This window comes from Rhinichthys klamathensis, unplaced genomic scaffold (genome assembly GCF_029890125.1).
Source record: "Rhinichthys klamathensis goyatoka isolate OS25496 unplaced genomic scaffold, OSU_Roscu_1.1 h1tg000314l_1, whole genome shotgun sequence".
Classification (NCBI taxonomy): Eukaryota; Metazoa; Chordata; class Actinopteri; order Cypriniformes; family Leuciscidae; genus Rhinichthys; species Rhinichthys klamathensis.
The window spans coordinates 1,210,996-1,282,481 of record NW_026606832.1 but is presented as its reverse complement, the minus strand read 5'-3'; the positions used below and the strand labels follow the sequence as shown (position 1 = coordinate 1,282,481).

The 71,486-nt window shown below is 43.3% G+C and overlaps 7 protein-coding genes and 2 pseudogenes across 7 annotated transcripts; 2 read left to right on the top strand and 7 right to left on the bottom strand.

Annotated features, from left to right (window-relative positions):
- Nucleotides 1–6,490: 6,490 nt before the first annotated feature.
- On the top strand, nt 6,491–7,519 carry LOC130105323 (olfactory receptor 10A2-like). Its single transcript, XM_056271309.1, has one exon. The coding sequence runs from the start codon at nt 6,527–6,529 to the stop codon at nt 7,517–7,519; it is 993 nt and encodes a 330-aa protein (XP_056127284.1). The 5' UTR covers nt 6,491–6,526.
- Nucleotides 7,520–8,934: 1,415 nt separating this feature from the next.
- Nucleotides 8,935–9,254, top strand: LOC130105318 (cytochrome c oxidase assembly factor 4 homolog, mitochondrial). Its single transcript, XM_056271305.1, has one exon. The coding sequence runs from the start codon at nt 8,942–8,944 to the stop codon at nt 9,194–9,196; it is 255 nt and encodes an 84-aa protein (XP_056127280.1). The 5' UTR covers nt 8,935–8,941; the 3' UTR covers nt 9,197–9,254.
- A 3,480-nt stretch (nt 9,255–12,734) lies between these two features.
- LOC130105317 (olfactory receptor 146-like) lies at nt 12,735–15,026 on the bottom strand. The gene is made up of 2 exons (XM_056271304.1): nt 14,928–15,026; nt 12,735–13,735 (listed from the first exon to the last, which is right to left on the bottom strand). Exons 1-2 carry the CDS (start codon nt 14,983–14,985, stop codon nt 12,735–12,737), a joined length of 1,059 nt encoding a protein of 352 aa, XP_056127279.1. The 5' UTR covers nt 14,986–15,026.
- Nucleotides 15,027–23,249: 8,223 nt separating this feature from the next.
- Nucleotides 23,250–24,472, bottom strand: LOC130105343 (olfactory receptor 1M1-like). The gene is made up of 2 exons (XM_056271327.1): nt 24,467–24,472; nt 23,250–24,284 (listed from the first exon to the last, which is right to left on the bottom strand). The coding sequence occupies exons 1-2, from the start codon at nt 24,470–24,472 to the stop codon at nt 23,250–23,252; spliced, it is 1,041 nt and encodes a 346-aa protein (XP_056127302.1).
- A 679-nt stretch (nt 24,473–25,151) lies between these two features.
- Nucleotides 25,152–26,053, bottom strand: LOC130105341 (olfactory receptor 1J2-like; annotated as a pseudogene).
- Nucleotides 26,054–34,883: 8,830 nt separating this feature from the next.
- Nucleotides 34,884–35,888, bottom strand: LOC130105340 (olfactory receptor 1M1-like). The gene has a single exon (XM_056271326.1). It carries the CDS (start codon nt 35,886–35,888, stop codon nt 34,884–34,886), a length of 1,005 nt encoding a protein of 334 aa, XP_056127301.1.
- A 2,908-nt stretch (nt 35,889–38,796) lies between these two features.
- On the bottom strand, nt 38,797–39,807 carry LOC130105322 (olfactory receptor 1-like). Its single transcript, XM_056271308.1, has one exon. It carries the CDS (start codon nt 39,805–39,807, stop codon nt 38,797–38,799), a length of 1,011 nt encoding a protein of 336 aa, XP_056127283.1.
- Nucleotides 39,808–46,145: 6,338 nt separating this feature from the next.
- Nucleotides 46,146–47,150, bottom strand: LOC130105339 (olfactory receptor 51E2-like). The gene has a single exon (XM_056271325.1). It carries the CDS (start codon nt 47,148–47,150, stop codon nt 46,146–46,148), a length of 1,005 nt encoding a protein of 334 aa, XP_056127300.1.
- A 12,424-nt stretch (nt 47,151–59,574) lies between these two features.
- LOC130105338 (olfactory receptor 1J1-like) lies at nt 59,575–64,094 on the bottom strand (annotated as a pseudogene).
- Between the last annotated feature and the right edge of the window lie 7,392 nt (nt 64,095–71,486).

Genomic DNA, 71,486 nt, shown 5'->3' with positions numbered 1-71,486 from the left:
ACCTGTTTCTGTTCAGGTTGATTACTCTCTCTATTTAAGCAATGAGTTTCATTCTGTCGATTTGTCTGGTATCGTCATTATTAACGTGGTTATGTTATGTATATCCTCCTGCGAGCTGGAGGAAGTGTCTAGGGAGAGGGAAGTCTGGGCATCTCTGCTTAGACTGCTGCCCCCGCGACCCGGCCCCGGATAAGCGGAAGAAGATGGATGGATGGGCGGGCTTTATACGATGATGGACAGATGATGTGCAGTTACGTAATCATCATGTTATCAAAGAGCGCTTGGGTTGAACTGATTTCCCTCAGAGGTGACTGCAGCTGGAGAATTGAGATGTAGAATTGAGATGTATGAGATGTATATCGCGTCTGTTGTAAAAGAAATCGACAGCGCATTCATTTTAAAAGATGAACAGAGAACTGCAATCAAGGCATTTGTCGATCGGAAAGATGTGTTTGCCGTCCTTCCTACGGGATTCGGCAAAAGTTTATTTTATCAGCTGGCTCCGATGGTCGCTAAGAAGATGGGACGCAATGAAAACCCTGTGGTCATTGTGGTTTCTCCTTTGGTCGCACTCATGGAGGACCAAGTAAAAGAAGCAACACTCATTATTTTACTACTTCTTCCAGCGTGAGTGTAGTTGAGTTCTGTTAACAATTTGCGTAGCTCATAAAAAAAAACACTTACTGCGTTGCTCTGATTAGTTGTAGGTCTATCCAATTGAGTGCAGAGTTGTTGTTTTTCCTGGTTCGGTTAAGACACGCCTCATAATCAAAGCCCTATGAAGCAGTATCAGACTCACATTGTGACTAGAATATGAGTATGACGAAGTCAGGCTACTATGGCACAGCCTTACTTATCCCAAGTCCTTAACCCAATATGCTTGCAATCACATAAATTATGTTTCATTAAACAAAGTTTGGGAGGAGCACATTCAAATAATCAATCTAATCAACTTGTCATCAACAATCATCATGTCTATCCTATCGGCATGAGAGGAAGCATTTATATATTCACTCAGTAGACTCACCTACATTCCTCGACAGTTTTTCAGCACCCCGACTCCTCACTCTTGGATGTTCCTTCCACAGCCAGGAATACGGGGGGAGTAATCTGGGTTCGGGCCAAATACCGAGCCCGGAGCCCTCTCCTCGGACAGCTCGCCAAATATGCATACCATTTATTCTATCCGACTTATTTGTAAGTGTGAACTTGTGAATTCTCTATAGGGCGCAGCTGATTGGTTCTCTCTGTATTGGTATTCAACAAGCTTGCTGCTCAACATTTGAATTATTGCCTATTGTTTGCTGTAGAAGTTTGTAGCACGCTTTCAGAAACCCTCCACCTTCCCCATGCAGCTCCACCTGTATATCGGCTATGGGAGTGGTTCATGTATGCTTGTACAGCAGCAGCATATCGTGCTTGCTCAAAGCAGCATGTCGTAGACTAAACATTAACATTGTCATACCTATAACCATGCCAAACTCTTTGAGAGTTCTCTTACGAGAGTATCTCTCGTACTGCGTAATATCTTACGCTACGGGGAAAACCTCTTTTCCACGAGATATTGAAGCCAAAAATCACAAAAATCATCCTTAATTTTGAATCAATGCAAAACGCTTTGCGGCAGCATGCAGACATAGGCGAGGCAGCTCGCGCGCCTATTGGCTGCCCTGCGGCAAAAGCAGCAGCCTATCGAGAGCGGCTCTGCGTGACGTCATGACCAATGGGGGAACTTCGCGCCCACTTCGTCACGTCACGCCATAAAGGGCGTGGTCTCGCCCTATAAAAGCAGGTCGATAGCTGATACAAACTGACTTTCATCTCTTCAAGCGAAGCTCACGCATCGCTGGATCTGGAGTGAGAAGCCGCGCCGTCGACGCAAGCCTTTCAGCGGGACGAGCCCTTGAGTCTGAAGCCTCTGACCTTCACCTCGCCGCCTTCAACCGCCGTACCTGCTGCGCTTTCCGGCGCCTATATCCTTTACTCTGCTGAGAGTGTTTGTTCGCCGCTGCAACTTACACTTCTCCAAAAAATTCTAAAAGAGCTGCGTCTTTTTCAAGATGCCTTCCTGTGGCTCGTGCCGAGCCCAACTCAGCGACGAGGACCGCCATGTCATCTGCGTGTCCTGCCTGGGTGAAGATCACGCGGCTCTCGCGCTCGCTGACAGCGGATGCCATCATTGCAAGCTGTTACCTATGGTGACTCTGAGGACTCGCCTGGCATCCTTCTCAGAGCCTGCACTTCTGCCCGCTGTGGTACCGCGTCGCAAGAAGCGCCTTGCTCAGCGCGCCCCCGAGCTCTCTCCTGCCCGCCAAAGCTCGCCGGTTCGCCAGCCAGCTTCGCCGGCATCGCTCGAGTCGCTCACAGACGGACAACGGCCGCCGTCTGCCGCCGCGTCCGCCTTTGAGCTCGACGAACCTACCGAGGCATGTTCTCTCCTGGCATCGGACAGTGAGGATTGGGCGAGCTCTGTGGACCTCCCCCCCGCTACCCGCCAGCCCTCTGGGAGACGAGCCGGAATTGAAACTGAGCTGATGCTCTCTCTCTCAAGCCGTGGATAACATCTGCCTCGACTGGGAGGCTCCCGCGCCACCACTGCGCAACAGACTTGATCTTTGCCCGCCCTCCGCTGGACGGCGTGCTCAGACGGCGCTACCATCCAAAGCCTGCCGAGTGACGTCAGCCATGCACGGATGCGCTTACGCCGCTGCCGGGCAAGCAGTTTCAGCGCTGCACACAATGGCTGTCCTGCAGATCTTCCAAGCCGACCTTCTCCAAAAATTGGACGAGGAAGGACCGGGAGCGATCTGCGTGGGGGACCTCGCTCTACGTGCTGCAAAAGCCGCCGCACAGGCCGTTGGGCGGAATATGGCCTCTCTCACCGTGGCTGAGAGACATTTGTGGCTGACGCTGTCCGAGATGACGGAAGCTGAGCGCTCTGTGTTCCTCGACGCGCCCATTTCGCCAGCGGGCCTTTTCGGATCTGCCGTCAAAGATTTCGCGGACAGATTCGTCGAGGTGCAGAAAACATCACAGGCTATGAAGCACTTCCTGCCGAAGCGCTCGAGCTCCGCTACGGGCCGCCCGAAACAACCGTCTACCCAAAGCTCTCATCCGCAGCCTGCACCACCCGCCGCCGCCGCTTCACAGCGCCGCCAGGCCCGAGACCAAAGACCGCACTCTCGCTCTGCTGGACGCCGCCCCCCTCAGCGCGGGCCCCGGCCGAGGATTGAGATCAAGACCGAGGTCTCAAAGCCTTCCTAGCCTCTCTAGGAAAGCGACGGTGTTCAAATCCCGCTGCGGCCGGTTTTCCACCAAAACTTCTCGCTCGTTCAGTTCCAAGCAATGTGACTGTTCCAGTGTATTTTGCAGTGAACAAGCCAGCTCCAGAGCCCGCTTGCCTGCACACAAAAGCCGTTTTTACGGCTACCCAGATAAATCCAATAAAGAGTGCATTTTCTGGTGTTCCGGCCACGGCCGATGGTGTTATGAGTGTTGTAAGAATGCCCATGTCCCAGTGCCCATTCCCACACCCAGACACAGCCCGCCACGGTGCAGGGCTAGCACCAGTGTTGTAGTCGAGTCACCAACTGTCGAGTCCGAGTCGAGTCTCGAGTCCCAGTGTTCGAGTCCGAGTCCAAGTCCGAGTCACCAAAGAAGAGTCCGAGTCGAGTCATCATTACCTGAGTTCAAGTCCGAGTCGAGTCTCGAGTCCCGTGTTCGAGTCCGAGTCGAAATTATATACACTTTAGCCAAATCAAGCAACATTTTTCAGGCACTCTTTCTTGCAGCTAGAAATGTGTATGATATCACTAGAATTGCCTTTGACCTTAGTTCAAATCATTGTCAACTAGCTGTGGCACGATTATTTATTTAATTGTTTAAATTCTTTTTTGGATGATCAGTCAATTGGAATGGATAAAGAAAACAAAAAAGAAAGCCTAATTGGACAGAGGAGGAGAAATGCATTCTTCTTGACGAATATGGTAAAAGAAAAACAATTTTGAAATTTTGAAAAGTAAACTAAATCCCAATGTAACTGTGGCAAAAAACCCCAGAAAATGCAGTGCTATAAGCAGTTGTAACTCCGCAGGAAAAGAGTGGTTGCGATGTGTGACATAGTCTAGTTTGTTAGCTAAAATAAACATTGTGTTATTGTATGATAAGCGGAATTAAGCGCTGAGCGCGTCCGATTTTGGCTCAGCGCCAGCCATTGCACGAAAGCACAGTTTAAATCTGGTACCTTTAAATGTCACGTCACTGTACATTCGCTCCTTAGTGGTCAGCTCAGCTGCTGCAAAGCGTGTCAAAATCGAAATTGCTGATTATATGTTGAGGAACTTATCCAGTGTTAAATGAGTGTTACGTTAACTCTCTCACGAGAATGCGGCGTAAAGTGAGTGACGTCAGTGAGTGTGTTGTCAAGCAAGGAGAGCGAGCGGCAGTGTCTGTGAGGGAAAAAATAGATCACGGCCGGTCTTGGACCCCGAAACAGGAAAAGTGTAACATTTTATATCAATTTTTTATAACCTATTTAGTCAGAAACAATGTCATTCATTTGATGAATGCTCAAGTCCGATTTTATATATTCTCGAGTCCGAGTCCAAGTATAGTCATCAGTCCGCGAGTCCGAGTCGAGTCACGAGTCTAGAGAATGGAGTCTCGAGTCGGACTCGAGTCCAGAGAATAAGGACTCGAGTCCAGGACTCGAGTACTCCATCACTGGCTAGCACAAATAAAATCGACTCATGTCGATTGTGCAAACAAAGTATGTGAATGCGCCCATATCACAGTGCCCGCTTACACTACACGATGCGTGTCCCTTGGTTTCTGTAAAAACGAAACTAACACACATTCAATCGGCGCGAGCCGACAGTGTTCTCAGTGCAGTAAATGTGCCCGCCATCCCGCGCCCACATTCTCTTACAGACACGCTGAATCCCAAGGGGTTCGCCCTGCTCGCTTTCTCTGGACTACCAGTCATAGAGAAGCTGAGCGCGGCCAGGCTGCCCGCTGTGATCAGCACGCCCCCCGCCTCGCACGCTGTAAACACAGCGTTGAGTTCTCAGCACACCAAGGCTCTCGAGCCGCTGTCATGCCGTGGCCAGGGCCCGGATTTCATTCTACCTCTAGCTATTCACACAGATGCGTGGTCAAAGCTCCCCGGGGTATCAGAATGGGTATATAATGTCTCTTTACACTATAAAGAGAGGCTATTCGCTACAATTCGCTCGACGTCCCCGTCGTTATACGGCGCGCGTCGAAACTACGATGAAAACCAGTTTGTATCAGCTATCGACCTGCTTTTATAGGGCGAGACCACGCCCTTTATGGCGGGACGTGACGAAGTGGGCGCGAAGTGCCCCCATTGGTCATGACGTCACGCAGAGCCGCTCTCGATAGGCTACTGCTTTTGCCGCAGGGCAGCCAATAGGCGCGCGAGCTGCCTCGCCTATGTCTGCATGCTGCCGCAAAGCGTTTTGCATTGATTAAAAATTAAGGATAATTTTTGGCTTCAATATCTCGTGGAAAAGAGGTTTTCCCCGTAGCGTAAGATATTACGCAGTACTCGTTCCCTCTCTAGAGAGAACAGAGGTTACGTTAGTAACCGAGTACGTTTTCATGACAGAACTGTTTTCTATTTTAATATATTTTAAAATTAAATGTATTCCTGTGATGGCAAAAATGAATTTTCAGCATCATTACTCATGTCTTTAGTGTCACGTGATCCTTCAGAAATCCCTCTAATATGCTGATTTGGTGCTCAGTATTTTTGTGGAAACCATGATCAAGTTTTTCTCAGGTTTCTTTAATGAACAGAAAGATTAAAAAAAACTTATTGGAAAGGTTTATTTATTTGTTTATTCATTCCATAGTATAAATGAAATCAAAAAGTTACTTTAGAAAAAAATTTTTTTGCAGCTTTTCCCTTTAAATGTAACGTTTTGTTATAATTTTCACACTTTTCTATAATGCCATCTTTGCATTATCCCACATGAGAAATTTGCATTGTTGTTGCAAAAAATAAACACAAAAACAGACTAATTGGTGACACATCAATTAGTTATACCATAATCTCACATTAGTGAAGCAAAAACCACTAATGAATGTCTTTTCTCTCAAGGCTATTTAGATACCTGAGAATCTCTCCTGTTTAATGACACCCCTGGAGGACAAATTGGACAATATATTGCCCATAAAAGATTACCAAGTTAACATTCAGGATTCACAGTGATCCAGAACTGTGAAGCTGCGGCAAAAACTGCAGGGAAGACATCAGTGCGGTCTGCACTATCTACAAACCAGCACAACATTGTTGCATGTAAGACAATCATTGTAACATGTTATGTTTATATTTTCATTCTTGTTGCTGAATTTGATAAAGGCTTACGTCATCAAATAACATAGATGTTAAAGGTGAATTGTAAAGCACAGGCTGTTTGTGACTGTTTCTCACAGGAGTCTGCCTGGTTTCTCATCCACTGAAAGCAAAGCACGCCACATTCAAGCTAAAGGAAGGACGGCCATGCAGAATGCCAGCAATTCGGCCCCCAACAACTCCATCATTCAGCCTGCAGGATTTTACATTGTTGCCTTGAGTTCAGTGCCTTACAGTAACATCTATGTCATGTTTCTCACTGTGCTCTACGTGATCACAGTCAAATGCAATGTCTTTCTGATCATCATCATTTTCTATGACCACCGACTGCATGTCCCAAAGTTCATGGCTGTTGGTAATCTGGCTTTGGTTGATCTTGTTCTCAGCACTTCTCTTGTGCCTGGCATGATAAAGACTTATCTTGTACTTGACAATTTTGTGCCATTCAAACTGTGCCTTGTGCAAATGTACACTTACTATAGTTTTTTATCCCTCGAGTCATTTTCCATATGTATTCTCTCTTATGACAGATTCATTGCGATCTGCTTGCCTTTAAGACAGGAATCTATAAACACAAACACCAGAATGGCTTACATAATTGGTGCAGTTTGGTTCTTTGGTCTTACTACAGTAGTCTACGGCACTTCATCCATCCCAACCCTCTCATTTTGTGGCTCTCTTAAGGTCAACAGCTATTTTTGCGATTATACTCCTGTTTTAAGACTCGCTTGCAGCGATACGACGCACCAATGGAATTTTGCCACTGTTTTAACTATACTCTTCTCGTTTGCACCAATGATTTTCATTTCCTTGACCTACATTGGTATATTAATTGCTGTATTTAGAATGAAAAATAATCAGAGCCGTTATAAGGCGCTGGCCACTTGCACTGAACACCTCGTGTTAGTGGGCATATTCTTCATCCCAATTTTTATTATCTTCAATATTGGATTTTCTGGCACTATTATAAACCCAAATGTAAGAACGGTGTGCTTGTCTTTTTCGTCCCTCATCACACCCTGTGTGAATCCCATCATTTACTCATTGAAAACTAAAGAGATTCGAAGCAGGATTCATTCTTTGTTAACCCGCAGACTGTCTGTTCATCCTTTGAAAAATGCACATTCATGTAGAACATAATTGTGATTCAATTGAGATTATCCATGTTATTAATGTTATTTAATTTGGAGGCTTTCTGTCATGGTTCATTGTATTATTTTGTGGTTTAAAATGCATTGTTTTTTATTTAAATCTCCCAATTCTACATTTGCTCTGCATGTAATGAAAAATAAAAAATAAAAATGAATTTGCTTGATTAACCATTAGTCAAAGAGAGCACATCATGTTTTCTCTCATTGTGCTAGATTTCTATATTGTACGCACTACGCAGCCAGTTTTGGTTTTCGCTTTGCATTCAAAAATCCTTTAAATAATGCAAATTCTTGAAGTTCAAAAATAATTTTAGAATGGATGGACAAAAAGATTATAAGTGGTGATAACAATGTTTTATATTCTCAAAATGTTTACACCTGCGAAAAAGCTGCCAATAATGTGAGTGCAATGTTGATCTGATTAAAACTGTGGCTTTTGATTGTCCATGTTATTCAATTCCTCTGGAGCTTTATTCTATATTTATATTTATTTTTAACATAAATCTTTCTTTTAACTGCTGCTCGGTTTAAAACTTTCTTTACCCTGTATGTTGGTATGTCTCTGATGAAAATCAAAAGCTTCTTGGTCTTCTTCAGTGCAAAGCTGGTGCCATGTTTAACTAGGCTACTTCAAACTAAGTCAAAACTGTTGGCTCACTGACCAGCATGTGTTCAGAAAGTTAACCTATAACACATGCTAGTTAAAGGGATTCAGTTCACCCAAAAATGAAAATTCTGACATCATTTACATACCCTAAAGTTGTTCCAAACCTGTATGAATTTCTTTCTTCTGTTGAACACAAAAGAAGATATTGACCAAATAAGATATAAAATATATTTTCCCCCCATACTATGGAAGTCAATGGGGTCCATCAACTGTTTACCCATATTCTTCAAAATATCTTCTTTTATGTTCAGCAGAAGAACTTCATACAGGTTTGGAACAACTTGAGGGTGAGTAAACAGAATTTTCATTTTTGGGTGAAGTATCCCTTTAAGTCAACAATAAATGTGTTGCATGAAATGTGTAGAAAAGCTATTTTGACTTGATTTCGTGAACAAACGCTTCAGCCCATTGCTATTGTCTGACATAACATTGACATCTAGTGGACAACAATTGTAATTACATGTACTACTTACGTCGATGAATAGACACGGACTCTTAAAAATGTAACACATTTCCTGTTCGTGATATGAAATGTGGCCGGCTAGACAAGTTATGAAACCTTCTTGAAGTAAACTCTGAATATCATTACAAACTGAAAAGGCAAGTTTATTTAAATATTCCACCTTTAAGAGTTTTTATACACTCGAGCGTGAAAGAAAAACGAATACTCATATCGATACTGACATTTTCTTCGATCTATATAATAACACACACATCTTTATAATTATATTTTTTTCTGACAGTATGGCATCGGCTCCTTCCCCATCCCCTCACAACCGGAGCAGGAATGAGGATGAGGATGATCCAGTGGATGGGATGATCTCCAGGACAGGCTGTGCTGAGCTGCACTTCGCTCTGCAGGACTGTATGGCTGAGCATCAGGACTGGAGGAAGTGTCAGACTGAGGTTCAGAAGTTTAAGGAGTGCATGACCACCTACCAGAACACTCGAAAAGAGCAGCTCCTGAAGCAAAGGACGTCAGCTACACAATCTGCCTGATGCAACGGCCTCTGAGACAGTTACACAATAAAATATCCATCTCGTTTTCTTAACAAAATGCGTGTCAAGAACTTCCGTCAAGAATGCACAGACAGAAATAGGCCTACTTCATGAAAGGTGTACTTTTTCCAGTACATTTTAATGTAGGCTACATATCATATTTATTACACAATGACCAAAACTCCACATTTTTTTTAATACTTTGGTTTGAGCAGGTGTGGCCAATTTGCAATGGGCTCAGGTGCTACATTTAACTTACAAACTGGACAATTGTATTAAAGAAACATTCCTGGTGTTTCTTTTATTCACCTTCAAAATATGTTTGAATGGAATCGGTCTTAGGGTTTTTTTGTGCATCTTTCTGTTATTGTTTATCTTTTGTGGTTTCTCTTTAACAAACAAAAAAGTTTCCTAATGACATCATCCTGCAGGAGGTGACATCATTTTGGAGGGAATACAACAGCACAGCACATTAGTAAGATTAGTTGTAGATTTGTCTGGTATTACAATATGTGCTGCTAGTTGAGATTGAAAAAAAAAAGGTAATTGTGAGTTTATATCTCACAGTTCTGAGTTTATACCTAAACTTGGAATTGTAAGAAAAAAGAATTGTACACTAAACTCACAATTGTGAGAGAAAAAAGTCTTTGTGAAAAAGATTTGTGTTGCAAAATTTGCAACGTGGCGGAAACAAGCTTCCGCAATGTTGTGTCTGAGCTTTACTAGAGCATATACTTCTGCTTTACTCTTTTCTAGAAGTAGGTTATGTCCTTAAATGATCAATTATTTTTAAGTTAATGAGATCCAAAATTATACCAGAAGCCATTGATAGGTGTAAATAAATAAATCACAATAAAATCAGCAATTACAATTAATTGTTACATAGGCCACTGGACTGTGTGTGAGTACTCTTACTCTGGCTGTTTAGATATGAAGAGGTATATCATCCCTCATATTTTTAACTGACTGACTGATTTCTTCCAATGTCAGGATAGCAAAGCATAAAATGTGAGCGTGAGTATTACATTAACAGAACCACTTCTGCATCTTATAGTTTGACTCAACATTTGAAAACTGTTTATGCATGGGGTTCATGCATTATTTATATCTGTGACTAAGGAATGACAGTAATTTGAGTTTAGTCTGATGGCACAATTTTGAGGGTATTTAGGTGGATAGAGTACAGAAGGAGTCTAGTCAGTCAGGTCAAGTGTGCATTTAAATTCATTGTAAAGTCATTTCTATAGTAATTTATTATTAAACATAGTTTTGCCACACAAAATCTAGCGTGAGGTCTTTCTTCAGTGTTTAAATTATTTCTCTTATGCACACAATCTTGAATTTAATGTGCAATTGAAGAACATTTTTAACATTATGGTGAGTAAAATGGGACACAATCAAGGGCGTAGGTTTAGGGGGGGACGCTAGGTACTAGTCCCAATCAATATTTTGAGATGACAAATTTGTCCCCACCAATATTTAGCAAGCTCCTTTGAACTGCTATTTTGATATTTGCGCTGCTATTTGAATCGATTCCAACGGCCAGGACGACGACAGTACAAGATACGCCGTAATTTGATTGGCGGCGGGGTATCTGACAGGCAGGCTACACGCACGGGCCGGGACTACTTTTTGTGCTTGCACTCACTGGCAGCGAGCGGGTGGTGTGTGCGTGTGTGTGTTTGTGTGTGTGTGTGTGTGTGCGCGCGTGACGACGCCGACGGTAAGTTACCAGGGCTGTCTGTCTCTCTGCATGCCATATACAAAGGCCAGGGTAAAACATTTTAATATTCCGTTTTTTGCCCCTTTTTGTACTTTGTAGATCAGCTATGTCACCCAAGAAGAAGAAAGGGGACATACGAAGCTTTTTCATAAAGCAGAGTGTAAGTAGGCAAAAATAACTAGCCACACAAATAACTAGCAGTAGTAGTGAGTGACTGACCATGCTTTCAAATGGGTCAGATGGGATGTCCCCACCAAAGCTGAGACCAAACCTACGCCCATGGACACAATATTAATTTTTGGATAAAGTAAACCTACTACTTTCATCTACTTTGTGATCTGTTATTTAATTGAAGGCATTTGTAAAGTTGTAAACAATCAATTTCACTGTGTGATTGTTAAGCTAGCATAATGCTAGTGTAACATAGATTTGGTTTAGATCTTATTTGACTGGATGCAGACAGTTTGTTGCTTTTTAGGGGAGTACATGGTCTGATATTGGACCAGTTTCTACTGGCATCCCTCATGGCTCAATTTTAGGACCCTTTTACTTCATAGTCTTTATTTATTATTAAGAATCTATTTTATGCCGATGACACACATTCATTGTAAACAATAACTTTGGCTTATAATTGTCTTTGTTTAAACGGTGATAAAACTCATGCTTATTAGTTCTCCTCATCAGCTCTATAAAGCTGGCCAAACACCTCTAATCATTGATGGTTCAGTACTTGAGTTTCAAAAGATTTAAGGAATCTAGAATTGATCTCTAATTCTTCATTGACAGTTGACCCTCATGTACAAAATGTTGTAAAGACTTCTTTTTTATCTTGGAGATATTGCAAAATTGTGTCTAATGCTTTTAGTTGTAGAAAAGTTAAGTAAAATATTAGTTTCTTCTCGTGTTGATTAATGTAATGCTGTTCTTACTGGGATTTTGAAAGCATACTCTAAATAAGCCACAGTATGTTCAAAATTCTGAAGCTAGAATGTTAACTTAGACCAATACAAGAGATCATATTACTCCCATTTTGAAATCATTGCACTGGGCACCAGTTAAATCAGAGTTGATTTTAAAGTTATTATGCTCACATACAAAGCACTTCATGGACTGACTCTGGAATATTTACCTCAGCTTTTAACACCATGTATTCCTGAACAAAGTCTTCACTCTTCTCAGCATGGTCTGTTGGATGTCCATCAAACACTGGTATGTTCAATGGGTGACAGATAATTTTCTATATCTTCTCCCAGGTTGTGGAGCCAACTTCCAGTTGAAATTTGGGAAGCACCGTCTCTTAGAATTTTTAAAACATATTTGAAAACATATTTGTATTTTTTACCTTGTAAAGCACTTTGAAAAGCTCCTTTAAAGGCACTATAGAAAATAAAGTTATTATTTACCCTTGAATATAATGTCTTATGATTTCATTTCTTTATTGTTTTTGCTAACAAATGTCTGTGATGCAGCGGTCTAAATTACAAATCCAACTTCAGATTTTGGAGTGAAATTTCCTTGGTGATGTCACTGGAAGTTACAACAAAGGAGCCACACAAATTCTGATCAAACATTTTTATTTGAGCACTGTGACGTTAAATTCTAATCACACATGATAAATTTGTACAATTATTTTATAATATCTAAACATCAAACCAGCCAATCCTGAACATTTGTTAAATGATGATTTGATAAATGATTTTAGTTAAATAATATAGTTAGTCCAATATTTATATGTAAGAAACAGTATCAGGTTTCTGGCATACAATCATTAATAATAATAATGATAATAATAATAATAATGCAACAAGGACCTATTTATTTTCTCTGTTTCACATTTCGTTCCGAAATAGTGTTCACCTTGCGTCGTTTGTACATTTCTTTTATGGATTGCATGACCTCCTCTGTCTTTAGAGTGTATATGATGGGATTCAGCATAGGTGGTATTATTTGTGTCAAGGAATTGTTAATTATCCGGGAGTTTAGATCAATAGACGTTGACATGGATTTAACATTTACACTTAAAATTGGGAGATAAAAAATTGCCACTAACACGAGATGTGAGGTGCAGGTTTTCATGGCTTTGATGCGATCAGCACCATGAGCAATCTTAAGCAAAGCCAGAGCAATGCAACAATATGTGAGGGTTACCAGTATCACTGGCATACAAATCAGAAGACCAAAACAAATATATGCCAAGAGATAATTTATGGAATTACCATTACAGGAAAGGCTTATAACAGGTCCGTGATCACAGAAATAACTATTTACCACATTAGTTCTACAAAAAGAGAGTCTGTTGACTAAACCCACAAGTACAGAAAAAAAAGACACAGAAAAAATCCACATACTGCCTATGATGAGTGACATGGATGTTTTAGTAATAACTGCATGGTACTTTAGAGGAAAACAAATAGCAACCAGTCTGTCATAAGCCAAGGCAAGTAGTGTCAAAGACTGCACATTCATGAAATTAAAGACAAAAAACATATTCATCAAGCACTCTTCATATGAAATCTCCTGGCGCTCAAATAAAAACATTTCTATGAGTTTTGGAATCAAAGCCGAGCTTCCACACAGATCAGAAAGGGCCAGATGAAAAACAGCAATGTATTTGGCTGTGTGAAGTCTGCGGGCAAAATAAATGATACACATAATAAATGAATTCCCTAAAACAGTCACAGCATACACAAAACACAAGAACACATAGTAGTATTTTGCATGTGGCATATTAGAAAAGCCATTGATGAAAAATGTTGCAGGACGAACAAAGGTCTCATTTGCAGAGGAGTTGCCTGTTGTCTGGAATGTTGTGTTACCTGTAATAAAGAACTGTTTTTAGATAATTAACAGAATATTAAAGTAATGATTTCAGTGTATTTGTCAGTATTGCTTGGCACCACGATTCATGGAGTAAAACCTTGTCTTTATAGACCAGCCTTCCTAAACAGTTTTAATGAATAAGTACAGTGTGTCTAAACAGTACAATACAAATGAATAGGGGAAGAACTTTTATATTCAGAAAATCAGATTGGCACACGATCAAAGATGCACTTACAATTTATGCTTTAAGTAACACAAAACAAACACTGTTTCACATTTAGTAATAACATTCTGTAATATACTGTGTACTTTAATGATAGTTATTAAAAATGTACAGATGAGATGAATTCCATACTATAACTGGAACACAGTTGGTATTCTAGATGAAAACGGTTCTTTTTCTGATAAGCTTTTTCACACATGCCATAAACTCCTTTGTCATAAATGTGTGGATTATAGGGTTAAGCATTGGAGGAAGTGCAGAGGTCAGAGAAAGAATAATGATTGTAGTGTTGATGCTTACAAGGACCTGAAAGACATATTTTAGGCAGATGGACACATAAAATACAGCCCTATATTAAATGAGCCGTACATGTCTTTGTGGTTGTGATTCTGAACAATGTCACAGCTATGCATGTATATGAAAAGATAATACAAAATACTGGAAACATGATGATCATCACCTGAAACAGAACACTCATGATGACACAGCTTGGGAAAACAGACCCGTGATCACAGAAAATAAGGATTGTGACGCTAGTTCTGCGGAAAGAAAGTCTAGTCATGAAAACTGCTGCAGTTATTGTTTGCATCAGTGCCAATGTCCATAAAGCACCAATCATAACAAGCATTGATCTATGGCTCACAATCATATGATACCTGGTAAACAAATAGCTAATCTGTCAAAAGACAGAACAGTGAGAGTTAGTGACTGCAATGAAACAAATAACACATTGGACATGCACAATCCATACGACATCAACTGATTCCCAAACAAAACTGCATCCAGAAGCTGAGGGATCACGGTATTCTCACAAATGTCTGTCAGTGATAAATTAAAAACAGCGATATATTTCGGAGTGTGAAGATTTCTGTCCGTAATGATAACAAACATGAGGCAGGAGTTTAGAAAAGAAATAAAGTAGGCAATAAACAAGAATATATAATAATATCTCATGTGAGGTATACCAGAGAATCCAGCAGAGAGGAAGGAAATATTCCTGTTTCCAGTGACCTCTTGAATCATGTTCAAATGCTTTTTTTCATCCTGTCTGGGTAGAAAGCAGGTTTACAATTTATATAATAAATAAATAAAAAGAATGAATGAATAATGAATATGATATACTCACAGTTAGGCCTTAGTGGGGTTGGCCCAGGCTGCAGACTTTCCCTAATGCATTATATATACTGAATAAAGAAGTGTCAGTCTCTTCAGCCTATCACTGACTCTGACAGTCCAGCAATACCACACCTCTAGAGCTGTCATCTAGCCAATCAAAGCACAGCACTGACAGTGATGATAAGGAAAGTTAATGTATCCTTATTTCTCCTGAATCTATTGCCATTATTTCTTGGCCCAAATCTTGAGCTATAAATGTAAACAATGATGTATAACTAGCCTATAAAAGGATATTTGCTTTCTTTAATAATACTCTTATAGTTATTTTCTAGCTTTTTTGGATCTTGAGCGGCCTAGTAACAAAGCGTATGTTGTTATTATTGGTTCGAAATGACAAATGAGTAAATTGTCATGAGTCTGGTAGCCTCCTGTCTCCCTCTTCTGGTCACACACACCCATTACCTCACGCACCTTCAGTACTCTCAGCTGTTTCTAGTTATACCCTCATTACACTCACTCCTTCACACCTGTTCTCTCTTCTCCCTGATTGTTTGTGCTATTTCCTGCTCTCCCTTTTCCCTGTTTCTTTGCCAGATTATTACATTCTCTACACATGCAAGAGACAACTTTCTACCTGCTGTATCCATCCTGTCCGAGTCCTGTCCGAGTCCTGTCCGTGTTCTATCCGCCATCCAGCCTGGCTCAGGTCGGTCTTTATTTGTTCTCTATTAATCTCTGCTCTACACTCTGTCCAGCCCGCCTGCTGCAGACGATCGCCCAGAGCATTCATCTCTACTATCTGTAGTACGCTCATTCTCTCAAGGGGATCAGAGAACAGCGCCCGCCGGTTCCTGTTCTCAGACTGTTTGCTGCTGTCTACTTTAAGGAGAGACTTTATTATTTTCGTTATTGGAGCGCCAGCATCTACGGCTACCTTTCTGTTGTTTATCTTGAAGGATTTTTCTGTTGGACTGAATTTATCTCTCGCTATTAAAGAGACTGTTATCTGCAAATCGCTTTTGGGTCTTACCTTTCCACATTACAGAATAATCTGGCCAAACATGGACCCAGCGAACACGAGCCCGATACATACAGCCGTTGAACTGCAAGGAGCCATGCTTGGCAAACATGATGAGGAGATTACCGCTGCACGTCACGCGGTTCAGACACTGACTGCCCAACTCACTGATCTGTCTCTACAGGTGCAGCAGCTCAGGTGGGATCCTCCGGTTCCTCCAAGGTCATCAGAAGCCCCAGAGCCCAGAATAAATAACCCCCCATGTTATGCCGGTGAGCCCACTCAGTGTCGTTCGTTTCTCACGCAGTGTGAGGTTGTTTTCTCCCTTCAGCCGACTACTTACTCGAGGGAGCGAGCCCGGGTGGCTTACGTCATCTCCCTCTTGACCGGACGCGCTCGTGAGTGGGGCACCGCCGCCTGGGAAGCTGAGGTAGAATTTACCACCTGTTTTGATTTATTCAAGGAAGAGATGATACGTGTGTTCGACCGTTCTGCTCATGGTGAGGAGGCGTCTCGCATCCTTTCATCTCTCCGCCAGGGAAGACGGACTGTTGTGGATTATTCTATTGAGTTCCGCACCCTGTCAACCACCTGTGGATGGAATGAGCCAGCTCTTGTCGCACGTTTCTTAGAGGGGCTGAGTGCAAACGTCAAGGATGAGGTAATCGCCCGCGAACTCCCTACCCGTCTTAACCCTCTCATCGAGTTAGCCATGCGTGTAGAGAAGCGGTTTGATCTCCGCCGTCGCACCAGAGGATCGGATTCCTTCACTCAACCGGCTGTTTCGACTATCTCCGCTTATCTTTCCACCAACCCAGAGCCAGAACCTATGCAGCTTGGTGGTCTCCGCATTTCTGCCAAGGAAAGGGAACGCCGCGTCATCAATCGTCTTTGCATGTATTGCGGGGCGGCCAACCATTATGTTTCTACATGTCCGGTAAAAGCCAGCGCTTGCCAGTAGAGGAGGGATTACTGGCGAGCGCTACCTCTCTGATCTCTCCATCGAAGTCATGCACCATCATTCCTGTAATCCTGCACTGGTCTGACTCCTCCGTTTCTTGTAACGCTTTGATAGACTCTGGTGCTGAGGGGAACTTCCTTGACGAGACTTGGGCACTTAAACAAGGTATTCCTCTGAAGAGACGCGAGGAGGCCACTCCTCTTTTTGCCCTAGATGGTAGTTCCCTTCCTGAGGTTCATCTGCAGTCCATTCCCTTATCTCTCACTGTGTCAGGCAACCATCACGAGTCTCTTTCTTTTTTAATTTTTCACTCCCCATATTCCCCAGTTGTACTAGGACACCCCTGGCTAGTTAAACACAACCCTCACATTGACTGGTCCAATAATAATATCCTCTCATGGAACCTGTCTTGTCATGTCGAATGTCTATTGTCTGCTAATCCTCCTGTTTCCCCCGTCTCTGTGTTTCAGGAGGAGCCGGGTGATTTGACTGGGGTTCCGGAGGAGTATCACGATTTGCGGGCGGTCTTCAGTCGTTCCAGGGCCACTTCTCTCCCTCCTCACCGTCCCTATGATTGCAGTATTGATCTTCTTCCCGATACCACGCCACCCCGCGGCAGGCTTTTTTCCTTGTCTGCTCCCGAGCGCGACGCGCTAGAGAAATACCTTTCTGAGTCGCTTCGCGCTGGTACCATAGTTGCTTCCTCCTCCCCAGCCGGTGCAGGTTTTTTCTTTGTTAAAAAGAAAGACGGCTCTTTGCGCCCCTGTATTGACTATAGGGGTCTCAATGACATCACCGTTAAGAATCGCTATCCCTTGCCGCTGATGTCATCCGCCTTTGAGTTGTTGCAGGGGGCAAAGGTCTTCACTAAATTGGATCTGCGTAATGCATACCACCTTATTTGCCTTAAACAGGGAGACGAATGGAAGACTGCGTTTAATACCCCGTTAGGTCACTTCGAATATCGGGTTCTTCCGTTCGGGCTGGTAAACGCTCCCGCTGTCTTCCAAGCCTTAATTAATGACGTCCTAAGAGATATGCTTAATATCTTCGTCTTTGTGTATCTTGACGACATTTTGATCTTCTCCCCCTCTCTCCAGGTTCACGTACAACACGTACGCCGAGTCCTTCAGCGCCTTTTAGAGAATCGTCTTTTTGTGAAGGCGGAGAAATGTACCTTTCACGCTCGATCAGTCACCTTTCTCGGCTCCGTTATTTCGGCAGAGGGCATTGGTATGGATCCCACTAAGGTGCAGGCGGTCACCGATTGGCCAGTTCCTGATTCTCGTGTGGCGCTTCAGCGTTTTCTTGGCTTTGCGAATTTCTATCGCCGTTTCATACGTAACTTTAGTCAAGTAGCTGCGCCCCTTACTGCTCTCACTTCTGTCAAGTCGCGTTTTAAATGGTCAGAGTCTGCTCAAAAGGCTTTCGATCATTTAAAGTCACTATTTACATCCGCCCCCATTCTTGTGACACCAGAGATTACTAAACAATTTGTGGTCGAGGTCGATGCTTCTGAGGTGGGCGTCGGAGCCATTCTTTCCCAGCGCGTTGCTGCGGACGGCAAGATTCACCCTTGTGCTTTCTTTTCACACCGTCTCTCGCCCGCGGAACGCAACTATGATGTCGGTAATCGGGAACTACTCGCCATCCGTTTGGCTTTGGGAGAGTGGCGACAGTGGTTAGAGGGGTCCACCGTTCCATTTGTTGTCTGGACTGACCATAGAAACCTAGAATACATCCGCTCCGCTAAGCGTCTAAACGCCCGACAGGCTCGCTGGGCTTTGTTTTTTGGTCGTTTCGATTTCACGATTTCCTACCGCCCAGGTTCTAAGAACATAAAACCCGACTCTCTCTCTCGCCTCTTCGATTCCACAGACGTCCCCTCGACTCCCGAGGTGATCGTTTCGCCAAGTCGAGTTATTGGTGCTGCTATCTGGGGAATCGAGAGACTAGTTAAGCACGCTCTGTCCCGCTCCGTCACTCCGCGTAACGTTCCTAAGAATCTTCTTTTTGTGCCTGTTACTACTCGTATGGCGGTACTTCAGTGGGCTCACTCCTCTAAATTGACTGTCCACCCCGGCGTTAGGGGCACACTCTCTACCGTTCGTCAACGATTTTGGTGGCCCACTCTCGAACGAGATGCTCGACGCTTCATTGCCTCGTGCACCGTTTGCGCACAGACTAAGTCTAGTAATTCTCCACCAGCTGGTCTCCTTAGACCTCTTCCTATTCCGTCTCGTCCGTGGTCTCATGTCGCTCTTGACTTTATTACTGGTCTTCCCTCGTCGGCCAATAATACCGTTATCCTGACCGTCGTGGATCGATTTTCTAAAGCCGCACACTTCATTCCTCTCGCTAAACTTCCCTCTGCCAAAGAAACAGCCCAGATAATGGTCACTCACGTGTTCAAGATTCACGGTCTCCCTTCAGACGTCGTTTCGGATAGGGGTCCTCAATTCACTTCACAGTTCTGGAGGGAGTTTTGTCGTTTAATCGGTGCGTCCGTCAGCCTCTCATCTGGTTTTCACCCCCAGACTAACGGTCAGGCTGAACGCACCAACCAGATCGTCGGTCGTCTTCTGCGTAGCTTAGCCTTTCGCAACCCCTCAACTTGGGCCGAGCAACTGCCCTGGGCCGAGTATGCCCATAATTCTCTGCCGACGTCCGCTACTGGCCTTTCTCCGTTCCACTGCTGCTTAGGGTATCAGCCTCCTCTGTTCTCCTCTCAGGACGCTGATTCTAATTTGCCGTCTGTAAAGGCTTTCATCCAACGTTGTAAGCGCACCTGGAGAAGGGTTAGATCAGCCCTCTGTCGTTCGAGGGTTCGCACTCAAAGAGCCGCAAACAAGCGTCGTGTCAGGAGCCCTAGATATATTTGTGGCCAGAGAGTGTGGCTTTCCACCCTCAATTTGCCTCTCCAGGCCACTTCCCGCAAGCTGGCTCCTCGTTTCATCGGACCTTATCAAATTTCTAAGGTCATCAGTCCTGTCGCCGTCAGATTGAAACTTCCTCCTAATCTTCGTCGTGTTCACCCCGTTTTTCATGTCTCTTGCATCAAACCAGTCGTGCGCGCCCCTCCTCGCACCCCCCCTCCTCTCCCGCTTCGTGTCGAGGGAGCCCCTATTTACACCGTTCGCAAGCTCCTTGATATGCGTCGTCGGGGTAGTGGACACCAATTCCTAGTGGACTGGGAGGGGTATGGCCCTGAGGAGAGAAGCTGGATTCCTTCCCGGGACGTCCTGGACCGCTCGCTCATTGATGATTTCCTCCGTGCCCGCCAGGCCCCTCCCTTGGGAGCGCCAGGGGGCGCTCGTTGAGGGGGGGGTACTGTCATGAGTCTGGTAGCCTCCTGTCTCCCTCTTCTGGTCACACACACCCATTACCTCACGCACCTTCAGTACTCTCAGCTGTTTCTAGTTATACCCTCATTACACTCACTCCTTCACACCTGTTCTCTCTTCTCCCTGATTGTTTGTGCTATTTCCTGCTCTCCCTTTTCCCTGTTTCTTTGCCAGATTATTACATTCTCTACACATGCAAGAGACAACTTTCTACCTGCTGTATCCATCCTGTCCGAGTCCTGTCCGAGTCCTGTCCGTGTTCTATCCGCCATCCAGCCTGGCTCAGGTCGGTCTTTATTTGTTCTCTATTAATCTCTGCTCTACACTCTGTCCAGCCCGCCTGCTGCAGACGATCGCCCAGAGCATTCATCTCTACTATCTGTAGTACGCTCATTCTCTCAAGGGGATCAGAGAACAGCGCCCGCCGGTTCCTGTTCTCAGACTGTTTGCTGCTGTCTACTTTAAGGAGAGACTTTATTATTTTCGTTATTGGAGCGCCAGCATCTACGGCTACCTTTCTGTTGTTTATCTTGAAGGATTTTTCTGTTGGACTGAATTTATCTCTCGCTATTAAAGAGACTGTTATCTGCAAATCGCTTTTGGGTCTTACCTTTCCACATTACATAAATGATGACTAACTTTATGGCTGTAATCACACCATTCAGTGTTTTTTCTACATAGAGCCATTAACAAAATATGCATTAAAAAATATGTATAATGCGGTTGCCACATCAATCGATTGGCGAAACATATAATTTTCCCAAAGTAAATCACAATTAAGCTCAATCCATCATCCATGGACAGAAGCTGGTTATGCCACTAGAGGGCAGATTAGAATCAGAGCAGTATTTTATTTTATTTTTAACCTGCACCGCTTCGTTAATTTTCTCTGTCCTTTTTAATATCTCCTGTGAGAATTCCTTTATATTTTACTTCACATACTATAGATACTGCTGTCTGAGCCGGTTTCCATAGGACTACATTCAGCGCCGCCGCTCCCACCACGCGCATCACGCGCTGTGCGTAGGGCACCAAGTGCTGAGGGGGCACCAAAAATAGCCTAATGAAAAACCAATCATCAAACTTCTTGTTATAATCAGATTCAGCGCGTTCTTCCTCTTCATTCCGCAGCGGCGCCGAGCAGAGACAGAGAGCACGTCAGAAACACAGGACAGGGTGTGTGTGTGTGTGTGTGTCATGTGTGTGTTCATCTGAGCCTCATTGGTCTGTCACTGCTCGTCAATGTCAGAATATTTGAGATGACCAATCAAATCAAAGTAGGCGGGCTTTATGTTCACAGACGCTGAGCGCGAATTTTAACAGTGCAACTCGACGCTTCAGTGTACGGTCAAGTGCGAGATAAGATGTAAGTAGCTAAACTTAACTTTATTTGACAGTTTTTTTTAGGTCATAAATGTTAAACGAATGACAAAAAATAATTAGGCAAACTAATATAGTTTTGTCTAATTTCGCTATTTTGAACTGAAAATAGGCCTATGTAACATGTAGCCTAGTGTAATAGTTTAGGCTATTGTCATTGTGAGGGGACAAGAAACATGAACAAAGCCGTTTTCATCATGTTAGCCACAGGATTAATAATGAATGTGTACATATTGAGAATAAAATACAAATTGTAACCTTTAGAAAATTAAAAAAAAGCCAACTTTAGGAGGGGAAGAGACAGGGCAAGATAAAAACAAAGAGAAAAAGAGTGTGATGCTGATGAGGAGAGAAAAATAATCAGCTGCCCACTGACATGGTTTTAAAGCTGTTGTTATCGATATTTTTTTTTTTTTGCCTTCACAACATCTTAAAATGCACATCTGTAGTTCAGAAAAATCCAAAATTTCCCCCGAACACCCCTAACTAACCTGCCTCAAATTCGGAACCCCAGTGATTATAAAACCATGCCATTGCATGGTAATGAAACTAGTTAATAGTAAGCATTAGACCCTAAAGTTAAACTAAAGTGTTACTTTTTAATGTTTGCATTTTTTTTATAAATCATACCCTCATTGGGGGCTTAGCCCCCCTAAATGAAAATCCTAAATTAAAATGTTTTTTTTTTTTTTTAGGGGGGGCGGGGGGGCATCATAAAGGAATTATGCTTAGGGCACCAAAATGGCTAGCAGCGGCACTGACTACATTTAATTATAGGCCTTCATGAAAAAGAATTCGCAAACATTCATTTGAGGCATCTGATGACAACATGTAAACAACAATTTGGATATTTATACCCTTTTACATGGAGATGTGAAGTGAAAATTTTGTCATCATTTACTCAACTTCATATCATTTGAAAATTATGACTGTCTTTTTTCCGTTAAACCCCATTCACTTTCATTAATCTTTTTTCCATTTATTGAAAATTAATTGTGGGACTGTCGTTATGGCTAATATGACCTTTTGTGTTGCAGGAATAAAAAAAGAAAGTCAAATGGCTTTGGTACAACATGAGGATGAGCAAATTATTTTTTTATTTTTGGGTGAACTATCCTTATATACCCATAATCAAATCTGCAATCATGGTATATAATTTTTTGTTGCACTAAAACATTTCAATAATTTTCAACAAAACAAAATGAAGTGCATTTATTACTTTATTTCATTTTTGGCCTGCTTACACAACACAAATTCTAAATTCTGACCTCGTAAATATTTTGAGTAATTATTTTTTATCACATATGAGACGACTGAGATTTTACACACAGTTCAGTCACTTCTGGTAAATTAGATATTTGTTGAATGCTCTTGGCTTACAATATATCCAATCAGATATTCATGGTCAACACACAAGTATATTCATTCATGCAAATTAACAAAATCAACTAAGAGCAACCTACATTTATCACTCTTTGCATTTAACCTTTCTTTCTCTAGTAGTGTTCACCTTCTTTCGTTTGTACAGTTGTTTTATGGATTGCATGACCTCCTCTGTCTTTAGAGTGTATATGATGGGATTCAGCATAGGTGGCATTATCTGAGTTAAGGAATTGTTTATTATCCGAGCGTTTGGATGGATAAATGTTGTTAAAGCTGCAATATTAGTACCTATAAGTGGGACATAAAAAATTGCTACCAACATGAAATGTGAGGTGCAGGTTTTCATGGCTTTGATCCGTTCCGCACCATGAGCAATCTTAAGCAAAGCCAGAGCAATGCGGAAATATGAGATGATTATTAATATCAGTGGCATACATACCAGGAGACCAAAGCAAATATTTGCCATGATAATATTTATGGCATTATCATTACAAGCTAGTCTATAGATAGGGCCATGATCACAAAAATAACTATTGACTACAATTGAACTACAAATAGAGAGTCTTGTTATCAAACTCACCATTAAAGCAATACAAATCACAGAAAAAGTCCACATAACCCCTATGATCAGAAACATGTCTCTTTTGGTTATAATAGCATGATATCGTAGAGGAAAACAAATGGCAACCAGTCTGTCATAAGCCAAGACAAATAGTGTTAAAGACTGCAGATTCATGAAATGATACACAAAAAACATATATGCCAAACACGCTTCATATGAAATCTCCTGGTGCTCGAATAAAAATGTGTCAATGAGTTTTGGTATCAAAGCCGAGCTTCCACACAGATCAGAAAGGGCCAGATGAAAAACACTAATGTATTTGGCTGTGTGAAGTCTGCGGGCCAAATAAATGATACACATGATAAATGAATTCCCTAAAACAGTCACAGCATATACAAAACACAAGAACACATAGTAGTATTTTGCATGTGGAACATTAGAAAAGCCGTTGAGGAAAAATGTTGCAGGACGAACAAAGGTCTCATTTGCAGAAGAGTTTGACTGAATGGAGGTCAAGTTGCCTGTTGTCTGGAATGCTGTGTTACCTGTGATAAAGAACTGTTTTTAGATATGCACTCATCAACAAAACATCATAATAATGATTTCAGTGTATTTTACAGTATTGCTCAGCCCCACGATTCATGGAATAACCCTTCCCTTGTGAAAAAAAACTATACCAAAATGTATTTAAAATACATCATTTCATACTAAGTATACTACAAATCCATTAACAAATTTACTGGCATATCGCTTGAGACTTACTGATATAAATATTATAATTAAACTTTATTTGGAGAACTTCTTTATTGCACAATGCATAGTTTTCAATATCACTATAGTATGATCCCTGTATAATATCAGTCTTTAAATTGAAGATATTTAAAGTGTACCTAAAGTATACTTGCAATAGTTCCACTTTAGCACAATCAAATATACTTAAGTATGTCTTTAGTTGGACCTCAGCACAATTTCTGGATAACTGAAGTACATTAAGTACACAATTTGTTGTTCCAATTTAGCAGACTTTATGTATATTAATTTAGTATACCAAAAGCACAATTACAGGGTATTTAAATTAAGTGTAAATGTAGTATACTTGGCATAAAATACAAGTATTTCAAATACAGTTTAGTATATTTATTTTTCACTATGGTTGTCTTTATAGACCAGCCGTCTTAAACAGTTTTTATGAATAAATACAGCACAGTGCTAAACATTACAATACATATTAATAGAGGAACAATTGTTTAGATTTAGAAAATCAAACTGGCACAAGATTAAAGATGCTGCAGTTACAATTTATGCTTCAAGTAACACAAAACAAACACTGTTTCGCATTTAGTAATTCCATAACATTCTGTAATATACTACACTGTGTACTTTAATGATAGTTATTAAAAATGTACAGATGAGATGAATTCCAGACTATAACTGGAACACAGTTGGTATTCTAGATGAAAACATGATTCTATTTCTGATAAGCCTTTTCACAGATTCCATAAACTCCTTTGTCATAAATGTGTGGATTATAGGGTTAAGCATTGGAGGAAGTGCAGAGGTCAGAGAAAGAATAATTATTGTAGTGTTGATGCTTACAAGGACCTGAAAGACATATTTTAGGCAGATGGACACATAAAATACAGCCCCTAATATTAAATGAGCCGTACATGTCTTTGTGGTTGTGATTCTGAACAATATCACAGGCACAGCTATGCATGCATATGAAAAGATAATACAAAATACTGGAAACATGATGATCACCTGAAACAGAACACTAATGATGACACAGCTTGGGAAAACAGACCCGTGATCACAGAAAATAAGGATTATGATGCTAGTTCTGCAGAAAGAAAGTCTAGTCATGAAAACTGCTGCAGTTATTGTTTGCATCAGTGCCGATGTCCATAAAGCACCAATCATAACAAGCATTGATCTATGGTTCACAATCATAATAAAATACCTGGTAAACAAATAGCTAATCTGTCAAAAGACAGAACAGTGAGAGTTAGTGACTGCAACGAAACAAATAACATGGACATGCACAATCCATACGAGATCAACTGATTCCCAAACAAAACTGCATCCAGAAGCTGAGGGATCACGGTATTCTCACAAATGTCTGTCAGTGATAAATTAAAAACAGCGATATATTTAGGATTGTGAAGATTTCTGTCCTTAATGATAACAAACATGAGGCAGGAGTTTCCTAGAAAATAAATAAAGTAGGCAATAAACAGGAATATATAATAATATCTCATGTGAGGTATACCAGAGAATCCAGCAGAGAGGAAGGAAATATTCCTGTTTCCAGTGATCTCTTGAATCATGTTCAAATGCTTTTTTTCATCCTGTCTGGGTAGAAAAGCAATTTTACAATTTATATAATAATAAAAAAAAAAATTATAAATAATGAATATTATATTATCACAGTTAGGCCTTAGTGAGGTTTGCTCAGGCTGCAGACTTTCCCAGATTTATTATATATACTGAATAAAGAAGTGTCAGTCTCTTCAGCCTATCACTGACTCTGACAGTGTCCAGCAATACCACACCTCTAGAGCTGTCATCTAGCCAATCAAAGCATAGCACTGACAGTGATGATAAGGAAAGTTAATGTATCCTTATTTCTCCTGAATGTATTACCATTATTTCTTGGCCAATATCTTGAGCTATAAATGTAAACAATCGCGTATAACTGGCCTATAAAATAATATTAGCTTAACAACCAATGAATATGTAGATATTGTGTGGCTTCAGACATCTTGGAATTGGAACTCCTGGAGTCATTTGGACTTCTTTTCAATTATCATTTTATAGTTCCCTTTCAGTCGTTCACGTTCGACATAGTCGACGTGTCGACTGATTGGGATCACGCTTAGAGAGCCTGTTATCTTCGAGTACTATTAAAACGAGCCAATGGAATTGAGCAGCCAATGCACAGCCAATGCACATGTCTTGCGCACGGAGATCGCAGTCCTACCAATCACACCGGCGTGCCTCCAGACCTTCAGCCAGTGGTCAGACCCCTCGTTCCTGCAGGCAGGAGTGCCCTTGGAACAGGTGTCCAGGCATGCTGTGGTATTTACAGATGCCTCTGCTACCGGCTGGGGTCCCACGTACAACGGGCATGCCGAGTCAGGGGTTTGGACGGGCCCCCAGCTGCACTGGCACATCAACTGCCTCGAGTTGCTAGCAGTACGTCTCACTCTGAGCCGCTTGAAAAGGCCGCTACAGGGCAGGGACGTGCTGGTCCATACGGACAACACTGTGACCGTTGCGTACATCAACCAAAAAGGTGGTCTATGCTCCCATCGCATGTCGCAACTCGCCCGCCATCTCCTCTTCTGGAGTCAGAAGCATCTGAGGTCGCTTCGAGCCATGTATGTCCCCGGTGTGTTCAACTGTGTGGCCGACGAGCTATCACGAGCTGTGCTCCCGGGAGAATGGCGACTCCACCCCCAGGTGGTTTAGCTGATCTGGAGAGAGTTCGGGGAGGCTCAGGTAGACCTGTTTGCCTCCTGAGAGACCTCCTACTGCCAGCTGTTTTACTCCCTGACTGAGGGAACACTCGGCACGGATGTACTGGCACACAGCCGGCCCCGGGGGCCTCTGCAAATATGCGTTTCCCCCAGTGAGCCTACTTGCGCAGACACTGTGCAAAGTCAGGGAGGATGAGGAGCAGGTCCTTCTGGTGGCTCCCTATTGGCCCACCCGGACTTTGGTTCCCAGAACTCATGCTTCTCGTGACAGTCCCTCCCTGGCCCATTCCTCTGAGGAAGGATCTTCTGACTCAGAGACGGGGCACCCTATGGCACCCGTGTCCGGACCTCTGGAAACTCCATGTCTGGTCCCTGGACGGGACGCGGAGGTTCTAGGTGACTTACCCCCAGAGGTACTTAACACCATCACTTCTGCACGGGCGCCGTCCACGAGACGTATGTACGCCCTGAAGTGGAACCTGTTCATCGAGTGGTGTTCTTCTCGCCGAGAAGACCCCCGAAGATGTTCGATAGGGTCTGTGCTCCTTCTTGCAGCAAGGGTTGGAGCAAAGGCTGTCTCCCTCCACCCTCAAAGTACATGCTGCAGCTATTTTAGCATATCATGACCAGATGGCAATACAGTAAGAAAGCACAACCTGGTCGTCAGGTTTCTTAGGGGGGTGAGACGTTTAAATCCTCCTCGACCCCCCTCCATACCCTCTTGGGACCTTTCCCTGGTGCTTTGAGCACTTCAGGATGCTCCCTTTGAGCCTTTGCAATTAGCAGACTTAAAGCTTCTATCCATGAAGACTTTGCTGCTGGTTGCACTGGCCTCTGTCAAGAGGGTAGGGGACCTGCAGGTATTTTCGGTCGACGAACTGTGCCTAGAGTTCGGGCCGGGTGACAACCACGTAGTACTGAGACCCCTTCCTGGCTAAGTGCCCAAGATTCCTACCACTCCCTTCAAAGACCAGGAAGTGAACCTGCAAGCGCTGCCCCTGGAGGAGGCAGACCAAGCCCTGTCTTTGCTCTGTCCCGTTCGCGCTCTGTGCATGTACATGGACAGAACTCAAAGCGTCAGGACCTCAGACCAGCTCTTTGTCTGTTACAGCGGCCAGCAGAAGGGAAAGGCTGTCTCCAAGCAGAGGATGGCCCACTGGATAGTGGATGCCATCGCCTTGGCTTGGCATCACCAAGCACAAGGCGTGCCCTGCCCGCTCAGGTTGCTCAGATCGAATTAATGCTAGATGTTTTGATATAAATTACAGACATGGCATCTGAGGACTATTTCTAATTTTTAATTTAGCTTTATTTCCAGATTCAATCATAGGCTCGTTCTTACATACTAGAGCACGATCGCACATGCACATGTAACCCTTCACTCAATTTGATAGAGACACAAGTTTGAGTATGGACCAGTTCAATCAGAAGACTAAAATTCGCCTGCAGAGAATAAGGATGTCACAACAATAATGAGCCACTCACACAAGGTATAAGGTTTAACTGAATGTATTTTTTTTGGTTGTTGAATGCAAAACTTGAATTCAGTAAATGGAATGTATAAGAGGAAAAAAATTAAATGAGAGAAAATACAGGAAAGAAAAATAAAATACAATGTAATGTAATAAAACAAATTCTGTAAACACCTCTTTTTCTTATAGATTTCAAGGACTTCAAATACTCTAAAGATCTCGAAAGGTAAGTATAAGCACTTGTCTTTTAAACACTGTTTATGTTAATTTATACATTAACCTCTTGTTTGTTCCCTTCTAGGTTTCACTAGATTTAATTCAGTTTCTTTAAAAAAAAAATATATATATATAATTTGTCACCACTAGTAACACTGAATTCACCTTATGACTTAATTTTCAATTAAAGTTAATTCCTTATTTGATACCTTTTAAAAGTTTTTGTTAACTAGGTTTCTTCTTCTGGCTCCTAATTTTAAAAATAAAAAGAAAGAAAGGAAACAATAAAATAAAAAGAAGACAATTACATTTGATCAAGTGACACAGAAAAAAAAAAATATATATATATAGAGATATAAATATAGCTGCGAGCAGCGATTACGGGCCCAAGCCGGTGGCACCGCCACCCTGGTGCCTTTAGGGGTGTTTACGAATCTGCATAATTACGAATCTGCATTTTAGCCCCGCCTCACTCACTCACACCAGCTCAGAGATCCACTCGTTGACAATCACATGTTGACCTGGGGTGCCTTTCCCAAAGCCAACTATGGTCGCAAGTTCCGTCGTTACCAATAGAGTTCAATGGAAATTGCGATCATAGTTGGATAACGATGCTTTCGGGAAACGCACAAACACACCCCAGGTCATCCTGTGATTGTCAACGAGTGGATCCCTGAGCTGGTGTGAGTGAGTGAGGCGGGGCTAATATGCATATTAAAAGAACCGTGTATGTAGAGTTACATTTAAGCTATTTTAAGGCATGAAGAATTTTTTTTCAAGGAAAAAGCTTTTAAATATGTCATTTTGGTGATCAAAGATGAGTTTTTCTGTGTAAACTGATTCATGCCATCTGAGTTGCATCAAACAGTATGTGTAAATCCAAAGATGGATTTTATTGATACTGATTTAATTTCATTTGTAATAGCCATACAGTTTTTTTTTATTTTGATTAGATTCAATTACAGATCTGACATAAGTGGACACAGATGACAACAATACATTTTAAAATCCTACTGTTCATGGATTAGGTGGATTTGAATGTGTTATTTTAGGGGTTTGATCTTCTCTCAACTGAGTGAGCACATCCTGTATTTTTTGTATTGTAATGACTTAAATACCTCTAAACTTTGATGTTGCATGTTAATTGGTCTAGGAAGTATTTCAATTTTTGTGTATTTTTGTCTTGTTGAGGTCGTAACATAGGGCCCAAACATAAACTCAAGCCCAAAAGCCACCAGGACCCTAAGTCCTTCTCTGGTAATGCCTGATAAAGTGTTAAAAGCATGTGGTTATCGGTGAAACAGTTATTTTTGCTGTTCCACAAGCACCACCTAACCAGTAGCATAAACTTAGCCACTATGTTAAGACTGTGGCTATATGGGGAGTAGTAAACTTTACCGGTCTTTTTATTTAATTAATTTGTGTCTTTAACAGTCAATGTGTGACGATCGGCAGCTGTAGTGCCCTCGAGAGCCACTGGAGGGCACTCTCTCATTGTTATCTCATTGTTATATTTTCCTCATGGACTCATTATGTTTTATTATGTTCAGCTGTGTTTCATTATTGGTTATTGTGTTCCTGATTTAAGCCTGAGTTTTGCCTGTGTCCTGTGCGAAGTCTTGTTACACTGTAAGCGTGCATTTCTGAGCGTTATTCCCTATTCTGTTTCTCCGTGTTTCCCTGGACTCTCGACCTCTGCCTGTATCCTGGACTGTTTGCGAACCTGTGCTGCCTGCCTCGACCTATGCCTGTTTACACCACGAGTTATTGGATTGCCCTTGTTTATTTGTGTGCCTCGTTTATGTTCAAGTGATAATAAAGTGCTGCACTTGGATCCGACCGCCTCTGTCCGTACGTTACAGAAGACTTCGCCAAACATGGATCCAGCAGACTTTCAGCATCTATCCACCGTGGTCAAGACCCGAGCTTCCATGCTAGCCTCTCATCGTTCTCAGTTGGCGAGACTAACTTCTCTCCTCGAGGAACTAGCAAGCTCCGTGCAAACCTGGTCTACGCAGAGCTCAAGCACAACGGCTAATCAAGCCCAAACTGCCGCTGCACCTGTTCCACCGCAACACAGTGTGAGTACCGCATCTGACTATCTCAGTCTGGCATTTCCTGACAAGTTTGATGGCTCACCTGTGGCGTGTGAAGGATTCCTTCAGCAGTGCAGCGTATATATGAATCTTCAGCCCCAGTTGTACACCTCGGATGACAACCGCGTTTCCTTCATCTGCTCACTGCTCACTGGAAAGGCTCTGGAGTGGGTCGGTACATTCTGGGAACCAGGTCGGATGTCGTTCCCTTCTTATGAGGTATTTATCGCCCTATTCAGAGAGGCTTTTGAACTCCCCGCAGGAGAAGATCCTGAGGAACTGCTCTTATCCCTGCGTCGGGGAGGTTTGTTTGCGGCTGATTTCTCTCACTCATTCCGCACTGGTTTTGTTGAACTTGCCAATCCAGATACAGCGGAGGTTTCGCCGGCCGAACTGGAGTTTGAGCACGTGCCAGCCGACTCGAAAGAATCGAATCCCGAGTCAAGTGAATCTAGCCCTGAGTCAAGTTCCAAGTCAAGTGAATCTAGCCCCGAATCAAGTCCCGAGTCAAGTGCTGAGCCGAATGAGTCAAGTGAGTCAAGTGCCCCCGAGTCAAGTGAGTCAAGTGCCCCCGAGTCAAGTGAGTCAAGTGCCCCCGAGTCAAGTGAGTCAAGTGCCCCCGAGTCAAGTGAGTCAAGTGCCCCCGAGTCAAGTCCCGAGTCAAGTCCCGAGTCAAGTCCCGAGTCAAGTCCCGAGTCAAGTCCCGAGTCAAGTCCCGAGTCAAGTCCCGAGTCAAGTCCCGAGTCAAGTCCCGAGTCAAGTCCCGAGTCAAGTCCCGAGTCAAGTCCCGAGTCAAGTGAATCAAGTGCCGTGTCAAGTGAATTAAGTGCCAAGTCGAGTGAATCAAATGAGTCGAGCCAAATGAGTGAATCCAGTCAAGTCAGTGTATCAAGCCCAGTGCCTCAGTTCAGTTCTACTTTATTTATCCTTAGAAAGGAAATTTAGTGTGCAGCAGGATCTAAAAAACAAACACAGAATAAAAGCACCACCAGATGCCAGCAGCATAATACACACAACACAAAACACACACCAACACATCAGTCAATGGAGACACTCCTTCCTCGAACCAATGACAAAAAAGCAATGCAATACACAGATCAATACGCCGTCGCAGGAGGAGAAGGAGGACTCGTTTGGTTCGCCAGGCTCCGGTGGGTGTTCCCAGACTCCTCGCCCTGCCGGCCCCGCCTCTGCGCCTCGCCCTGCCGGCCCCGCCTCTGCGCCTCGCCCCCTTCTTATGTCGTTCCCTTCTTATGAGGTATTTATCGCCCTATTCAGAGAGGCTTTTGAACTCCCCGCAGGAGAAGATCCTGAGGAACTGCTCTTATCCCTGCGTCGGGGAGGTTCGTTTGCGGCTGATTTCTCTCACTCATTCCGCACTGGTTTTGTTGAACTTGCCAATCCAGATACAGCGGAGGTTTCGCCGGCCGAACTGGAGTTTGAGCACGTGCCAGCCGACTCGAAAGAATCGAATCCCGAGTCAAGTGAATCTAGCCCTGAGTCAAGTTCCAAGTCAAGTGAATCTAGCCCTGAATCAAGTCCCGAGTCACGTGCTGAGCCGAATGAATCAAGTGAGTCAAGTGCTGCCGAATCAAGTGAGTCAAGTGCCGCCGAGTCAAGTGAGTCAAGTGCCCCCGAGTCAAGTGAGTCAAGTGCCCCCGAGTCAAGTGAGTCAAGTGCCCCCGAGTCAAGTGAGTCAAGTGCCCCCGAGTCAAGTGAGTCAAGTGCCCCCGAGTCAAGTGAGTCAAGTCCCGAGTCAAGTGAGTCAAGTCCCGAGTCAAGTGAGTCAAGTCCTGAGTCAAGTGAGTCAAGTCCCGAGTCAAGTGAGTCAAGTCCCGAGTCAAGTGAGTCAAGTCCCGAGTCAAGTGAGTCAAGTCCCGAGTCAAGTGAGTCAAGTCCCGAGTCAAGTGAGTCAAGTCCCGAGTCAAGTGAGTCAAGTCCCGAGTCAAGTGAGTCAAGTGCCGTGTCAAGTGAGTCAAGTGCCGTGTCAAGTGAATCAAGTGTCGTGTCAAGTGAATCAAGTGCCGTGTCAAGTGAATCAAGTGCCGTGTCAAGTGAATCAAGTGCTGTGTCAAGTGAATCAAGTGCCGTGTCAAGTGAATTAAGTGCCAAGTCGAGTGAATCAAATGAGTCGAGCCAAATGAGTGAATCCAGTCAAGTCAGTGTATCAAGCCCAGTGCCTCGCCGTCGCAGGAGGAGAAGGAGGACTTGTTTGGTTCGCCAGGCTCCGGTGGGTGTTCCCAGACTCCTCGCCCTGCCGGCCCCGCCTCTGCGCCTCGCCCTGCCGGCCCCACCTCTGCGCCTCCCCCTGCCGGCCCCGCCTCTGCGCCTCCCCCTGCCGGCCCCGCCTCTGCGCCTCGCCCTGCCGGCCCCGCCCCTGCGCCCTTCAAGCTCCAGGAGGGTTTTCCTGAACCCGTGGATTTCCCCAAGTATTTTTTTTGGGGGGGGGGCCAAGGGTCCGGTGAAGAGACCATGAGGGCTGCGCTGCCATGGTCGTCTGCAGGGGCTTTACCATCCTGGCCTTCGCCTAATCCTGCTCCGCCCTGTCCTTCGCCTCGGTCTGCTCCGCCCTCGTCTCCGTCTGAGTCTGCTCCGTCCTGGTGCCCTTCCAAGTGTGTTCAACCCTGGTCTCCTGTCAAGTGTGTTCCACCCTGGTTGCCTTCCAAGTGTGCTCCCCCATGGTCTCTTGCCCTGCTCAGGTCTCCAGGCCCCAGGTCTCTCCATGGGGCTGACCTCCTGCCTCTCCACGGGCCGGGCCCTCCATCCCAGCCCCCGTTGACCTCCCCCCAGAGCTCTAAGGAGCGTCTGGAAGCCGCTCCTTAAAGGGGGGGTTATGTGACGATCGGCAGCTGTAGTGCCCTCGAGAGCCACTGGAGGGCACTCTCTCATTGTGTTATGTTTTCCTCATGGACTCATTATGTTTTATTATGTTCAGCTGTGTTTCATTATTGGTTATTGTGTTCCTGATTTAAGCCTGAGTTTTGCCTGTGTCCTGTGCGAAGTCTTGTTACACTGTAAGCGTGCATTTCTGAGCGTTATTCCCTGTTCTGTTTCTCCGTGTTTCCCTGGACTCTCGACCTCTGCCTGTATCCTGGACTGTTTGCGAACCTGTGCTGCCTGCCTCGACCTATGCCTGTTTACACCACGAGTTATTGGATTGCCCTTGTGTATTTGTGTGCCTCGTTTATGTTCAAGTGATAATAAAGTGCTGCACTTGGATCCGACCGCCTCTGTCCGTACGTTACACAATGTTTCTGTTGCTATGTAATATGTGTAAAACAAAGCTTATTTGCCAAGGTAACCTTATCGCCACAGTTGCTACAGTTATTGTTAGCCTACCATTATTCCAAGGGATCTTTTTATTAAGAATCTTTCTCGCATTTAATGATATATGTATACAAAAATAATAACCATGGTTTTGTTTGTATATTAATGCAGCGTATTTTTTTGTGTTATACACTGCGAATGAATGGAAGATAAAGGATTCATGTGCCATATAGCTGACTAATTGTTTTTTATTTTAATGTACAATCATTTAAGGCATAAGTTCACTGAAGCACATGCATTATATAGTCTTGGGCCACTCTCAAGAAAATAAGTTCACCCCGCAAAAGCAACAAACACCTGCTAATGTGCCATTACACATGGTGGGAATAAGTGACTAATTATGAAAAAAGAAACATTGAAAAATATTATAAATTCACAGTGACAGGAGTGTTTCAAAAAAACGTTTGACAGTCAAAGAAAAAAAAAAATAATACAGAGGGTTGTTTCATACTAGCATGTCTATTTTATACAAAATCCAGAAGGACAAAGTCTCATTCAAGCAGATAATGAAAGCATTTTAACAGTAAAATAAGTTAAATATAATAATAAGAAACAAACCATTTTAAATCATTTTTGATTTCTCCAATTGAATTTCATATTTCTTTCCTGAGTTGTGTTCACCTTGCTTCGTTTGTATAGTTCTTTTATGGATTGCATGACCTCCTCTGTCTTTAGAGTGTATATGATGGGATTCAGCATAGGTGGTATTGTCTGCGTCAAAGAATTGTTAATTAACCTGGAGTTTGGATGGATAGGCGTTGTGGCAGCTGCAATGTTATTGATTAAAAGTGGGATATAAAAAACTGCCACCAATATGAGATGTGAAGTGCAGGTTTTCATGGCTTTGATTCGGTCAGCACCATGAGCAATCTTAAGCAAAGCCAGAGCAATGCATAAATATGAAATGAGGATCAGTACTGGAGGCAGGCAAATCAGAAAACCAAGGCAAATTTTTCCCATCAGTAAATTTAAGGAATTATCATTACAAGCTAGTCTACATATAGGGCCATAATCACAGAAATAACTATTAACCACATTAGAACTACAAATAGAGAGTCTATTCAGCAAACCCACATGTACAGAAAAATATGTCCCAGACAAAATCCAAATAACACCTATGATCAGAAACATGGCTGTTTTGGTAACAATAGCATGATACCGTAGAGGAAAACAAATAGCAACCAGTCTGTCATAAGCCAAGACAAGTATGGTCAAAGACTGCAGATTCATGAAATGATATACAAAAAACATATTTACGAAGCAAACTTCATATGAAACGTCATGGTGGTCAAACAAAAATGTGTCAATGATATTTGGAATCAAAGTTGAGCTTCCACACAGATCAGAAAGGGCCAGATGAAAAACAGCAATGTATTTGGCTGTGTGAAGTCTGCGTGCCAAATAAATGATACACATGATAAATGAATTCCCTAAAACAGTCACAGCATACACAAAAGACAAGAACACATAGTAGTATTTCACATGTGGAACATTAGAAAAGCCATTGAGGAAAAATGTTGCAGGACGAACAAAGGTCTCATTTGCAGAGAAGTTTGACTGCATGGAGGTCATGACAGCTGGTGTCTGGATTTTTGTGTCACCTGTGACGAGGAACTGTTATAGAAATACACTCAAAAACAGAGAATATTCAAGTATTAATTTAATTTCTAGTCACAGTGCAGTTCTGAATGAAAATGCTTGAATATTCTTTAACATACTCATATTGAACTAATAATAAGTGTAATTTGCAGTAAAACCATAGAAGAGCGCAACAGAGGAAACACGTAGTCTACCTTGTCCTGGTGCCACCATCTCACTATTTCACCAGCCATCAGTCGAATATATAGTAGATCATTCTCTTGCACTTGAGACTTTAGTTCATGGATCAACCCTTCTCCCCACTGACTTGAGGAAAATGAGGCAGGAGTAAATCGATACAAGCATGCGATAACATAAAACACTTACCTTAAATATTAAGAATCTATTGCTAAATAGATACTGTACAAACTTATTGTAACAGTAATAACTAATAATAATTACAGTAAAACGGCATAAAAAGAGATGACTTATGAAATTATTTTCCTCTGACTTGTATGATAGCCTACATAGCCCTATGTATAAGTATTTACTAAGCATGTTAAAATTCTGGGTGGAAAGTATTTTCTGAAAAATTTTGTTTTTCGTTTCCCATTCTTCCTTAAGAAAGTACATGGGGTGAGAAAAAAATACATACAAAAAGCCCATGTTTTAACTGGTCGACACTTGCAAAGGTCACCATCAGGAGGCGTAATAACATAACATACCTCTTTGACACAAACATTCGAGCCTTGGTTAGTTTGTTGAACATAACAATGGAAAATGTGCACAGAATGAATGATTGTAGGTTTTATAAAAACAACCTGATCATTGGGGGGAACAATAAAAAATATTTGGATTTCTGTGAGGCATTAATAACCGGCTACTAATGATGCTTTTCCTCATAGATGAATTCAAACCAGGGTCTCCAGCGTGGGAGACGCGCTAACAAGGACGCTAAAGACTGCAGCCACTAGAGCACCTCTTGAGGCCAGGGGAGTGATGTTTACACACACAGATCTTACTGGCCTACGTCCGTTACACTCACCCCACTAAGCCTCACTTCCATCTGGGTCACTGCACAAGTGTAACCGATCCTACTTGACCCGTTCCGAGCGGGAATCGAACCGTGGTCTCCAGCGTGTGAGGGAGGCGCTAACAAGGACACTAAAGACCGTATAGCCACTAGCACGCCTCTTGAGGCCAGGGGACTGAGGTTTACACACACAGCTCTTACTGGCCTACGTCCGTAACATAGACATGACCCCATAGACCTTAATCAGGGTAGCGTCCTATTTAATTTTTGACAGGAATGAAAACGAGGCTGTGAGGGATAGAATACAGTGTGTTTAATGGATGGTACTGTTGTTTAAGAACAATCCGATCAAAACGTCTCTACGAAAAAAAAACCTTTTAGTAGACAAAAGCTCCATAAAAGTTTTAAAATTTGTGAGTTGTAAAAATGATATGATCTAGGACCTTTATACAGTGCATGCCATTGTAAAGACTGTAAGTCTATCCCTCACAGTCCCGTTTTCAACCATCTTATGTGTTTTAAATTTAATTTGCGTCTGACTGAGGTCTGAGTAAACTTGTAGTGGTTTTCAACCATCAGGCCTAACGGTCGGTTACTTTTGCTGAATCATGTTGTTCTGAACTAGACCCTGCATGGCTTGTGTGAAACTATTTGAAATTACCATAAAAAAAGAGCGTTTTAATAGAAATTTTACTGATACTGACAGTGTGCAGAACAGTTCAGACTAAATGTGGAAAAGCACTTACTTCACATGCGAAGATGAGTGTGTGACATTTATTATTTTATTTGATCTTTAACGTTTTATGTTCTTCTGGGCTGAAAACCTCTGTTAAAACTAAGCTGAGGTAACCAAGCACACCATTAACAATAATTAATAGACATTAAAGCTAAAAAACACATTTACACTGCATGTGTTAGGTTCAGAAATGTTATTATATATTTTTTTTTACAGAATTAGTATATCTTAGAAAACATAGTATTTTTGTTTAAAAATACATTAGGTGATAGATACGTCATAAGGATTGCTACATGAGGTCTGTATGTGCTGTATTCTGCATTCTGTATTCTGTCATATGTCATATAGTGTGCTGTATTCTGCATTTTTTGCATACTGTTATCTCTGGTCTGGTATGTCTCTGTGTTATTTAATAGAATGGAAGTCTAATTTATGGATTATGTTTAATTAGTTTAGTTCACTGAAGCACATGACTGCATTACATGGTATGGGATCATACATGTCATATAGCACAAAATGGTGAGAATTAGTGACTGCATAAATTATTGTAACGCATTCTCGTCCCAAGGCGTCACTAAAATGACAATTTTGACCATGCTTCAATATTCGACGCTTTAGGCACCCTTTAGCGTCAGTTATATGACGCGATCCTAGGGCGTCATCTAACTGACGCTTTACCTTTAGCGTCAGTTAGATGACGCGGGTAGGTTTAGGTCTGGGGTAGGGTTAGGATTAGATAGCGTCATCTAACTGACGTTAAAGGTAAAGCGTCAGTAAGATGACGCCCTAGGATCGCGTCATGTAACTGACGCTAAAGGGTGCCTAAAGCGTCGAATATTGAAGCATGGTCAAAATGATTCCCAAGACGTCACTTTCATTATTTCCATGAATACAGCATTTATAAAACATGTGTTATATTTAAAGCAAATTTAATTGGGTTCTTTTCTTTTGACTTACCGTTAACCTGACATCAATAAATGCAAAGGTGCTGTTTCTTTTTTCTTTTCTTTTTTTTTCTTTTTTTTAATTAAAGGAAATCACAAAGCATCTGTACTTGGTTTTGAATAATTTTGGCCTGTTTTCAACACAATTTCTATTACAACTACAAACAAAATCCATTTTTTGTTGAATGATCACAGTTTAATCTCACAAGAAGTTCTCCATTTCATATTTCTTTCCTGCGTTGTGTTCACCTTGCTTCGTTTGTACATTTCTTTTATGGATTGCATGACCTCTTCTGTCTTCAGAGTGTATATAATGGGATTCAGCATAGGTGGTATTGTCTGAGTAAGAGAATTGTTAATTATCCGGGAGTCTGGATGCAAAGGTGTAATTATAGAAGCAATATTATTGCTTAAAATTGGAATATAAAAAATTGCCACCAACATGAGATGTGAAGTGCAGGTTTTTATGGATTTTATCCGGTCAATGCCATGGGGAATCTTAAGCAAAACTAGAGCAATGCAGACATATGAGATGAAGATCAAAATCAGTGGTGTAAAAATCAAGAGACTATAGCAAATTTTACCCAACAAAACATTTACAGACTTATCATTACAGGCTATTCTATAGATAGGGCCATAGTCACAAAAATAACTATCAAGCACATTAGATCCACAAAAAGAAAGTCTGTTCACAGAACCTACAAGTACAGAAAAAAATGTCACAGAAAAAATCCACATAAAGCCTAAGATCAGAAACATGGCTGTTTTAGTTACAATGGCATGATACCGTAGAGGAAAACAAATAGCAACCAGTCTGTCATAAGCCAAAACAAGTAGTGTCAAAGATTGCAGATTCATGAAATGATACACAAAAAACATATATGCCAAACACGCTTCATATGAAATGTCCTGGTGCTCGAATAAAAATGTGTCAATTACTTTTGGAATCAAAGCCGAGCTTCCACACAGATCAGAAAGGGCCAGATGGAAAACACTAATGTATTTGGCTGTGTGAAGTCTGCGTGCCAAATAAATGATACACATGATAAATGAATTCCCTAAAACAGTCACAACATACAGCAAAGACAAGAACACATAGTAGTATTTTGCATGTGGGACATTAAAAAAGCCATTGATGAAAAATGTTCCAGGACGAACAAAGGTCACATTTGCAGAGGAGTTTGACTGTATGGAGCTCATGACAGCTGTTGTCTGGCTTTTTGTGACCTGTAATGAAGAACTGCTAGAAATGCGCACAATAAAAGAGAATATTCAAATAATGATTTCATTTCAGTCACAGCGCATTAATGAATAGGCATACAATATTTAGATGTTGTTTAATATAACCATATTGAATTAATGAAAGAAGTTATTGTTAAAAGGGTTAGAAATAAAGAGAAGAAACTCAAGGTTTATACTCTACCTTCTTCAATTTGGCTCATGCATCTCATTCTACCAGCCATCAGACAAATTTATATTAGTTCATTCTCTTGAGCTCTTGGGACTTTATTTGTTGGATCAACCCTTCTCCCTAGAGACTTGAGGATAAAGGCGCATATTTTAAATCATAGAAGTCAAATAAAATGTATCATGGTTAAAAAGTACTGTGTTCAAAATGTTGCTGTTGTTGTAGTTAAGGATATGTTTAATGTTAATGTTGCACTTTATTCTTTTGACGTTGGGGACTGGTACTATACTTTTTGGTAAAGAGTAAATATAGATAATATTCATTCATACATAGAACACTTTTTCCATTCCACTGCGTAACTTTTCCATTGTTTTTCTATGTAAACATGCTAGACAGACATTTTTGACCGTTGTTCTTACGTCTCGCGCACTTTTCTGTTCTGTGTGAACTGGCCTATTAGGTGCACTGAAAAAAAAACTGATGTCCCAGTTATCAGTATCAGCTTACAGTCGTGTACAGCTGGAAATCACATCTTGATCCTCAGAACAACAATACCATTGTGAGTATGATAATGCTTGAAAAGTCAATAAAAAAGTTAAGTTCTAGAGTGTGAGAGCATTGGGCTGCACTATTCCTGCTGCTGTGCCGTGGCCATTTCCCCTGTGCGATTCAGCACCAGTGAGAGAGTGAATTCCCTAAAAGAGCATTACATGGGTGTGACACTGCGCCTTTTTCGAGATGTCATTCCACCCGTGTGTTTCTGGGTGTGGTCGTTACCTGGCTCCGGCTGAGAGTCACGATCGTTGCCTCATGTGTCTGGGTCTTAACACTTTCGCACGTACGATCACACCGGTGTGATCAGTCTTGGCTGGTCCCTGGAGTGTACGATCACACTGATTAGAACGGTCAGTGCATCACGTGATCAACTGCTAAATTCAAACGTGCTTTCGCGCGTTGGCTGGCGCTGAGCCAGAGACGGACGCGCTCAGTGCTGTCATATATCACAACTATTCAGTGTTTATTTTAGGTTTCAGACATTTAAATATAAATAAGTACTAGCAAAAAAATGATTTTGAGTTTGTAAAATACACACTGAAATTTTCTACAATCGCTTCAATATTTATGACTTCAAGGAATTGTCCGCGTTCAGGGAACCATGGGCAGAACAAAATGTGGCTATCACTTTTGATAAGGACAGAGTTCACAAAATTCTTAGGGGGTTGAAGGATGGGAAGAGCCCTGGTTCAGACAATATTGATGGCCGCCGCCTCAAAAGCTGTGCAGAGCCACTGTCTGACATAATTGCCTTTATATTCAATAAGTCACTTCAATCACACCGGGTCCCTCCTCTCTGGAAAGAGTCAGTGATTGTGCCTGCATGTGCCTAAGACCAAAGGACCCAAATCACTTAATGATTTTAGACCAGTGGTCCTCACTTCTCTCATCATGAAAGCTTTTGAAAAAAAAAAAAAATCAAACAGGAGATTTTAGCAATAACACAGCCACAAATTGACCCCTTACAATTTGCCTACAGGGCAGGAAGGGGGGGGGGTTGAGGATGCTACGGACAGCCTGCTCATCACAGTTTTTAATTACTTGGAAGGGGCAAAGCAATTTGTGCGACTACTATTTATTGATTTTTCATCAGCTTTTAACTGTATTCAACCCCACATTTTAGCAGATAGACTTTTAAAGAAACACAACATCAACCCAGGGCTATAGCCTGGTTAGTTGACTTTTTAACCTCCAGATCCCAAAGGGTTAAAGTTAATGGCGTTTTATCTGGCAATCTTCTATCTTCTACTGGCTCCCCCCAAGGATGTGTCCTCACCCCCTTCTCTGTCTTATACACAAATGAATGCCGTTCACAATATGATGGAAGACAGGTTTTTAAATTTGCAGATGACTCTGTCATTGTGTCTCTTCTTAATGAAAGTGTGATTGACCATGGACCAATAGTGAAGGATTTTAAGGATTGGTGTAAGCGTTCTTTTTTAAACATAAATGTCTCCAAGACTAAAGAATTAATTATTGATTTTAGGAAACAGTGCCCCCCTCTTCCCCTCTCTATCATTGATGGCCAACCTGTTGAGATAGTACAAGAATATAAGTTGGCACAATAATTGATAGCAAACTTTGAATCACACACTGATGCTGTTTGTGTGCCAAAGCCCAGCAGCATATGTATTTCTATCGTAAACTGATGAATTTTAACATTGACCCTACTTTGATGAGAATGTTTTACTCTTGTTTTATTGAGTCTGTTTTAACCTTCTGTTTTGGTTCTCTGTCCATAAAAAAAACAAAAAACGACTAGAGAGTATCGTTGGGACATGTAGCAAGATTGTAGGCATCAACTTCCCCTCTCTCTCTGTACATGCTACCATTAGGAGATATCATTAGGAAACATGGAGTTAGCTTTCACTGTTATGCCGATGATACTCAGCTGTATATTTCTTCAAAACCCAACGAAACTTACCAATTCACAAAATTAACGGAATGCATAGCTGATATAAAAAATTGGATGACTAGTAATTTCCTACTACTAAATTCTGAAAAGACAGAGATTCTAATTATTGGACAAAAAACTTCCACACGTAATAACCCAGAATACTGTCTAACACTTAATGGCTGCTCTGTCAAGTCTTCGTCGTCGGTTAGGAACCTGGGTGTGCTATTTGATACCAACCTTTCTTTTGAAAGCCACGTGTCTAGTATCTGTAAAACTGCATTTTTCCATCTTAAAAATATATCTAAATTACGCCATATGCTCTCATTGGGAAATGCGGAACAATTAGTCCATGCGTTCATGACCTCAAGGCTAGATTATTGTAATGCTCTACTGGGTGGTTGCCCTGCACGCTTAATAAACAAACTACAGCTAGTTCAAAACGCCGCAGTTCGAGTTCTTACCAGAACCAGGAAATATGACCATATTAGCCCGGTTCTGTCAACACTGCATTGGCTCCCTATTAAACATCGTATAAATTTTAAAATATTGTTGATTACCTACAAAGCACTAAATGGTTTAGCTCCGCAGTACTTGAGCGAGCTCTTAACGCATTATAGTCCTTCACGTCTATTGCGATCTCAAAATTCCGGCCAGTTGATAATACCTATCTAAATCGACTGCTGGCGGTAGATCCTTTTCCTATTTAGCACCAAAACTTTGGAACAGTCTTCCTACCATTGTCCGGGAAGCAGACACACTCTGTCAGTTCAAAGCTAGACTAAAAACACATATCTTTGACCTAGCATACACATAATACATTATAGACTTCTATAAATTCAATGTTAGGCTGCATAGATTAGGTCAGCCGGAACTGGGAACACTTCCCTTAAATCTTGATGTACTCGCTACATCATAAGAAGAATGGCATCTACGCTAATATTAGTGTCTTTGTTTATCCCGAGGTTTTCCCGCAGCCTGCCGGATCCAGGCCGTGTCCAGATCTGACGAAGGAGATTCGCCTGGACCCGATGACAATGCAGTGCTGAAGTATCCACTATCCTCTCCCTATGGAGGATCCCTTTCCCACTCTACAGATAAAGCGCTGTGAATTCCGGCTCGCGTACCCCGAAGTGATAAAATAAAACAAAATTCTGTATCAAAATTTATAGGCAAGAAAAGTAGTTTGTTTAGGCTGGGTTGTATGAATTACAAACCTGCGCACATATTTTAAAAAGCACATAACTATAGAATTCTGAATGAGCATGTGAACGCCGTCAGCGTTAATCACAGGTTCGCGTTTAAAGTCTGATCATTTCGACGGAGGTGAATCAATCAAAGTTAACTTTAGCTGGAAGTAACATTATTCAAGAACCGCTATAACGCCAAAACAATCTGTTACCTTAAATTATATGTTTATCTCTGTAAAGCTGCTTTGAAACAATTCATTGTTAAAAGCGCTATATAAATGAAGATGACTTGACTTGACTTGACTCTCTCCCACATCTACTCCAACAGAGTGGCAAAGAAGGCCCAATCTATAGCAGCTGACCCTAGCCATCCCTTGTCCTGCCAGTTTAAGCTACTTCCCTCAGCCCGTAGGTACTCCATGCCCAGATTCCAACGCATTCTCATCCTTTGGCATCATATAGGTGACGCCATATGACATTTCGTCGAAATCTTACGCACACGGCATCCTTTAGCGTCAATATAACACGCACTGTTATGGGTAGGTTTAGGTCTGGGGTAGGGTACGGTTATGACGCCTTGGGATCTGCGTCTCATATTGACGCTAAACGATGCCATGTGCGTCGGATTTAGACGAGCGTCACCTGTATGACGCCTTGGGTTCTGCGTCTCATATTGATGCTAGAGGATGCCATGTGCGTAAGATTTCGACGAAATGTACAAAGCGTCACATGTATGACGCCAAAGGATGAGAACGGGCTGCAGATTCAGGTCCAAACTGAGAAACTCTCTTATACCGACTTCTATTTCGATTCTAAACAATTTGCCAGAACAGTTTTAAATGTATTTCTTTATTATTGTGTTTCAGAGACTGTGGGTATTTTATGTTTTGCTGTATTGTTGTGTGTTTTGTCCTTGTGTTTATCTGCTGTCTGTACAAATAATTGCCCCTCGGGGACAATAAAGTTACCTTGACCTTGAGTGCCGATGATGGCTGTCGTGTCGATGAGGCCTTCACAGGGGAGAGTCTAGTTGGCATCTATCTATATCTATGCAGAGAACAAGTGACATGAATAGGTGAGTAACTGAGTGAAAGGATAAGTTGCCTGATGACAGCGGTGAATGACAGTTCTTGTCGGTTTCAGATGGGAATAGCAGAAGACTAAAGATTAGCTGAGTGGATTGCAGCGGTAAGTGTCTCAGCAGTAGGTAGTTCAGATTAGGAACAACAAGACCAGACAAGGGGTGTTTCTCAAAACCAAGAATGCAAAGAACGGACTTGTGTTCTTGGGGAGAACGCTCTTGCTAGTTGTTCTTGGAAGAATGAACTCACAAGGTGACAAGCACACAGAACGCTGCTGACAGTTTGAGACAATGTGTTCTTGCTGGTATTGCGCAATAATACCCCGCACAGAAGCCGTCTGCAGAACCCAAACATAACGAGAATTATTGACGATAACAGCCAGGCTGCAATGGTCTCTTGACTGTGGGGTAAAACGAGTCTGTGAGCAGACTGTCCGGTTGGCTCGCTAGCTAACTTAACACCCGCAGGCGCTTATGGAGATTCTCTCTTCCGAAAACGTTTGAGCACATTTTCGATTCGCCATAAATTTTCGTAAAAATGCCAATATTTGAAATCTACACAGTTGATTTCTTGCATCAAATGTTCTCAGAAGTGAATTTAGTAATGAAATAGCATACAAAATTGTAGAAAACCGAATTACTGTATTGACCTGCCTCTCCTTCCTCGAATGCCGAAATGAATGCTGGGATATTTCTGCCGTCAAGTTCACACAAGTTACCAACCGATGCATCCTCGGTAAAATGGTCGTGTCAAGAACACTTCCGGGATTTTTAAACTGTTCTTGCCAAAATGCAAACTTGTGTATTGGGACAGTACTTGGGCCACAAAAGATGACGTTTCACAAGAACACAAGTACAGACAAGAACACAGATTGAGAAAGGCCTAAGGTCTGTGTGTGTGGTGCTAGCTTTATAGAGAGGTGCTGATGAGGGTAAATCCCAGACAGGTGTGGTGATTGTGGAGTGTCAGCAGGTGTGAGCCAGGAGGGATTCTGGGAAACGTAGTGTGCTGAGGTGGCTGGACTGGTGAATGGAGATCGTGACAATATAGGCCTCCTCTCGTATTGACTGGATAGGCAATTTGAATGTGTTCCTCCCATACTTTGTTAATAAAACATCATTAAATGTAATGGAAATGTTTCTTTTAACTTACTGTTAACATAAAATTCATTACATTCTAGAGAGAATAATGCTCTAACATTTCTTTTTAGAATCTTGACTGAAATTATTTCTATATTGTTTTGAAAAAAGAAAGGAATCACAAAGCAGCTTTATAGGTTTTAAACATACTGAATTGGCCTGTTTACAATACAAAATCTGAACATCAAATATGGAAAATTCACTGATTTTGTTATATGAAATATTTGTTGAATGATCACAGCTGATGCAGTGAGAGTAAATCTGCTATTCTTACTTTTTATTTATCCTACTACATTTCTTGTTTCTTTCTGTAGTTGTATTCACTATGCTTCGTTTGTACAGTTCTTTTATGGATTGCATGACCTCCTCTGTCTTTAGAGTGTATATGATGGGATTCAGCATAGATGGTATTATCTGTCTCAAGGAATTGTTAATTATGCGGGTGTTTGGATCGATAGGTGTTGTTAAGGCTGCAATATTATTGCTTATAAGTGGGATATAACCGATTGCCACCAACATGAGATGTGAGGTGCAGGTTTTCATGGCTTTGATCCGTTCAGCACCATGAGCAATCTTAAGCAAAGCCAGAGCAATGCATAAATATGAAATAATTATCAGTATCAGTGGTGTGCACATTAGGAGACCAAAGCTAATTTTTCCCATCATTAAATTTATAGAATTATCATTACAAGCTAATTTATAGATAAGGCCTTGATCACAAAAATGACTATCGATCACTTTAGATCCGCAAAAAGAGAGTCTATTCACGAAACCTACAAGTACAGAAAAATATGTCACAGAAAAAATCCAAATAACACCTATGATCAGAAACATGGCTGTTTTGGTAATAATAGCATGATACCGTAGAGGAAAACAAATAGCAACCAGTCTGTCATAAGCCAAGACAAGTAGTGTCAAAGACTGCAGATTCATGAAATGATACACGAAAAACATATTTGCCAAACACGCTTCATATGAAATCTCCTGGTGCTCGAATAAAAATGTGTCAATAACTTTTGGAATCAAAGCCGAGCTTCCACACAGATCAGAAAGGGCCAGATGAAAAACAGCAATGTATTTGGCTGTGTGAAGTCTGCGTGCCAAATAAATGATACACATGATAAATGAATTCCCTAAAACAGTCACAGCATACACAAAAGACAAGAACACATAGTAGTATTTCACATGTGGAACATTAGAAAAGCCTTTGATGAAAAATGTTGCTGGACGAACAAAGGTGACATTTGCAGAGGAGTTTGACTGTATGGAGGTCATGACAGCTGTTGTCTGGATTTTTGTGACCTGTGATGAAGAACTGTGATAAAAATGCACACAAAAACAGAGAATATTCAAATAATGATTTAATTTCCAGTCACAGTGCATTAATGAACAAAAATATTTGGATGTTCTTTGATTCATATTGAACTAATAATAAAACAGTTGCAGTAAAGAGAAGAAGCATGTCATACTCTACCTTCTACTAAGCTGCCAGAATGTTATTATTCTACCAGTAATCAGACATATTTATAATAGATCATTGTCTTGATCTTGGGACTTTGGTTGATGGAGCAACGCTTCTCCCTGTAGACTTGAGCAAGAAGGGGTAAGAGTAAATCAATGCAAGCATGTGAACTGTCACAGTCTAGAAAATACCTTTATTTTCAAGTGTCAATGTATTTGTGTGTGGGAGGGGTTAGGAAGCATATACAACAAATATTTAATCAAAATAATTTTTAAGTTAACATTATTTCGCTACTTTCCTTGTCACTTGGTTTGAACGTGCTCGTCCAGTCAGTGAAGTTGCCTCTAATGTGAGCATCTCTCGAGCTAATTAAACTGCAGTACATCTCAGGAAACATTTTCTTAATGGGCACCTTTGAAGCGCTTAATACACTTCTCCTGTTGTTGACCACTTAGGGTCGTGTACTTTTTCCACAGTGACATCACTGAGGGACTTTCTCTGTGCATGTTACACACCTAGATAATTGATAGGCCTAATAAAATTTGTTGTTGATTATTTTCATAAACATATTTTATTGTTTTTATCGATTAGTTATTGCAGCGCTAAAATACTGTCATGTCGCCTGGTATTTCATTGTGTTGTTTAGTGTGTGGGTTTATAGATGCAGAATGCTGTTAAATGGCAATTGTGTGATGGGTTTATGTACTTGTTTGTTGTAGTTTCTGATTGTATTACTTATGCTAAATAAACAAATTCTGATATAATGATTTATTTCCTGAAGCATATGCATCCAGCACATTACATTGTCTGAGATCACTTTCAGTAAAAGAGTTGGATACCTAAAAGTCACTGGTCACAAATTGTCTGTTGGCCATCAGAACTCAAACAAATGCATGCTAATGATTCACTGAAGTCAACAATACATTTGTCAGGATTCCATCCACGTCACGATCGCCATCACCGCCCACTCATTCCCAATCACCCAGTCGGACACTCCCCCGTTCACAATCACCTGATTACTGATCACCGTCACCTGTGTCCCATCACCCACATGCACTATAAAGCACTCACCTTCACTGCAGTCACTTGTCTGGTCTTGTCGTTACATGACTCACAGACTCTCCTTCCACTCACCTGCTACTTACCAGATTCCCGATCCTTCCGTCTCATCCATCTCCAGTGTGACTGCTTCTAAACCACCTGCAAGAGAGAAAAGGACATTACCATTTCAGCTAAGCCTGTTCTATGTTTCCATATCATTTGATCCTCAACTGTTATCTCCGACTGAGTATTCCTCTGCACAAATAAACGACAATAACTTACCATCCAGTCTGTTTCCTCTGTGAACCCTGACAGTAGACTAGACCAGTAAAATGGTGCAGAATCAGCCAGAGCCTGTGGAGGATCTTCCTCTCAGTCTACCACCAGCAGATGCAGCGATCAATACACCACCATCACTTCCGCAATCAACTGCTGCTTCGTTCACTGCCTCCGTGAGTCCCATGGCCCGGCCAGCGACCTTCTCTGGAGAGGCGGAGAACTGCAGTGGGTTTCTGTTGCAAGTATCGCTATACATCACTATGAATGAGCATCAGTTCCGCACTGACGAAGCCCGTGTGGCGTTTCTGATTTCCTTGCTGTCCGGTCCAGCGCTTCGTTGGGCAAGGTCATTGTGGGATTCTAATTCACCTGTGATTAAGTCTTTTAATTCCTTCAAACAGCACTTCAGAGAGGTATTTGAGCAAGCTGTGTCCGAGCTGTCTATTCATGACCAGCTATTCAATCTTCGTCAAGGTAATTCATCTGTAAGTTCATATGCCCTGCAGTTTCGCACTCTCGCCGCTTCCTGCGGCTGGAATGAGAGTGCTTTGATCTCTGCCTTCCGTCATGGCTTAAACTCGAGGATGCGCCATCAGCTGGTTGTATATGATGACAGCATGGGGCTGGAAAACTTGATCCAACTAACACTTCGGATTTCTCAGCATCTCACTGCCTGCACCCTGAGCGAACCCACTGTAAGTTCTCCGCCTCCGACTCCATCTGTCACTCCTCCAGCCCCCATACCAATGGAAGTGGATACTACACATATATCCGCAGTGGAGAGACAGCGTCGAGTACAACATTCTCTTTGTCTCTACTGCGCCTCCGACAAGCACCTCATCAGTTCATGCCCAGTGCGTCCACCGCGTCAAGCGGTAAGTGCCATCCAGTTTGCTCCGAGGGTAGAACGTTTGATTCGTACCAGTGTGCATATTCTGACCCCTTCTGTCTGTCTCCCAGCGCAAGCCCTTGTTGACTCTGGTTCCGCGGGGAACTTCATCTCCAGCCTCTGTCTTCAAAAACTGAACATCCGTCAATGGCGCTTATCACAAGACCTGCTCATCCATACCATTCAAGGCAAGCCATTAGGAAGAGGTCGTATTCGCCACTTCACACCCACTCTCATCCTTCGGATCGGATGCTTACACTCGGAGGAAATCTCTTTTATGGTGCTGGAGGAGTCCACCGCAGATATAATCCTGGGACGACCGTGGCCTGTCCCGGAGTGAAACTGTTTAGGCTCTCAGCAAGGACTGAGCACGTGTGCGCCAGGCGTACTAGGAAGGTGGAGAATGTAAAACCTAATAAAAGTATGTGGAGTAGCCCAACCGGCTGCCTCACAGATCTCCTGTAGAGGTACCCCCGAAAGAAGGGCCCTAGAGGAAGCCATGCCTCTAGTTGAAGGAGCCCTCACGGCTAAAAGTGAAGGCAAGTCGCGCACCTTGTAAGCCTCAGTAATAGCCTGAACAACCCAATTACTAATAGTTTGCTTGGATGCCGGGAGCCCCTTCTTAGTTGACCCAAAACATACTAATAATTGGTCCGACCTTCTCCAAGAAGAGGACTTCTCAAGGTACACGCTCAAAGCTCTGACGGGGCAGAGCAAATGAAGCTTCTCTTCTTCTGCCGACACATGAGGTGGAGGATGGAATGCCTGAAGGACTGTAGATCGAGCCATATTAGATGGAACTTTAGGCACGTAGCCCGGACTTGGGTGCAAAAAAGTTTTTACTCTGCCAGGGGCAAACTCCAAGCAAGCTGGTGTTACTGCCAGGGCTTGGAGATCTCCCACCCTCTTAAGTGAGGTAATAGCTAAGAGAAAAAACATTTTTAGCGTTAAATCCTTAGGTGAAGCCGACTGTAGAGGTTCGAAGGGGGCCAGGGATAACCCTTCCAGAACTATTGCCAGGTCCCAGGCAGGAACCCTGGACCTGGTGGCCGGCCTCATCCTCCAAGTACCGCGGAGAAACCGAATGACCAACTGGTGCCTCCCCAGAGGCCCATCACTTAATGGTGCGTGGAAAGCCGCAATGGCAGCCACGTACACCTTAAGCGTGGAAGGGGAGAGACCCGCAGAGAAACGATCTTGAAGAAATTCCAGAACTGAAGCCACCGGGCAGTTTACTGGATCTAACTCATGTTCTCTACACCAAGTGACAAACACGTTCCACTTGAGGCCATATAATCTCCTAGTAGATGGAGCCCTAGAGCTAAGTATGGTTTCAACCATTCCAGCTGATAGACCAGCATTTAGGTACTGAACCCCCTCAGAGGCCGGACCCACAGCTTCCACAGCCCTCAGAGGAATCTGCCATGGCGGAGCTATCAGGAGTGATATTATGTCTGAAAACCATACTCGGGTCGGCCACATTGGGGCAACCAGAAGTAGACTGATGCCCTCTTGACGGACCCTCTCCAGGACTCCCGGGAGCAGAGCGATCGGGGGAAATGTGTACAGGCGAAGCCTCGGCCAGGCCTGTACCATGGCATCCAACCCCAGTGGGGCTGGATGTGAGAGGGAGAACCAAAGTGGACAGTGGGATGTCTCTTGAGACGCAAATAGATCCACTTCCATCGGTCCAAACCTCTCCCATATTAACTTCACCACCTCTGGATGAAGTCTCCATTCCCCGGGCCTCAGCCCCTGCCTCGACAGGATGTCTGCTCCCTGATTCTGAACCCCCGGAATATTCATTGCTCTGATAGACAGTATTTTCCCCTGGGACCAAAGAATAATCTGATGCGCCAGTCTGCACAGAGGGCGTGATCTGAGTCCCCCTTGTCGGTTCAGATAGGCTACCACTGACATATTGTCTGATCGTACTAAGACATGGTAACCTTTGATGTCTGGGAGGAAGCTCCTCAAAGCCCTGAACACAGCCATCATCTCTAGGCAGTTTATATGCCAAGAATGATGATGGTCCTGCCACAGACCCCTGGCAAAGCGGCCGTCCATGACCGCGCCCCAGCCAGTGAGGGAGGCATCTGTCGAAACAGTTTTCCGGCGACATGACACTCCCAACACTGGCTCTTGGGATAGGAACCAAGGTTTCTTCCATATTTGTAGAGAACGAAGGCATCTGCGCGTTACTCTGATTATACGAAACGGATTTCCCTTGGGAGAAAACCCCTTGGTTTTTAACCACCACTGAAGGGGCCTCATGTGTAGAAGGCCCAAAGGAATGATGTTGGATGCCGCTGCCATGAGGCCCAGCATTCTTTGAAATAGCTTTACAGTGATGGCCTGGCCTAGCTTTAACCCGGATACCATCGCCAGAATTGACTCGATACGAGCGGGAGACATTCGTGCCTGCATCGTAATCGAGTTCCACACGACTCCCAAAAATATCGTGCACTGGGATGGTTCTAGCACACTCTTCTTTGTATGGAGTCTCAACCCCAATTTCTGAATGTGGCCAAGGACGACATCTCGATGCCGAACTGCCATTTCTCGAGACTGAGCCAGAATGAGCCAGTCGTCGAGATAATTCAATATACGAATGCCTTGAAGTCTCAGTGGAGCAAGTGCTACGTCCAAACATTTGGTGAATGTGTGGGGAGAGAGTGCTAGGCCGAACGGAAGAACCCGATATTGGTAAGCTTCGCCCCCGAAACCTCAGGTATCTCCTGTGACATGGAAGGATGGAGATGTGAAAATAGGCGTCCTTTAGATCTATCGTGACAAACCAGTCCTCGGATCTGATCTGACTCACGATTGCAGGAATGGTCAACATTTTGAACCTGAACCTCCTCAGAGATCGGTTCAAAACCCTGAGATCTAGAATTGGCCTTAACCCCCCATCCTTCTTTGGAACTATAAAGTACAGGCTGTAAAACCCGGACTCCCTGTCTAAAGGATGAACACGTTCTATGGCTTCCTTTAGCAGCAGAGTCTGTACTTCTTGTTCCATCACCTGAGCCTGCTCTGGAACCACTGTAGTCTGCACCACCCCAGAGAACTTGGGGGGGCAGTGCGTGAACTGCAGTCTGTACCCAGATTCTATTATATGTAGGACCCATGCAGATATGTTGGGAAGATGATACCATGCCTCTACAAAATCTACTAGGGGTACCAGCCTCTCGAGACTGGCCTCTGGTGTTTTTCGAGCATCTTTCTCGACTCCCTGAAGCGGAATACCGGCAGGCTGTAGTCGAAACGGTTCTTGTGACCATAATTGATGCTTTTTCTTTGTTAGAATATTTTCGCTGGAAAAAGATGCGGCCCGAAGCGTCGTTGACGGCGGGCAACATACATCGTTTCCTAGAGGGCTCCGCTACGAGAACAACCTCGGTTGCCCTGCAGCGGAGGGGACAGCCCTCAGAGGTCCTACCACTTTGGTTAGGACCTCTTCCCCGAAGCCCTCCTAGCCTGAATGACGTCCCTCAGGTCGCCTCTCTGGCTGGAGGACTTCGATTTCTGAGAGCGCTTCCTCTGTTGCCAAGCTCCAGGAGGAGGGGCTCTAGAGGAAACGCTCTCTCTCTGCTCTGCTCGGTGTGAGGAGCTGGATGATGGCTGGGGCTGATCTCTTGGCCCCACCCTACTCGATTTAGACTTCGCCTTACGGGGGAGGTACTGCTGGAACGCCGCAGATTGTTTCTTTGCCTCCTGAAACCTGTCGACGACCGATGTAACGGCGTCGCCGAACAGGCCAGAAGGCGAAAGCGGCGCATCCAGCAGAAAGGATCTATCCTTCTCCTTGATACCAGATAGATTCAGCCACAGATGTCTCTCCGTGGCCACCATAGCTGCCATAGAGCGGCCAATGGCGCGGGCCGTCTCTTTTGTGGCCCAGAGAGACAGATCTGTGGCTTTCCTCAACTCTGCAATATCTTCAGGAGTTGGCCCCTCCCCCTCGTCTAAATCTTTCAGGAGGTCGGCCTGGTATGCCTGCAAGATAGCCATAGAGTGCAGACATGAACCAGCCGCCATGTAAGCCCTGCCTTTTAATGCAGATGTATCTCTGCAGGGCTTACTAGGCAGCGCCGGGGTTTTTAGGGAAGATGCCGACTCAGGGGAAAGATAACCCGCTAGAGCCTCCTCCACTTTAGGCATCTTCCCATAACCCAGTGGTTCTCAAACTTTTTCGGTCATTCCCCACTTTGGACAAGGGGGAATTTTCAAGCCCCACTGCCCCCATCGCCCCGACACAATGCTAATGAAATACGTAACAAGCTTAAAATGTTCCAATTTATTGAAGTAACAAGTAGTATCAGTATAGTAACAAGTTGTATCTAAATACAAACTAACTATCTACATCAAATAACAGCAAGTTCAAAAATAAAGAAAATGAAGTGCATCTGTGTCATAACTTGCATGAAATTCAAAAATAGAGAAAATAAAAGTGCCTCAAAAATAGAAAAGAAATAAAAGTGCCACTTTGCAATCTGTTAAAAAAAGAAAAGAAGAGAAATCCATTTGGCAAGACAGGTCTATTTATCCCTGCATTAGTGACTGCAATGAGCCTGTTTTGCATTGCACAATTTCTCAAAGCAGGGTTGCAGGCTTGATACTGCCACTCTCAAATCATGTTCAATGTTCAGAGAAATTTCATGTCTTGTCGTAAGCCACAACACAATGACATCACATATTTTCCAACCCAGCCCTCAGCCCCCACTTACGCATGAAACAGCTTCCAGCGCGCCTGGCTACCCATCGGCGCGAAACATAGGCTACATTTCTATGGGCGCAAAAGTTTGTTCCGCTACAATTAATATGCCGACGTCACGTCAATCATTATTTTGGGGGTGGGGAATTCCTGTTACTTGTTGTCACCCCCGGGGGTGATCGGTCTAATAAGCGGCAACACACAGCTATAAGGACGGTTTGCTCTCACACGCGCTGCATTAATAGTCACACACACACACACGCGCGCGCGCGCCCAGTCACTCTCTACTCTAGTGCGCGGTCTTGCTCCAGATTCCGGGAGATTGGATCTCATTTGCGGGCGTCAAGGAGCCGCTATCAATATGCGGGAGACTCCCGGAACTTCCGGGACATTTGGGATGTCTGGATAAAGATATAAAGGCATAAAAAGGAAAATTTCCTCCCGTTTGGCGCGCCCCACCTGTCATCTCTCTATTCCCCACCAGTGGGGCGCGCCCCACACTTTGAGAACCGCTGCCATAACCCATGTCCCGTGCCCCCATAACATTACTGTAATCCACCACACTGGGATTGGAGACACGGGACGAGTGCGGTTTATCCCACGATCTCGAGATCTCTTTGTGGAGATCGGGAAAAAACGGCAAACCCCGGCGCTGAGGTTGTGACCTGTGCTGCAGGAAACGCTCATCAAGTTTGCTTTTCACTTGCGTTCCTTGCTCATCATGTGGCCAGCTGATGTTAAGTCTGGCCACAGCACGAGTCACAACCTCTACCAGCTCCTCATAACCTTGGCCGTGAACTGGCGCGCCCAAATCACGGTCATCCGCATCAATGCTGAGCACATCCACTTCCTCGGAAGCAGAGAGCTCAAGCATTGGGACCTGATCGTGGGCAGGAGAAGCCGCGATGCGGGCTCCTGCACCACTCTCAGGGGCTACGGGATCCTCAGACGAAGAATGAGAAAGTGCCTCAGCAGTCTCATTCTCATCTGCAAGATCCCGCTGCGAACCCCACGATCTCAATCGCCGCGCCGCCTCAACGGACGCGGGACCAGAACCGTGGGGAACGCAAGTCTGACCGTGCTCATCAAAGCACGCCAGCCGGGAGCGCAGCACTCTGATGGGAAGTGCTTCACAGTCTGGACAAGTAGCTCCCTCAAGAGCTGCTCGTGCATGCTGCGCTCCCAAACAATTTACACATAAAGCATGTGTGTCCCCACCCGTGATATAACGAGGGCAGGGGTGCACACATCCTTTAAATTGTTCGCTGGCCATTTTCTGAATCAAACTGAGACAAACAACACCAAATAATACAGACAGTTTCAACACAGAGCGCTTGCTGAAGAGCGAAAGCTAGTGTGTGTTGTGACAGCGTCACTTTTATACTTCCGGGTATGCCGTCACATGTTACGTCACGACGCAACACCAATCAGGATTGGATTAGTTTCATTCATACTTCAGAGGCGCACGCTTAGGGAGCGTCCCCTAAGTGTCGATTCTCGACGCAGTGTAGAGTTCCCTCAAAAGGGAACTCATAAGCGAAGACCAGGAGACTTGGTTGTATCTTCAGCAGGATTCTTTATTGAGAACACGAGCTGTCGGTAGCTGCAGTCATCAAGTCTAACTAAGGCTGTGTACATTGTAGTTTATATACCTTTCAAGGGGGAGGGATATACATAGAGGTGGAGACACTCTGAACAAAGCATGTAAATGAAGTACGGAAGTCAGCTCGTTACCGGAAATTCCCCAGCCCTGATCTCATCAGCATAACAGTGTCATTCAAATGCATAGATGCTAATCCAATCAGCCTAACTATTCAACGACTCAGGGGCTCCAAGAGCTATTAAAGACAAAGTGTGAGAGTCTCAGTAATCTGACTCGTTTAACTTACAATAGAGAGAACAGGACTGGCAGGAATCTTGTGCTGGAAACTCTGCTTAACAGCTGATATCATCATCATAACCGTAAAATGCAAAACACAATGTACAGAACTTTCTCAGTTTATACACTATTGTATTGGAACATAGATGTAACATTTTATAAATTTGTAATACAACAGCATGTTACATGTTTACACAGTAAAACAAATATATATTTTCATATATGATCCAAATCTATGGAGAGTAAAAGTAACACCGAAGCAATGTTGCAGTTAGTGAAATATAAAGTACATTGACTCTACAAGTGATGATTAAGCATTATACACCTGAGGTTAACAAGCAGAATCACTGAAGATAAGAGAAAAGAACAGAAGAGATTAGCAGAAACACAACTACAACTGACTTACAGCCACACAGCCTCAGATGAAATCAACTGCAAATAAAATCAATATCTCACCAGAGGATAATTAAACGACTCCAAAAATGTTTTCACTTATTACAAACCAGTTTGGCATTTTTCTTTCATATGGTGCATGTACAAACGTTGTTGAGTAGTGTTCCCTTTAGTTGGGGACTTGGCCATTGTCTTTGGTTAAATTAATTCTCTTATAGCAATTGTTGAAAGTGCATGCTATCACTATTTTTCAACAATATTTCATGCTCCTGACTGCACTGACATACCTTTTACTACGTGCACTTTTTGGAATCAGTGACTGACAGCTGGATTTTGACATACAGTATGTGACTGCTACAGTAGGGTTACAGTATGTAACCCTAGTTCCCTGAAGAGGGAACGAGATGCTGCGTCGAAACGCCCATGCGTGATTGCGTCATGAAGCAAGTATGGAATTAGTCCAATGGCGAGACGGAACGTCATAGGCGGGTGACGTCATCGACCAGGAAACTATAAAGCACCCCTGAATCACAACATCGCTAGCTTCTGATAAGCTTAAGCAAGTCGATCACGGGCATGCCGGGAGTATGGCAGGGCGACGCAGCGTCTCGTTCCCTCTTCAGGGAACTAGGGTTACATACGTAACCAAGACATCCCCTTTCAAGGGAAAGCACCTGCGCCCCCGGAGTGGAGCTGAAGTCAAGGTCATAGAACCTAACGAATGTGTGCGGTGAGGACCAGCCTGCCACATCACAAACATCATGTAGGGAAACTCCTGACAATAAAGCTTTAGAAGCAGCCATACTCCTAATCGAGTGAAGGTGAAACTAGAGGTGCCACCAAAGGTGAAGGCTGCCCGGCCGACTCGTAAGCAAGTGAGATAGCCCCAACCACCCACTTGCTCATCCTCTGCTTAGATGAAGGACACCCCTTGCTGGGTGACCAAAAACAAACAAACAGCTGTTCAGATTTCCTCCACAAGGCAGCTCTGTGGACACAATGGTGCTTTCTATTATTGTCAACGAACCGACTCGGCCCTCGGATATGACGTCACTTCCACACTTCAAGCGTTCTGGTATGTTTTGCGCGTCCGAGTCGGAGAAAAAACATGGACGCCACCCGGAAAGCTGTTGCTATGGTAGCACTGGCCGAATACCAGGCGCTTATCAAATCTTCTGTTAGCAACGCTAGCCACATTAGTAACACCCGTTTGAAACAAGGCTTCATTCAATATTGCACTCACAACAAGACAAATTCCTATACCTACAGGCAGTGAAACGGACGCAGTAAGGTATTGCAGTAATACGAGTGATTAAAATCGTCATTTAAACAACCAAAGCGGTCCAAAAACAATGAAAACAATTCTTACAAGTCACACAGGGTGCAGCCATCTTGGATTCCGTATCGGAATTCTTGCTCGGTGTCCTCACGGTTGTCCGACTTCCGAGCTGGGAAATCCGAGGTGCCCCTGACCCCCTGATGGTTTATGTATGAGACCACCGATGTGTTGTCTGACCGAACAAGCACATGATGGCCCCTGAGGTCTGGGAGGAGGTGTTTCAGAGCCTGGAAGACAGGCCAACATTTCTAGACAGTTTATGTGCCACGAGAGATGATGGTCCTGCCACAGACCTTGGGCTGGGCGACCACTCATGATCGCCCCCCAACCCATGAGGGAAGCATGCGTCGTTAGTGTGACGAGACGACAAGGAGCTCCCAGCACGGGCCCTTGGGACAGGAACCAAGGTTCATTCCACATGATTAAGGCACGTAGGCAGTGCAACGTGACCTTGATCGTGCGGAGCGGGTTTCCCCTCGGGGAGAACCCCTTGGACCTGAGCCACCACTGCAACGGTCTCATGTACAACAGGCCGCAAGTAATAACGTTGGACGCTGCTGCCATCAGACCTAACAGTCTCTGAAACTGCTTTACAGTGAGCGGCTAGCCTATCTTCACTTGTTTCACGACTGAGAGAATCAAAGCAATACGAGCAGGAGACAGGCGTGCCTGCATTGTCGTCGAATCCCAAACCACACCCAGAAAAGTGGTCCTCTGTAGTGGATATAGCACACTTTTCTTGGTATTCAACCTCAACCCCAACTTCTTGATGTGATCTAGAACAACATCTCGATGCCTAACCACCTGATGCGCCGATTGAGCTAGTATCAACCAATCGGCGAAATAATTCAGAATGCGGATGTCCTGAAGTCGCAGCAGAGCCAGAGCTGCATCCATACATTTCGTCACTGTGCGGGGTGATAAAGCTAGGCGGAACGGGAGAACACGATATTGGTACGCTTTGCCCCCGAAAGCGAACCTCAGGAACTTCCTGTGTTGTGGAAGGATGGATACTTGGAAGTATGCCAGTCCTCGGATCTGATTTGTGACACGATCTGTTTGAGAGTGAGCATCTTGAATTTGAGCTTCCCTACTGAGCGATTTAACAGGCGCAGATCTAAAATTGGACGCAACCCCCCATCCTTCTTTGGAACAATGAAGTACTGGCTGTAATAACCTGACTCCATGCTGGGAGGAGGAACCCGTTCTATAGCCTCCTTTTGCAGAAGAGCTTTTATTCCATTGTTCCATTGTTCTCTTGTTCCATTACCAGAGCCTGCTCGGGGCCCACCAGTTTGGGGAGGACCCCTCTAAATCGTGGTGGACGAGACCTGAACTGAATAGCGTAACCGTTTTCAATCGTCTGCAGGACCCACTGAGATATATTTGGAAGACTTTTCCACTCTGTCAGAAAATCTACTAAGGGTACCAGTCTCTCGAGACTGGCCTCTGGAGTATTTTGAGCAGCAGACACAGTGCCCTGTAAAGGCGCACCGGCAGGGAACAACTGGTCTGACTGCTCTAGGCCCCTCCTCGGAGGGAGCGAGCGCCCCTCGGGAAAACGCTCGCTGGGACCATCTACGCCCTGGCATAAAGGCAGGGTTGGCAGAACGGTCCCCTGAGGGTGCCGAGAGAGAACGGGCACCGTGTAGTGCGGTGAACTCAGTTTTCTCTCGGTGGGGACAACCCTCAGAAGCCTGTCAGGACTTCTTTTTAGACGAAGCCCTCTTCGACACAATAACGGTCCTCAGATCCGTCTTGCCCTTAGAGGACTTCGCCTGAGAGCACCGCGCCGCGTCCCATTCTTTTTGTGGGGGAGCGCGAGACGCGACACTCTGTTTTTGCTGCGCCCGGTGTGAGGAGCTAGTCGATGGCCGGGGCTGCTCCCGCCCAGCAGCTCCTGAGACATGAACACGGGGAGGCAGGAATTTCTGGAACGCTACCGCCTGCTTTTTTTCTTCTTGGAACCTCTCGATGACAGAGTTAACTGAGTCACCAAATAGGCCCGCAGGGGAAAACGGGGCGTCCAGAAGGAATGTTTTTTCTCTCTCCTTCACTCCTGAGAGGTTCAGCCATAGGTGTCTCTCTGCCGTCTCCTTGGTGGCACGGAGAGACAAATCTGCAGCCTGACGTACCTCCTTCCCTCTCACTCATGTCTTTAAGTAGGTCAGCCTGGTATGTCTGCAGGATGGACATTATTTGCAGGCATGCCGTGGGCTGACCTGCTGCCAAATAAGCTTTACCCACCAAAGCCGTTGTATTTCTTAGTGGCTTGGAGGGTAATGCCGGTGCTTTAAAGGAAGATGCAGACTCAGGGGAGAGATGGCTCACAAGCGTCTCTTCAGCCTTGGGCATCGCCCCATAACCGTGTTGTTTGGACCCATGAATATGAAAGCTTTAGCGTAAGTTCTGCTAGGAAGACTCAATCAGTGCGTCATGTATTACCTCACTTCTAATCAATCATGTGCTAAAACTCACAGTATAAAAGATTGGTACTTACATTTGTCTGAGTTCGCAGATACTGACGCTGCCAATTACCTCCATCCTCCCCAACCACCACCAAGATGGTACCTTCCCCTTCATCCTCCACACCACCACCAGGATGGTCCCTTCCTTTACCTCCAGGGGGGTCGGCTGCGCCCCTGCCTTCATCTTCAGGCAGGACATGCAGATTCCGCTACCCTCGCATTGCTCGCTAAGGATGGGGCCTACGCCAAAGAACTTTATAAATTCATGCTTGCCGAGCTGTTAATAAATATACGCTTGTTATATCATTTTATCTCCCGAGTCTTTCTGGTAGAAATTAGAATAGGTAGATAACTGGGGACAATAAACACGGTACGAAACCTGTCTTTTCCATGACTTCGACACCTCAGTGTGGAGGTCGGTAAAAAATGGCAAGTAGGAGGCTGCATGCGGGAAGGCAGAAAACCTTCATCGAGCTTAATTCTCTGTCAAGTTTCTTGTTTATCCGCAGGCCACTCAATGCTTAATTTTTTTCCATATATTCCTCACATGCAGGAGACTGAAGTGACGAGTCTTCAGTATCTCCTGTTCTGATACTAACAACATCCAGCTCCTCAGAACTGGATAGTTGCAGTACCGGAGCCTCAGCCTGGGTGGAAGTAACCGCAGAGCGTGCTTCCAAACCCTGAACTGAGGCACTGGATCTGACAGGTAAAGGCTGATATAGGGTTAGGCCCGTCTCAAATCCCTCTGTCAGATCCATTTGCGAACCCCACGCCCTCCTCGAAGAACGATCGGCGGGAGAGCAGCGTTCTTAATGGTAGCCACTCACAATGCTCACAATCAGCTCCCTCGAGAGCCAAACAAACAACACATAGTTGGTGTGTATCCCCACCCATGAGAAATCAAGTGCAGGGATGAACACACTTCCTATAATGTTGTTCGCTCGCCATAATATAGTTTATATATATATATATATATATATATACTGTATATATGTGTGTGATAAAACGCCTGCCTAGATTCAATAAGGACAGACAAAAACCCTTTCAGACAATGATTCACACAGAGCGCTTGCTGGAGGCACATAAGCTAGCGCTGTTGTGATTCAGGGGTGCTTTATAGTTTCCTGGTCTATGACGTCACCCGCCTATGACATTCCATCTCTCCATTGGACTGATTCCATACGTGCTTCATGACGCAATCAAGCAGGGGCGTTCCCGCAGCGTTTCGACACAGCTCAAGTTCCCTTGAAAGGAAACAATGATTTCCCCCAAAACACTGCTTGCATACACTCACACTCAACCCTGCAAGACCATGCTGGTGAACCAGCTTCACCAGCTCTGTTTTGCTTGAGAACAGCATGAATATGCTGGTCCACCAGCTAGACCAGCACTATACCAGCATAAACCAGCCTGGACTAGCACTATACCAGCAATAACCAGCATAAACCAGCCTGGACCAGCATGGAATCCATGCTGATTAATGCTGGATTTTTCATCAGGGTAGTGTGAAGTAAATATGGATACATGGAAATACTCTGTTTTGACAACTTGGTGACCTCTGTGATTTTCCTATTGTGTTATACCATATGGACTTTGTTCGTGCATAGCGCACACATGCGAGTGGTATGTCATTGTGTGGTCTTTATGTGATTTATTGCAAGTGTGCCGCACTCTTCCTGAAAAATGAGTTCAAAGCATTTTGATCGTCCCCTGGTGGCTGGGTGCAGTATAGGTCATAAATCCCTAGCTGCCCTCTCAACGTAATCGAAAGGGATGCAAGCCAAACTAAAAAATGCAATTACATTTCAAAAAAATTTTTAGGTCATTTTAGGTAGTTCTTATAATGCTGACGTATGTTCAAGTGTTTGATTTTCCAATACATTCGTTTCTAGTATGTTATTTGATTATTTGTATTGTGTCGCTTTAAAAATGTAATGAAAACTCATGATTGACAGCTGTGCTTGAGAGTACAGGCGGGGTCTTGATACCGCGGCTCCACATCAGGATCACCACTGTGAACAGATTCGGGCTCCAAATGACGTAATCAGCAATAACCGTTTCTGGGATATTTTGGCTTAATTTTTCTACAGTGGAAGGAAGTGGTGACACATTGTCAATCTTTTGTCAATCGTCTATGGTTTATACATTTATGCTATTATATGGCAAAATATATGTGTACCATGTACAGTATAGGCTATACTGTATTCTGGGGTTATGTAGGCTATAGTTGCTTTTTGTAGTTATTGATTGTATTACTTTTGTTAAATGAAAAAAAATATATATATAATGAGTGTTAACTGAAATGCTTGCATTACAATGTCTGGGATCACTCTCAACAAAGATATTTAATTCAGAAACTGTCTGTGAAGTTGATTGTGACCCACAAAACAAATGCAAGCTATAGAATCATTCAAGACATCAATATTTTCCTGAATGTGAACATGTATGTTCATAAGGATAAAACAAACATGCAGACAAAACATTTGTAATATTTAAAGCAAATGCAATGAAAAAAAAAAGTTATTTTGACTTATTGTTAAGCTTAAATCACTGTATGAAAATGTGAATAATATTTTCAAGGCTTTATTATTTAGAATCTTTACTGAAGTTATTTGTATTAATATTGATATTAAACATATTTACAACACAGTTTCTACAACATTCAAAATCAATCAACACTGTTCAATTAGATACTTGTTGAATGATCACAGCAGATTAGGTTGAAACCTGTAAATTTAGTTTTGAATTTCTTCTAAACTTCATTATTTTTGTTGTGTTCACCTTGCGTCGTTTGAACAGTTCTTTTATGGATTGCATGACCTCCTCTGTCTTTAGAGTGTATATGATGGGATTTAGCATAGGTGGTATTGTCTGCGTCAGGGAAGTGTTAATTAACCGAATGTTTGGATTTACAGGTATTGTTAATGCTGCAATATTATTGCTTACAATTGGGATATAACTGATTGTCACCAACATGAGATGTGAGGTGCAGGTTTTTATGGCTTTGATTCGTTCAGCACCATGAGCAATCCTAAGCAAAGCCAGAGCAATGCAGAAATATGAACTGATGATCAATAACGGCGGTGTGCAAATCAGGAGAAAAAAGCTAAGTTTTCCCATCATAATATTTATAGAATTATCATTACAAGCTAGTTTATAGATAAGGCCATAATCACAAAAATAACTATCTATCACATTCGAACCACAAAAAGAGAGTATATTCAACAAACCTACATATACAGACAAAAATGTCACAGAAAAAATCCACAAAACCCCTATGATCAGAAACATGGCTGTTTCAGTTACAATAGCATGATACCGTAGAGGAAAACAAATAGCAAACAATCTGTCATAAGCCAAGACAAGTAGTGTCAAAGACTGCAGATTCATGAAATGATACACAAAAAAACATATTTGCCAAACACGCTTCATATGAAATGACATGGTGGTCAAACAAAAATGTGTCAATGATATTTGGAATCAAAGCCGAGCTTCCAAACAGATCAGAAAGGGCCAGATGGAAAACAGCAATGTATTTGGCTGTGTGAAGTCTGCGTGCCAAATAAATGATACACATGATAAATGAATTCCCTAAAACAGTCACAGCATACACCAAAGACAAGAACACATAGTAGTATTTCACATGTGGAACATTAGAAAAGCCTTTGATAAAAAATTTTTGCAGGACGAACAAAGGTGACATTTGCAGAGGAGTTTGACTGATTGGAGCTCATTACAGCTGTTGTCTGGCTTTTTGTGTCACCTGTGACGAAGAACTGTAATGGAAATGCACATTATAACAGAGAATATTCAAATAAAATGTTCATTTCCAGTCACAGTGTATTTAAAATGTTTGAATGTTCTTTGATATAACCCTATTGAACCTATATGTAATTCTATAAGGATTAGAGAGAAAAGAGAACAAACATATGGTTTATACTCTACCTTCTACTAAGCTGCCAGAATCTTATTATCATACCAGCTATCAGACACATTTATAACAGATCATTGTCTTGAGCTTGGGACTTTAGTTGATTCTCCCTATAGACTTGAGAAAGAAGGGGCAGGAGTAAAGAAACAGTGCCACTGTCCAGAAAGCTCCTATTTTTTTCCTTTGCTTTGATTAATGCCCCAATTAAAGCCCCCACAAACCAACTTCTTATGACAGAACGTCTCATTACATCGCATTTCATGATTCAGTCTGTCCTATGTCCAAAATGGGACGGGAACCGCTGTCTTGGTCAGTGCCCGGACAGTAGCCTAGTACGCAGCCTTATAACATGATCTAGGCCAAAATACTTAAAATAAGGCAACTCACTGCTCAAAGGCTGAGCTACTGGACCTATTTGAACAACTTGGGTGAATGACAGCAATGCGGCAGCAGTAGCAGCAGTGACAGCAGCGCCAGCGCTAATGTTTATCACAGTAACGCAGAGAAAAACAGTGACAGTGCCGGTGCCTTACACATCACAGGATAATATAATGCCTAAATTGCAATAATACGGCGGCCACATCGGAATCGCCAACTACTTCACAACTCCTATAAACACACTTCAAAGTGCTTTCCAAGGGTTGCCACCCGTGCTGGGCCCATGTGACAATAAAGCCCAACTCCACTTCCTAAGAAGGGGATTCTGGGTGGTTGATAAGCAGAAGTCTTTGATGGTTAAACACACTCCCTGAATGTAACATGATCAGTCACTCATCCAGATCATTCAGCACGCAAGCTCCACTCATTTTAGAGGTGAGAGAGCCGCGATCACACATTCCATAAATGTACACAGAATATTTTCTCATTCATAGGGACTGTGAAGAGGCACGCTGTGCCTCTGAAGCAATCTCAGAAACACCCGTGATGATGGCTGTCTGAATATAGAACTAAGCCTTCCCCAGGTTCACTTAAATAATTAGTCCTCCAGCCAACTTGCAAGAGGATCTGTTCCAGTGCGAGCAGGGAACGAATTAATAATGCACCTATAACGCTGGGGCGTTTCATAGCTTCATAACACAGTTGAAATGGGGCAACCCTTGCTTTGTATATGTAACCTGCCACTTCCAGACGGAGGGCATAGATTGAACTAGAGAAAACAATTCTGATTCTTCCACCTTTGTCACACCACACAGCGGAACATCACTTCCCTCGCGCTAGAAAAGGGTGGTATTTCCGCCACAAGTTTTCTGGTTTCATAGCTGGCTCAGGCCCAATGCAAGGGTAGTGCTACGCATAGAGGAAGAGCGCTGAAAACAGTGGCATAGCCAGTGAGAGAACAGAGAATGGCCGGAGCATCATCGTTCTATGCTGGGGGGAGAGCTGCCCATGCTTCATGACTGAGAGATTGTGGCTGGGGCGCTTTGTGCTATATATGACAGATCGCTGCTCTGAGGTGTGCATTATGAGAGTGAGTGGCAGAAGCACATCGCGCTTCGTGTAAGGCAAAACGCAGCTTCGAGACGAGGGCTGCTCACACGCCATGAGTGAGAAAGTAACTGAAGTGCTTCATGCTCTATATATAAAGCAGGTAGCCTCTCTGAAGCTGGGGGCTGCATATATTGTGTGAATGAGTAAGCGGCAGAAGCTTTTTTGTGCTTGTACATGACAGACCACTGCTCTGAGGCAGGGGCTTGGTTATGCCACGTGAGTTGCTCTGAGGCAATGGGCTGCTTTGTTGTGGCGGCGAAGGGGAATGCGGGAATTGACCGGCACAGGCCCATCACCTAAGCTTCCTACATATCTTAAGCTGCCGCGGCAGAAGGAAAGAGCATGTGAGCGGACCTTACCTTCCTCTGAAGAGCGTACCTCAACGGCGAGCGATAAGTGGCTTCTCAAAAACAGCATTGTCGAGTGAAGGCGAAAGATCTGAGGTAATTGCACTCGATGCTGAGCTATATTGTGGTTGGATCTGCCCCACGCAGTTGCAATAATGTGATTCAATTAGGCTTCAGCAATTTCTGAGAAAAGCAGTTTCCCCAAAGCATCAGCTATGACGCAATGTCGAGAGACCCATCTCGAAAGGGAAACACAATTTGAACACATAAAACAGCACATGCACCTAACAGGCAATGTTATGCTTATGGGCGCTTAGATGCCTTTAAGTTCTCTCCTGTTTTGACAACTTCTTTGTCTCACTCTGTGATATCCGCAATTTTCCAAATGTGTTTTACTATTGTAAGGAACCACCCGTCGGCCCGACTACATAATCCAATGGCGTGGGCAAGGGTATAATGTGTGTATGCCTTTTCAGTGCTCCGGTGAAGTTCACTTAATTTCTAGAATTTAGTTTAAATTTTACTTTAGCTCGGGGCTTAATCTGTCTCCAATTTCGAATGATTATTACATTTAGATTGTGTTTCTACTCAGGAACTAATCCTAAATATTGATTATGCATTAAGTTAGATATTTGATTATTCTGGGTATTCCATACTTTCAATCATTTGTTCATTTGGGACCCGATGTCACACAGAGACTGCACATCGGCCGAATTGTGAGCTCACAGACACAAACTCGTCAGTTCAGATCTTAGTCAGAGGATGCAGAGTGAACTATTTACCTTTAAGTAGGCCGCTCCCTGCTTGCTCACAACAAAAGGTGTACAAAAAAATTATAGTCACGAAACTGGAACTTGCTTAGTCAGTGATAGTCAGAAATTGGAAGGTCCCAGATTATGTGCCCCATGCACCATTCATTGGGCCTTCGGTATGATCTAGTCTGAGCACAGATTTGTGGTAACACCAGACTCCACTTTAATCTACTAGAAATAGTGATTTCAAAGTCGGTGGCCATCTGCAAAGGGCTGAAGGACTGGAATCATCAGTAATCCACCCCGTAGTTCTACATTCTCTTCCTTTCAGCACTAAATTACTATTCCAGGACTATAATAGCAAGCTCTGCCACCCAGAACCCGAGAGAGTTTTTGCGGAGATGAGGAGAAACTTCTGGGTATTGAGAGGACGCGAAGCCATCCACAAGCAGCAGGATTTATGCAGAGAGTGTCAAAGGTGGAAGAGCAAGCCAGTTATTCCCAAAATGGCAGATCTACCGCCAGCCCGCTTAAGACTATATAAGCCACCATACAGTACTGGCATGGACTGTTTCGGGCCATTTCAAATTAAAATCGTCAGACGCTGTGATAAGAGGTGGGGAGTAATCTTTAAGTGCCTCACTACAAGAAGTATACATCTGGATCTTCTCACTCCCATTGATACAGACTCATTCCTGATGGCCTTATGGAGGTTTGTATCCCGGCGTGGCACTCCATTTGATTTAATCTCAGACCAGGGCACCAATTTGCGTGGAGGAGAAAGAGAGCTACAAGAAGCCTTTTCTTCCCTCGGCCCTCAACTACAACAACAGCTGGCCAAACAGAGAATATCCTTCCGCTTTAACCCACCAAGTGCTCCACACTTTGGCGGGGCCTGGGAGAGAGAGATTTGGTCAGTGAGAAATGCCCTACGCACCACCATTGGCTCGCAGGTAGTGTCAGGTACTGGCTGATCAGTTTTGGTCGAGCTTCGTCTGTCACTACTTACCTACACTACAGTTTCGTAACAAGTGGCATTCTGAGGTCAGGAACATTTCCACTGGAGATGTAGTTATGGTTGTAGACCCACAGGTCCCACGTGCCTTGTGGTTAGTGGGCAAAGTTATGAAAACCTTTCCTGGTTCAGATGGCTGTATCAGAGCAGCTGAGATCAGTGCTTTAAGTGGGCCGGTACGCGCCGGTACTCAGTACCGCCACTTCCAAATGTAGCTCTTGAGCGTACCGCCACCTCTCCATGCGCCCAGAACGTGCTTTTAGCGTATCGGTATGCTCATTTGCACATCTGATTTAATCCTTTGGCTGCGTTGCCGCTTTTCAGAGCACCCTTCGCAATGCACGCTTCCTAATTCGTCCCACCGAGAGCAGAGACTACATTACCCATACACCCTTGAGTTTTACAAGTGAAAAGCGCATGCGTCGCTTTTGCCGCTGTTAGTGTCAACTCAACGTGGTCCGGATAGAAGGGGCGTAGCCAGAATTTTATTTTGGGGGGGTCCCGTCTTTAAATGAGGGGGCAATATATATAGCCAGACTTTTATATATACAGGCCTATTCTGGTGGGTGCGGTGATGCGGTGGCGACTCATGTAGCTAACATGTAAGGGTGGCGCTGCCAATAAAGCACCTAAAAGCTGTCACAAAGAACCGGTAAAAGTAATGATTATGAATATGTAAAATATAGCAAGGAGATATTTTAATTGTTTATTAATAAACAAGTGTTTTCTTTGTTAGTGTCGGCTAAGATGAAGTTGACGATGCTGACTCGCGATCTTCAGTAGCTTGTGAACGCGCCAGAGAGAAATGCACATTTCATACGGATTACATAAGCAGAGAGCAGTCTGTAGTATGTTTTCTTTCGTTTTGAATTGTTCTGTTTAAAAGTAGACATGTGAGGCAAGTAGGCTACCTTATATGCTGAGTTTCGGTTCATTTATGAGACGAGCTCCAGTTCACGTGCCGGCGCCTCCGTTTCTTATCTATTGTCTGCTATATTTACTTCTTATTTATTAAATCCAGGAAATTGGTTGATGAAACATTGATTAAAATTAAGATACAATTAATACAAAACGAAATTCAGGTTAAAGAAAGGTTGTGTGCTTTCTGTTTGATGTCTCTGTGAAAGTTTTAAAGCATCTTTTAGTGCCGCTTTCAGAGCGCTCACGTCCGTAACGGAGAACACGTCCATAACATTGTTTTTTCCTCATAAATGCGAACACGAAAAATTAAATTAAATAAAATGAATATTTTATGTAGCCTACTGTGGAAACTGAGAGCCAACCCTTCTTCATCCGGTGGGTAGTATTACTTTGGTTTGCACAGTGTAATTCACATAATCACTAAAGTTTATTTTTATTTTATTTTTTTATTTTTTTATTAAGCAATCAGAAATCTGAGGATCACCTCGTGGCTGCGCCACTGCCGGAAAGGGTGTGTGAAACGCGCAACCATAGCTGCTCGGTTAAAATACAAATACAATGAACACTTAAATATGCTCTCCTGGCTTCAGACTCTGAGTTGTAGAAATTTTGGGCCACTTAAAGCACTGGCTGAGATCCAAATCAATGATAAGATCTACACCCGACCTGTTGCTCGTTTGATTCCCCTTCCTTCTTTCTCAGACGAGGATTTACCTGTCAAAGACTTAGCCCCCACAAACTGATTAACTCTATAAAGGAACAAATATGCTCAGCATATTTGGGGGCGGCAGTGTTAAGAAGGCACAGCTAATAAGCGCACTCTTCACTGCGTGAAGTCAGCCAGTGATTACGTTTACATGCAGCCAAATTTCGGGTTATGGTCGGGTTAAGGTCACTATTCGGGTTTCTGAAACATTAGGAATAACTCGTTTACATGCGTGAGCAGAGAGAGTTTCTCCTGTATACATGGAATTGCAATATCCCGATGTAAACGGCGACGCACGGTTAGCGTCAAGACGTACGGACAACCTTAAGACGCAATATGCGTCAGTTCCGATTCTTCTTCCTGTATCCAAAGACGACAACAACAGCAGCAGCACGCGGATAATGAATAGTTCGGGGCAGATAGCGATCGCCTTTGTTTGCGCTTTGGTGCTGGTACTGACCTCGCTCCAAATGTATGCTGTGCTGCGTCTCGCCATGTTTACTTCCGGTATACTGCACGCAGGTTTTTGTATGCGCCGAGAAGTTCCTCTACTCAAAAGACCAAGATTCCTTGCGAATAGAACATGCGCAAAACACAAATCACTATGGGGATATGCCGATGCGCGTTCACATGACCAAAAATTTGGGTTAGAAAAGGGGTACCCCAGGTATCATATCCCGGTTTTTAAAATCCGGGATATAAGCATATTCGGGTTTTTGCAGTTGTTTACATGGCCGTGCGCGACCGGGTTATTGCTAATATCCCGGTTTTGAACGGGTTATTGGCTGCATGTAAACGTAGTCAGTGTGTGCCCGCTGAAGAGAGCTGAACATTATGTTTTCTGAGGCTGATCAATAGCAATTATTTTCCATAAAGTGGACATTCCCTTTCGTGAGTCATTGAAAATATGTAAGTGTGATTTGCTGTATTTTACTAGGTGACTCTATGTTAGTCAAGTGATTGACTTTATTGGTCTATTATCGTTAGCTTGTTTACTCGCACGAGTAGAGTATAGCAATTTGCGTGTACAAGTTAATCTGCTGTATTGCCGCCTTCTTAATAAGTTTAATTCTTCTTTCAGTAGTTTTAAGTGATGTTTCTAGGTAGTAAACTTATAGTATTTGATATTGTATATGTGTGGATTGTTAATCACCTGTCGTTCGTCACATTTATCGTGCCACTTAAAGGGATACTCTACTGGTTTTTCATATTAAACTATGTTATTCCCTTAACTAAGACGAGTTGAGGCCTACCTCTCTCGTCTCAGTGCGTGCACTAAATCGCTGTCTTGCGGCGAAACTTTGTTAGATCTTATCTCAGCCCTGGGAGCACTTCGACTCGGCGCAGTAATATCATCATCTCCTCCTCCCTCTCATTTCAACGGGAGCGGACTTTTCACGAGAGATGATATTACTGCGCCAAGTCGAAGTGCTCCCAAGCACTTGCTATGGTATTCTGCCATACAATATAGTTATTCATTATACACGCTTAGAAAAGCGCAACGTTTTATTTTGTGTCACCGTCCTAGGTCGAGTTACACTACTCGTGTAACTGTATTTAAATAGGGAAAACGTGGAGGTATTTGGTCGCTTCTCTTCTGGGCACGTATTGAATGAACAGGGCTGAGATAAGATCTAACAAAGTTTTGCCGAATAGCAGCGATTTAGTGCACGCACTGAGACGAGAGAGGTATGTATCAACTCGTCTTAGTTAAGGGAATAACATAGTTCCCTTTCGTAGTCATTCCGAGTTACGTCGGATGACGGAGAATGGGGGTTTCGCCAGAAAGCCAATCCTCTTCGAGTATTAAAAAACGAGCCAATGGCAAAGAAATGCCATGGGTCTGCGGAATTTGCATAATGTATCTCCGCCTCACCGCGTGAGTATTTAAGGAGAGACACCTGCAACAGCAGATCATGTTTTCGCTTCGGAGCCAAGAGAACCTCTTCACTCCACAGCCACAAGACCTGAGTTTACAAGT

What these genes read in the sequence shown, in the direction of transcription:
- LOC130105317 (XM_056271304.1), bottom strand. Translation starts at nt 14,985, where the DNA reads ATGATTCAAGAGGTCACTGGAAACAGGAATATTTCCTTCCTCTCTGCT. An exon ending in CCTCTCTGCTGGATTCTCTG is followed by an intron (nt 13,736 to 14,927) that starts GTATACCTCACA and finishes TCTTTATTACAG; the next exon opens with GTAACACAACATTCCAGACA.
- LOC130105322 (XM_056271308.1), bottom strand. Translation starts at nt 39,807, where the DNA reads ATGAGCTCCATACAGTCAAACTCCTCTGCAAATGTGACCTTTGTTCGT.
- LOC130105340 (XM_056271326.1), bottom strand. Translation starts at nt 35,888, where the DNA reads ATGACCTCCATGCAGTCAAACTTCTCTGCAAATGAGACCTTTGTTCGT.
- LOC130105318 (XM_056271305.1), top strand. Translation starts at nt 8,942, where the DNA reads ATGGCATCGGCTCCTTCCCCATCCCCTCACAACCGGAGCAGGAATGAG.
- LOC130105323 (XM_056271309.1), top strand. Translation starts at nt 6,527, where the DNA reads ATGCAGAATGCCAGCAATTCGGCCCCCAACAACTCCATCATTCAGCCT.
- LOC130105339 (XM_056271325.1), bottom strand. Translation starts at nt 47,150, where the DNA reads ATGACCTCCATACAGTCAAACTCCTCTGCAAATGTCACCTTTGTTCGT.